The sequence below is a fragment of the Cottoperca gobio genome, chromosome 13, assembly GCF_900634415.1.
Source record: "Cottoperca gobio chromosome 13, fCotGob3.1, whole genome shotgun sequence".
Lineage (NCBI taxonomy): Eukaryota > Metazoa > Chordata > Actinopteri > Perciformes > Bovichtidae > Cottoperca > Cottoperca gobio.
Window position 1 is genome coordinate 10462472 of NC_041367.1, and position 60948 is coordinate 10523419.

The 60948-nt window shown below is 42.1% G+C and overlaps 3 protein-coding genes across 7 annotated transcripts; all 3 read right to left on the reverse strand.

Moving 5' to 3' along the window:
• Window positions 1-2848: 2848 nt before the first annotated feature.
• Window positions 2849-38862, reverse strand: arhgef12a (Rho guanine nucleotide exchange factor (GEF) 12a). 4 transcript variants are annotated; one of them, XM_029446552.1, is made up of 42 exons: window positions 37980-38862; window positions 37474-37603; window positions 24670-24690; window positions 23828-23919; window positions 21342-21407; window positions 17979-18077; window positions 16495-16544; window positions 16190-16247; window positions 15923-16095; window positions 15560-15637; window positions 15109-15228; window positions 14525-14632; window positions 14226-14360; window positions 13929-14030; window positions 13684-13794; window positions 13466-13564; window positions 13040-13082; window positions 12657-12762; window positions 12372-12509; window positions 12237-12269; window positions 11534-11648; window positions 11238-11346; window positions 10940-11143; window positions 10713-10851; window positions 10592-10624; window positions 10337-10488; window positions 9980-10126; window positions 9637-9722; window positions 8807-8932; window positions 8447-8561; window positions 7005-7105; window positions 6726-6803; window positions 6468-6543; window positions 6193-6360; window positions 5953-6040; window positions 5783-5860; window positions 5592-5686; window positions 5308-5508; window positions 4979-5215; window positions 4445-4671; window positions 4259-4334; window positions 2849-4149 (listed from the first exon to the last, which is right to left on the reverse strand). In XM_029446552.1, exons 2-42 carry the CDS (start codon window positions 37503-37505, stop codon window positions 4139-4141), a joined length of 4326 nt encoding a protein of 1441 aa, XP_029302412.1. In that variant the 5' UTR covers window positions 37506-37603; window positions 37980-38862; the 3' UTR covers window positions 2849-4138. The 4 variants fall into 4 exon arrangements, with proteins under 4 accessions (XP_029302412.1, XP_029302411.1, XP_029302413.1 ...); XM_029446551.1 differs by having other exon boundaries at window positions 4445-4674; XM_029446553.1 differs by lacking the exon at window positions 21342-21407 and having other exon boundaries at window positions 4445-4674.
• A 1975-nt stretch (window positions 38863-40837) lies between these two features.
• tlcd5a (TLC domain containing 5a) lies at window positions 40838-45792 on the reverse strand. Of its 2 annotated transcripts, none has more exons than XM_029447185.1 (3): window positions 45407-45792; window positions 43838-44041; window positions 40838-43438 (listed from the first exon to the last, which is right to left on the reverse strand). In XM_029447185.1, exons 2-3 carry the CDS (start codon window positions 44031-44033, stop codon window positions 42915-42917), a joined length of 720 nt encoding a protein of 239 aa, XP_029303045.1. In that variant the 5' UTR covers window positions 44034-44041; window positions 45407-45792; the 3' UTR covers window positions 40838-42914. The 2 variants fall into 2 exon arrangements, with proteins under 2 accessions (XP_029303045.1, XP_029303046.1); XM_029447186.1 differs by lacking the exon at window positions 45407-45792 and adding an exon at window positions 44186-44290.
• A 469-nt stretch (window positions 45793-46261) lies between these two features.
• Window positions 46262-60325, reverse strand: oafa (OAF homolog a (Drosophila)). Its single transcript, XM_029445596.1, has 4 exons — window positions 59599-60325; window positions 49312-49446; window positions 49012-49192; window positions 46262-48223 (listed from the first exon to the last, which is right to left on the reverse strand). The coding sequence occupies exons 1-4, from the start codon at window positions 59827-59829 to the stop codon at window positions 47949-47951; spliced, it is 822 nt and encodes a 273-aa protein (XP_029301456.1). The 5' UTR covers window positions 59830-60325; the 3' UTR covers window positions 46262-47948.
• Window positions 60326-60948: the final 623 nt, after the last annotated feature.

Here is a 60948-nt window from a genome sequence, read left to right on the forward strand (position 1 = left end):
GTGTAAATATGAAAGACCTGAAACATCAGAATGGTAATGCACTTGGAAATGCATTATCATATTGGTGAGAAATTCTTTTGGGAACTTGCACACATATGTGAATGTTGTTCAGAGTTTGATGATTAAAAATTTGTTTGGAGAGATTCTCGTTGTTTGTTTCCTGTCACAGGTGAGTTATTTAGTCAAGCATCCATATCTTAAAATTAAGCCCCATGGCAACAACCATAATGATGCGCTCCACCATAATCACGCGCAACACTTCTTTGTGGTACACAGCATCAGGTAAACAAATCAAATCCTCAACTTGATTTCCAGCATTTAATATGTATTCCAAATTTATGCAAATCAGTATCTGAAAAGACGTGGGTGATTTGATACTATATTTAAAGGATGACACCACATTTTGGTGAAGATAAGAAAACAATGCGGGTCTTTGCTTTTTTTTTTTTTTTTTGCCAAAGCATAAAGCTTAATTTTCCTGCCAGACTCACAGCACTGTTGCTCAGCAGAGAGGGAGGAAGGATGAGGAGGAGAACAGGGCTCATCTCATCGGAGCTTGACGACAAAGCTGCTGCCCTCCTGAAAGGCTCTGATGTGACTGACAACCATCTCTCATCTTTGCCACTCTCAATATAAGCTTCGGTGACAGGTGCAATGTGAAAAAAAACCAGACAAATCATTTACCGTCCCCCTTTCTCCCCTTTCTCTCATCAGCAGGCCCCGGCTTTACCACACCGGCCCGCTCGCTACCTTGCATGACCGGTAATGTACGGCTCCCTGGGACAGGTGCCAGCATACCGTGGTCAGGCTTCATGTGTCCCGAAAAGCAGATTCTCTAGCGAGAGCAAGTCTCGCTCGATCGCCGATCGATCGCTCTCTCTCGCTCGAGATCTAGAGATATATCTATCTCTTCTCTCTCTCTCTCTCTCTGCAGCATGCCTACAGTCGGGGGTGACGGGAGGGGAGAGGGAAAAGATGGGAACATGTCACTCAGACTATGAGGCGTTCATCCTCTGCTTTCCACTCAGACCCCACTGAGCAAAATCACTGTCAGGCATACCACTGATGTGGCTCCACTACTATAGGTAGCACAATAAAAGCTCCTCTGTGGGATCCTCTTGACCACAGCTTTGCCGCATTAAGGAGGCAAACTGGATACATTCCTTAGTCCGTTTATTGTCTAGAGTCAAATATATGTGGAAACTCAATATGCACTCTGAGTTATTTAAAACACTGATGTCACTGCAGGTTTCAAGGGTGGGTCTCCTCGACTGCATGTTGAATGGTGAAAGTTTGCCACCTGCTGGTAATGATCGTTACCTTCTCTGGAGTCCTTGATCAAAGCTCTCTGATGATTCCTTAAAAAAGAAAAAGTCACCCTCCTGACATTTAGTGGTCAAATGTCCACACAAAAAAGAATTTCATTCTGTTAAGCTCAAAAGGAAAATCTTGACGTCAGACCAAAAGGATCAAATTAAAATGTTTCCGACCCAGTTTTCAATTTTGAAATGGCTTCAGACGAAAAGCATGCTTAACATCTCATCAGCTCATGTTTTTAAATGCCCTGAATCTCTGCCAGCTGTAATGCAACAGTACTCTAATTACAGTCTTTCTAAATAGCTACTCATTCCCTTGCACATAATAAACTAAAAGGGAAATCATAACACTGGAAAAGACTGAAATTGCAATTTTAGCATTTAGCAAAACAAGGAAGTAAAAACAAGGACTGAAGACACCCTGGCTGTAGCATTGTACACACCAGAAGGTTTGACAGGGAACATTATGTAACTTGTATAACTTGTAACATGATAATTAATAAAAATAGCTTTTGTCTGCAGTCGGCAGATGTTTTCAGTGGGAAAAGCTCTGATAAACACACTGTACACTAACTGCAGAGTACCAAATTGCTGATAAAGTTAGCAAATAACGGCTAACAGCTGGTAAACAAAATAGTGTAGCAGTTAGCAGCTAAAGAGCCAGACGTTTCCCTCATAGTTAAAAGCTACTCAGTTTTCTTCCCGCTTCTCTCCATTGCCTAAGAAAAATCCCGTATTGCAGGTTTATATATAGCTTTTAGTCAAGTTAGGTAATTATATGGCCATTTTTAATCTAAATTAATGAATTACGACGTACGACACCCTGTAAAAATTGATTGCCAACATTAAATCTCACACGAGGATGTACGGACGTGACATCTCATCAGCAAGGAATAACAAGCACATGATGAGATACTTAAATCTGGAAAATGTATGCTATTTGATACAGGTAAGGACAAGAGATCAGCGCATGCAGTACAGATACATTATGACCGGTGGACATAGTTCGGTTTAAATATGCTGACATACATCACTGACTCTGTTCAACAGGAACTATAATTCAACCAGGAGAAGTAGATAGGCTACTTCAACAGACACTCGCTGATCCATCATGACTAATGCTCAGGTGTCCTTGAGCTTTATCATCATGTTTTAAGTGAACAAACGGCCGTTAATCATTTCTCCATTACTGAATCTGTCATTAAATAAGTGCTGTACAAGTAAAAGGTTTTACTAACCATCACTTCGGCAGGGGCGAAAAATATAAAAAGGGCAGAGAAGCTTTTCAAGCATGTAGGGCAGCCTATATGGCAACTTCGTCATTTCTTTCCCACTGGAAGAGCACCCAAGAGGGCACTATCATGTTTTATCTACCATATATGGGCATTCAAAAAGGCATTTATACCGCACCTATCGTTTCCGAAGTCACCCCCCCCCCCGTAGTCCACCAGTGCTGTATGTATGGAGTAATCATTTTATATCTTTTCCTAGGATTTCACATACGAAACTGAATAAAAACAAAACAGGCAAGGTTTTCCTTTTTGAATGTGTCATGGCACCATTTATTTATTAAAGTTATGCATAACCTTCCAACTTGATCATTGTACATATGTTGAACTTCATGACATTATTAGAATATCAGGCAGTCGGATCAGCATCGCCAACAGTAGCAGAAAGAAGCAGCATTTCTGTCAGGAGCTGATACAGAAAGAGCATGAGCGCTCCTTGTAGAAGAGGGGGAACGGGGCAAGACACCCAAGAGATGAGGAAGCATGACATATAGAGTGTGGGAGGGGATAAATAAGCATGGAGGCCACTGAGCTGTGAGGAAAAAGGAGAAGGATGACACCTATAAGTGTTCACAGGGAAAAGAAGGGGGAGAGTCCCACGCAAAGGAGAAGAGGAGCAGACGAGGGGCAAAATACCCCTCACAGTGAGGAGGAGGAGGAGGAGGAGGAGGAGGAAGAAGGAGGCAGCACGAAAATGCAACAGGACCAGATCAGAGCCTTCAGACTCTTCATTCTAGTTAACACCACCTAGAATTTATCTGAAATTCTAGACTTTAACACAATTCAAGAGTTCTTTTTTTAAACACAATGGGATCTATCCATCACCAGAGCAACTCTGGCCTCTATCAGTCTGAATATATTCCTGCCATTTCATCAGGGTACGCTAGGCTAGCGTGCTTGTATGCTAGCGTGCACCCAACACTCACACTAACCCTGTATGACTGAAGCAGGAAAAGCAGCCAAAAAGGTAACACCATGGCCAAAAGCATGCAAGCAATGTGGGAAACACTTTTTTTTAAAAAAGAAAAGAAAACAATGAAAAGAAAGAAAATAAATACATCTTGGGATAAAAAAAATCTTAATACATTATCTTAAAATTTTCCTTTTCTTGTTTTGTGTTTCATATATATATATTCTAAACACACATCTTTGTACATTTTGGTATAAGTTCTCTTTCTTGCAGGGAGGTCTCGGGGGGGGGGGGAAATGGGTGTTAGCTGGTAGAGGGGTGAGGTTTTTTTTTTTTTTTGGGGGGGGGGGGGGCAATCCCACTTCCCTGATTGCCTTGTGCTGATGGAGGGGGACGCGGCATCACAAAGATGACTCCACCCTTCAAGCGTTTCTGCTCACACTCTGTCTCTCATTCTCTGTGGCAACCATGGGGGCCGGCGATGGAAAAAAAAAGGGGACTCAGCAGTGAGAGGACAAGCTTATAGGATGTCCAGAAAGTCCAGGACACAGGAAGTAGGAACAGACTACAAGTCGGTACTCCCTCTTTGGGACCAGAGCCAGAAGCTGCGGTACAGACTTCAACTATCTCTTATCTGGGGAAATAATTGAGGCGCAGGATCAGAAAAAGGACAGATACAGGAAGTGATTCATATATTAAGATTTATTAATTCATATGTTGACGGTGAACATGAATTGAGATACCTTTGTTTCCACCCGTGTCTGCTGCTGACCTCTCTGGCCTTTGGCGTATTAGATTATTGTACTTGGCCTCAACCTCCTGCAAGAGAAACAAACAATTCACGGTCAGATCGGGCAATAAAAACGACCGCGATGTGTCAAGGTCATACGTTTCTTATGTGCAGGTGAGCTCAGTGACTGTTAAGATACCTTCAGATAGTTGAGGTTGGCCTGAAGGTTTCTAAGGTGAGACAAGACCTGTCTGCTAAAAGAGGAGAGGCTGCCGGCCTGTGACGCTGAAGAAAACCTCAAGTTGATGCCGGAGTCGGCAGCACAGCCTTGTGAGGTTCTCAGCTGCTTCCCTGTGTTTGATGCCAAGATGTCATCATCTGTGCTGCTCTCCCCTGGGCCGCCGTAACCCTCCAGGACTAAATACCCTGCTGAGAGATTTAAAAGATAAGTACTAATGCTGTGGAAACAAAAATGCAGGATCAGGGAGAGACGGTGAGCACCGAGAAAGCCGCACATTACAACGACTAGTGGGACTTACAAAACTAAAATATTGCCATCTGTGGACACCTGCCAGAGCTGTACAGGCACTGTACTGTACAGGAACCCCACTTCCTACCCATGTACGTACTTTATTACAAACCAACATACCTTAAGAAACATTTATCTGTGAGCACAAACTATTTAAACCTACAGCGTCATGTATACTGACAAATCCAATGTTTCCCGGCTCACCATAATCTTCAGGAGAATCAAAGAAGCCCGTGTCCCCAGAGCCCAGGTCCTGAGCCGGGTCCTCTGTCTGAGAGCTGTTCTTCTCTGAGCCATTGTGGACCATCACCCGTGCTCGGCTGTCTACGGGGGTCCGCAGAGAGGTGGTCCTGAGGAGACGTGCCCCCGTGGAGCGTTTGGTTTGCTCTACAGCCTCCTGGGACATCAGCTGGGTCACCAAAACCTGCTTTAATGCTGCCACTGCGGGACAGGTGAGGAGAAAGGGTTGGAGATATTAATACTGTGTAGAGCTGATTAATTCACTGCATATTTAATCTGTTCTGTGTGCTTACATGTTTTCAGTGCTTCGTCTGCCCTGGAGGGAAACATGTTAAACGAGTCTCCTTTGCCTTCTTCAGCCACTTGGTAAGGAAGCTCCGGGTCCACAAAACCTTCCTCCTCCTCCTCTTCCTCTGCCTTTACTCCCTCAAACGGATTGTTACCCGGCAGAGAACTCTGCGTCACAATTCTAGGAGCTGGACTGCTCTCTTTATCTGAGGGCGTTTAACGAGAGAAGGGTTATCTACACCGTGGACTAGAGTGCATACTAGGATACTAGATACTAGTGGACAGCTACCTGTGGACTGCGTGCTGCCGGTGGATGTGCGGTCTGGGTCTCGACTCAGCCTGGAAACACCTGCTGTGATGATCTCCACGCCGTCTCTCTCCCCACTGGCACACAAGCAACATTTTACGTTAGTGACAAGTTCAAACCCCCGAGAAATCACATGATCCGATCAAATTAGATAAGATGATGAAACGGCATACTCAGTCTGAGGTAATGGTATGACGCTGTGAGGTTTGACTTTCATGGCATCAGCTCTCTGGGTGATTAGCCGCTGCCACCTTTTACAAGGGGGAAGAAAGAAACAGAGTTATTAGCCCATTTAACCACTGGAGCAATTCAAGTAATTAATCAAAAAGGTATGCGGACATACGTTCTCTGATCTGAGACTGTGGGCGCCATCAGCTCATAGATCTGGGCTCCGTTGTCTGACATGGATAGGACGAAGAAGGACTTGTTGTCTGGCAGGAGAGAGTGTGGACAGGAGGGGGAGATTAATCACAATGTTGCTATACAATGCTTATCGAGGGGTTACTTTTGTTGTTTGTTTGTTTTGATCTGATCCATCAACCTACTGTTCTGCCATTTGTTTAAAGAGTGGGTGTTAACTGACCTGTGGCCACAGATCGCACCAGCACAGTGTTGAGCTTGATGATGGGGCTGAAGATGTGTTTGGTGTCTGCGGTGCCTGCCAGGTTTTTACTGTGACACTTCAGGATCAGACGCTCGTCTTGTTTCTGTAGCAGAACCAGGATATCCTGCAGGAGGAGTGTGTACAACTCTGAAAGGAGACAGAGAGGATACTTACATTTAGTTTTTGGCAAGTGATATCAAATATGGAATAAAAAAAATCTAACTCTTGCAATGTGCAAAGAAACGAGTACAAACCAATAGTCTTGTCCTTGTTCACTTTCCATGACAGCGGTCCCTCGTGCACCATGGTTCTCTTGGTTAAATCCAAATTCTGAAGGAGGTAGAATAGGAAAAGAAATGTAAAGCTTATAAGAACTTACTTCTGGTCCATGGAGCCTTTCCCACTTAGCACTCCCTTTGCACTGAGCACATATTTCAAACAGCGTACGTGGGTGTTCAACAAGCGACGCGTGTGCTTTAACTGAAGCTTTGCGGGTCATGTAGATAACTCACCTTTAGCTCCTGGATCACGGGGTTGTCTGCCTGCTTTAGAGAGGAGAGGTCCAATCTTCTCTGATAGTCCTCCAACCTCTAGAGGAAGGATGGGAGAGAAATAGGAAAGGGAATAAGAAAGCACTCTTTAAAAAACGGCTCGGGGAGCAAAAATTAAATTGTGGTAGATCAAGAAAAAAAAGAAAAGAGAGGAAGGATTTAGGATGAGAGTGAAAGGGAAGAAGGGAAACGTCTAGGGGATGGTATGAAATGGAAAGGAGATTTAAAAAAACATCCAACCTGCTTGTCCTCGGATTCCTTCACAGCCTGGTTGACGTGATTGAGGATCTTTCTACAACAGTCTGCAGCCTGCTTCACTTTGTCCTTCTCCACTGCATTGTCTGGAAGATATTATGACACCAAATAAGAAGTAAGTTCTGCGGAGAGCTGTCCAGCAAATTGACATTTCCTCTGCCCATTAACACACCATCGTTCTCAAAAAGAAAAGATAAAGCAGGGGGCATTAAGATCCCGTAATAGCTGGTTATAGATGATCATTAGTGTGTTCTCTCTGTGTGAGACCCCAGCCAAGATTAAAATGATGGACCAAAAAAAATGGGTGAGACATTTTTCCAGAAATGTGCACTGCTGCTCGAAGACCATTAAAATGCTAATCTGGCCATTTGTCTGTGTAATTCACTCATAGCTGGCATGTTGCCACACAGAACCTTGCTCAAGACTTCATTTTTACCTCAAAGGCAAACGAAATTCTATTGTATCTAATCTATTGTATTATATTACATTCAGAATATAAAAAAGGCAAACTAGGTATCATTCCTGTATTACCCGTTTCCATGGTGACTGAGTAAATCAGTTTCCATATTGAATAAATTGCCTCATAGGATCTAATTGACTTTAGGATCACAGGAGAATGCGATATATATAATTGAAATCTTCTAATGGAGGTCACGTGCAGCAGTGCAGAAAAACTCAAACTAAAAATAAATTAATTTCTAGTCAAGTCAGGAGAGTCTAAAAACACTATGCGAGAGTGGAGAGCGTTTAGAGACGTAGAATAGTGGTTTGAAAATGCCATTTTTAAAAAGTAGATCACTCCCTGTGACAGAGTCAGTAATCGACTAAGTATTTGTGACAGAGTGGAACAGACTCTGAAGCGTCGGAAAAAGACTGCAGGAGAGGGATCAGCTTTTGTACCTGCGTGAACTTTAAGTGGTTTGTATGAATGCACAAATCTGTTCTGTGGCTCCTCCTGCAGGCACGTTGATGTCATTAAGGCTTTATGCGTTACCACAGCCAGAACAAGTGGACACTATATTCTATTATAAAGCTGCAGCAATTAGCACAACTGCAGAAAATGAATAATCAACTGTTGAGGCAACAATTCGCTGCTTTCTACTTCTCGAGTGTGCTTGTTTTCCCACTCTTCGGGGAGACATTTGAAAGACATTGGAAATCTTTGTCTAGAACTAACAATGAATCAAGAATTCAAATCGGCAGTTGGTAGATTCTGTGATTGATGACTTAATATCTACTTGCCACATTTTGCTTTATTCAAACATCTTGTTTTGAAATCATTATTACAGTCAAGACAGTGAGACACATTTTGTTTGTGGAGTCATCTGTGCACTAATAACCGTGTGCACATAAGCTGATTTCAACATGAACTGATCACTGCAAACTGTAGTGAAGGAACTGTGATTGGTGAGGCAGCACTACAGCACCTGTGTACTTGGCGATGTTTTCTAGTAGCAGGGGGTACTTGGTGAGCCGCTGCATCTCGACAGGAATGATGTCTTTAAGCTGCAGCCGGCGACACTGTCTGTTACTCTCTGCCTCCTGCAAACGCAATGAAAATAACAGGATGGGTGAACTTAAGCTGTCGCCAAAATACATCTTTTAACAAGTACAAACGGTGACTGAGCATCGCTAAATGTAGCTTAGCTTTCTACCCTGAGGAGTGACATTTTCACATCATTTAACTCCAATGTTAACGAGCTCACATTCTGAGCGTTCATTTAGTACGGCAGCTGACGAGACATTTCAAAAGATCAAAACTATTTGGGAAAGCGTAATGTCAGTACCTGGACGAATGAAGTGAACCGCGAGTCTTTCTTCTGCTTGGTCTTGATGATCTCCAGAGCAAAAGGCTGGTTGCTGCAGAACGTCCCCACCGCCTTCTTGATCTTCTCCTCCTCTCCGCCGCTGAACTGTAACCAGCCCAACCCAAGACGGGACAGGGCAGAGACGGACAGAGACGGTGATCAGTCGCTCGGTCGATCTGGGTCAGGGGTAGTTGCCATGGTAATGTCTAGTATTTAACCACTACAATGAGAAGCAACTCCCAGAAGGGGGTCGGGCTTAAGACCTCACAGCCAGAGACAGCTTAAGTTTAAACGTAGAGTAGATCAATGCTCGGACCCTCAGGGGATCGTTTACCCTACTTATCCCCCCGAGAGACATTTAAGACAAGGCAGCAGGCTGATAGGCAGCTACCTCACATTTAAGGCGTCACACATGATCTTGAGATGTCAGACAAATCTAGGGCATTGTCTGACATAACCATTTACTGAGAAACAGGCTGTGATTACTTTGCCAGTTGTTCTTTTGTGCCATGTCTAAGGTTTTGTATTTCAGGATTCTTGGTGTAGGATTTAATATTAGCCCCTTCCCGATGATATTTTAAGTGTACATAAGCATTTTAATGTACATATGACATGAAATTATTTAGACTGAAGAAGGCAATCTTAAGTCAGAATGTTTTTTCTCGCTAGGAAGCAATTTCGGGCAACAGTTCAATTTCTTTGTGCACGCTGCGGTCTTTTTCCTGCCACATCATTCATGTGGAAATGTATTCACCTTAAGAAAATGTTTGAAAGACGGAATACAATTTCAGCCTGAGAATTGTACTTACCCAGGAGAGCAAGTCGTCTCCTATCTGATCAATTACTGAAGTCTCATTTCTCTTCCGAACAGCTGCCATTTGCTCGAGTATTGAAGCTGAAATTCAAAGGAGAGGCACCACTTGACAGTCAGTGTGTGTTTGTGTGTAGAGACGTTAACAAAGATGAAGAATACAGCGTGAACACATGAGCATTGTTGGTGAACTTTGTTATACTTGAAACTTTATTTTGATTCTCACTACCTTTGTCTTAATGGTTCAAGAGGAGTCAATTCTGAATAGCATTCCAGGAAATGTGTGTGTGTGTGTGTGTGTGTGTGTGTGTGTGTGTGTGTGTGTGTGTGTGTGTGTGTACCATGCAGCTGTAGAATCTCATCCAGGTTGGTGAAGATGTTCTTGATGTCAGCAGGGGGCAGGATGGCCTCTTTTGAGAGCTTCTGGTAGAAAACGTGGTCCAAGACTCTCAGCATCCTTACATGCGCACGCTCTGTATAAAACAGCTCTGCAGACACAATGTAAGATGTTAATGCAAGACGTCAGATCATTTGCACAGCTCGACATGATGTACATTCGACAGTAACTTGGGTTGGATCCCAGCAGATGTCCTGCTGCTGCTCATCTCCTTTTTTACTCACTACATTCTATACCACAACAGTATGTTTGAGCACATTCGGGGGGGGGGGGGGGGGGGGGGGGTAAGCCATGTCCTCACCATTGATGACTTCCTGTCTCTTGATTTCCTGCGGCCTGAGACCTGCCAGGACCTCTCGCCCAACCAGCTGCTGCCAGTTTGGAGGGTCATGCTCAGAGTCTGTTCCCTGGTCGTCCTCACTCTGGATCTCAGCTACACCCAGTCCCTCAAGCCTTGGGCAAGACAAAAAGTTACGATTTTCATCCGGTTACTAACATTTCACCACTTCTTATTTTTTTAAATAATTTCAGTTTGAAAATGATCAGGTTTCCTCACCTTCTTACGGCCTTTGGAGTTCCCTCATGGGCTCTAAAACAAAAATATTAACAGTAAAATCAATGTTAAAGATAAATATTAGGGAGCAAAAGGGTTCTTGCAAAACGGATTGTAAATGCACCTGTCGCTTTCTCTGTCATCCTCTTGCAGTTGGTCCAGGCTGTAGAGGTCAAAGTGCGGGGACGTGTACGGCGACCCATCAAGAGGGTCGGACTGAAGGCCGTCACTCAGTCTGGAGGGGCCGGAGGTCGGAGTCCCGCCTGAGAGACAAGTCACAAGTTAGAAACCATTTATTCCTCTGTCTTTTTCTTCTACCGATAGGTTCGGTTCAGTCGTTCGGCAGCTCACCCATATCAGTGTCTCGGCTGGTGTCTGAGCTATAGGTGGCGCTGTTTGGGGATGAGGTGTTTAGAGACATGGAGTGTGTGAGTTCAGAGCCCTCGCTCGATTGGCTGCCTCTCAGACGACTAGATTCCATGTGATCGCTTGACCCCAGTGTCGGCTGAGACAACTGTTTCTGCGGCCGGGGGCGACTGTCCAGGGCTTTACCCACTGAATACAGAGGAGAAGCCGTATCAAAAATGTGTAAAAGCTTTCAAAGCATAGTGTCATGATTTTTTTAGCTTGTTTAAAATTCCTAACTCACCCGACGCTGCTTCAACGCGGCTGGGCCGACGCTGAGGTCCGAGGATACTGGGAAATCTGGGTTTCTTCACCTTCTCTTCTCCTCCTTCCTTTTCTGTCTTGATGCTTTTCTGTATTTTATTAAAAACAAGAGACGTGTCAGGTAGATGATGACAAGAGATAAAGAGAGAGAGAGAGAGAGAGAGAGAGAGAGAGAGAGAGAGAGAGACAGAGAGAGAGAGAGAGGGAGAGAGAGATAAAGAGAGAGAGAGAGAGAGAAGTGTAAAGGCGCAAAAAGGTAATGTTGTTAAATGTTACCTTGATCTTGGGAAGAAAGTTGATCCTGACCCGTTTGGACTCCAGACTGCGAGGTTCCTTGACCCTCACACCAAGGTGCTTCATGTATGTATAGATGACATACTGCATCGTAGTGCTAAATGAAAACAAAAGTGACAACACTTTGTTGTTTAGTTGCTCCATTTTGAATACTAACCGACTAAACAACGGGATGCAAAGAAATTCAAAGTGTCCATATTGAAACTTGCACCATATGTCATACCAGTCCTTCTCGTACAGTTTCTACACAAACCATCTGGGGTGTGCTGCGACCATATGGTATTTCAAACAAGACTGTTCAATCAGTCACACTTTTGAATTATTTAATATAAACACGCCGCATAAATTGTAACTGTGGGGAATGTAGAATGGGGCTTGGATGACACCAACATGTTGTGTGTTCGTGGTGGAAACATCAAAGACTATACTTTAAAGAAACGACTACCACTGACATATATTATTCATTAAGCACAAGATGTTTTAAATAATACATTCAAAAAAAGGAGTCAAAAAGTCTAATAAAGAGATTTAAAAAAAATGATTTTAGATTATTGTGGGACACATTACAAACTGTAAATGCAATGACGACACAGATGGTGAGAGGGGCCAAAAGAGCCCCTGAAGGCCTAAATGATGCCCGTTATATGCTCATTAACCAAATGCTCCACAATATAAGCTTGCTTACCATTTCTCTTCCTCCGTGGTCTGAGTAGTTAACCTACAAACAACACAAAGTCGAACAAGCTCAGTGTCTGATGATGGTTAGGGACATGAGGTATTTGTAAATACTTGTGCATATGTGTGCATGCGTGTCACTCACAGGATATCCTCTATCTTGGTGATGATGTTTTCTGCGTACGAGCGCTCTCGCTCCAGAGTGACGCGGTCTCTGACTCTCTCCTGGTCGAGTCTGGCCAGCTCTACTTCAGCCACCGTGAGGCCCATACTGCGCTTCTGCCTACATGCGCCAACAAATGAAGTCATAAACTGTGGTTAGGCGGGTGATCCCTTTTTTCCATTTGCTCCACGTGAACCAAGTTCGGCAACTAAATCGGAAAACCTAGCACGGCCTGGAAAATAAAGAATTCAGAGCTGAGAAGCTTACCTGAAATCCTCAAGGTTCCTCTGTATGTCAGGGAGCAGAGACTCCTGCAGTGTTTGCACGTGCTGTCTGTTTATTTCCTCCGGGATCAGTTCTGTCCGCCGGCGGTCTGCAAACACACGCACACACAGTCACGTATACTGTATGCCAAGTGTAGAAGGATTATGTCAAGAGCACACTTAATATGCGCTGTTAAGGTTAAGCAATATTTTCCAAACCATCAGACCATTTGATTTCTTAACACCTTAGTTTGCCGTGTGCATGGCTCACAGGGACTGTGTAATGAGGATTGGCCACAGAAGTACAAAAGGTGACTGTAACAAAAGAACACTGCCTACTGAAAATGACACTGGGCAGAGAACCAAAGGAATAAAAAAAATACTTACCGAGATCAGTAGAGATGGATTCAGGAACAGCAACTTTCAAATTCTGTAAAAGAAACAGAGAAAATGATATTTAATGTCAAAGCACATATAGGCATCATATATGAATGAAGTGATAATCAATTAGTAATCAACTATATCACCTTATTATGACCTGTTAATATGTTAACATATGTTATGTTTGTTGTTTTGAACATGTGGATGTTTCCATGTTGTGACAAAGATCTCATCATTGGTGTTTCAGATTGGAGTTGATGCCTTGGACTTCAAGAAAACTAAAACAGATACTGGGGCTGTCCTCTGTGTACTTAGTGTCATTTTGACAATGTGGGGACATGCGCAATTGTGACTTGGTGTGTGCACAAGCGAAGGAACACTGATGAGTCCGACCTGCACATTGCCCAGTGCGGAACCAAAAACTGTACTTACGGCTCCGCGGTCAATGAAGAAGGTGTGGAGGTCCATGAACACTCGTCTGGTCTCTTTGGAGTTGGTCTGCTTGTAGAAGTCAGCATAGAGGTAGCACAGCTGAGGTCATAGGATTATAAAAGAAAATAAGTGAGCTGTCATGTCTGCCACGCCGCATAAAAACAGGAAATGAATACATAAAATATTTTTTATAAGGTGTGAAGGAAGAAGGTCTTTACCACAGGGGCAGGGTCGAACTGAGAGAAGACGTGGTGGAGGAAGGCTGCGAGGTGGGCGGGACGAGTCTTGAGCTGCTCGATGTTGTTAAAGTTGTTACACTGGCCGTTTGTCTGGAACAAAATCAGTTCAAATCAAACGGTTTGCACTCTTGTCGTCTTTATAATGACAGAACCACATTTTTATTTACTTTTTTAAAACACTTTGATTATGATTGACATAGATGTTGAGTTTGCCCGGTTGTTACCTGCTCCTGGTCTGAATCAAAGTAATCATCCTCAGCTCCAATGATTTGCGAGACGAGGCGGGAGGAAGGGGGACTGCTGATTGTGGTAGGGGACAGAGAGTCCTGGGGGAAAGACAGTGGTACAATGTGGTGGGGTTTTTAATAAAGAAATTCTCCAATTTAACATTTATAACCCAATTGACTGGGGCATGCTTGCACTGACAGAGATTATTCTTCAACATGGAATAATTATCAAAAACACACACAACTAGTACATTTCTTATGCAGAAATTGCACCAGGCCAATGAGTATAGTTACCAGGTCAGTGGTGTCCTCTGCCTCTGGAGAGTGGAAGGAGTTGTAGCTGTTCCTGGGTGTGCTCTTTGGGCTGGGGAAGGATGACTCTCTTGAGTAAAGGCTCTCTGGAGATCCAGGTCCAAACCCGCGAGATATCTGGAGGTAGATTGGAACAAAGCATTAGATTCCGACTTGATCTAACATTTAAAATGTCACAAAAACTCAACAAATAATGTATTCGATTAGTTTTCATACACGACTAGCTGTACTTTGAATGCTTAATCGAGACACGAGCTTGGTTGGTAGTGCTGATAACTTACAGGAGTGCTGCTCCAGGACAGGTCTGTACTGTTGTCTCCCTTAGAGGTGGGAGTGTGCTCTGTCTCAAACATGCTACCATCATCTGCATCACCACCTGGAACAGCCTCCTACGGGTTCATGTTAAAACACGATGTGTTATTAACTATGAACAACCTTATTACACAACAACAAGACTCACAAAGTCTAGAATGAGGTGTGTTTTAGGACAGACGAGGCTAGCATTGGTACTAATAAATTAATGTATGACTTTTATGAGTATTTTAATGTAGTCTCATAAAAATACAACCTTTATAAGTAAAACTGGAGCGAGCAGATTTATATGTTGAAATGCATAAACACAAGGTTCAGTGAGCGATGACATAATAACATAAACTGTCACGCAGACACAAAAGAGTGGCTTCCCACAGAGAAAGCCTAATCCTCTGATAAGATTAGGATTAATGATCGTCTGGAGCGATCCCTAAACGCACTACACAAAATGATACTGCCTGGATGTTACTGGTTAATCAGTGTCCCCCAGATACCCTTATTCTGTATGCAAGTACATGGAGGGAGGTGGTTAGTTCGGAGGTATTTGCTTTACCTGTGTTGCCCCGGTGGCCTTGAAGAGCTGACCCTGCAGCTGAGGAATGTGTTTCTTAACTTCCTGGATGTCTTTCAGTAGTTTAGGGGAGGGGTTCCTGCTGTACTCCTCCTTCATCGCCTTCACAACAAGATGGGTGAAATCAAAACAAGCCTATCAGGACCGGTCGTGTCCCGTTATCTCTACACCATCAGGCAAGAAGAATATATCAGATATACGTGTCTGGTCTGAAGAGTGGGATGTTTATCACACAAACTACCCGTCTCCTACCCAAAGTCATTTTCATTTTTATTGATGGATGAGAGCTGAGGTCTTTCATTGTCAACACAGATGACAAACACGCAACATTCCTGAACAAGTTTCAGATATACAAGGATGAAAATCACCTCGACATCGCAAACAGTGCGACAATAGAGAGAAGACAGTGTGTGGCAGTGATTGTTATGCTAACCTGTAGCTCCTGCTGCTCTTTTGAGAGCATCCGTTGCAACATGTCAACCCTCTGGCTGCAGACACTGCTATTCTCATCCTGTGAGAAAGAAGGAAGAAAGAGGAAAGTTGAAAAGCATATGGACGAACTGTGCATTAAACTACGCACAGATAAACATAATCCAAAAGCATTTAAGTGTACAGAAAATGTTAGGAAATTCTATGAAAAGGATGAGATATAGAGAAGCCACTACAAACATTAGACGCATTTAGAAGAGAAAGACAAAGATAACCCAGGTGAAAACCCCCAAGATGATGAGGAAGGAGGATGAAGGGGGGCACGAATTAGAAAGAGGGCAACAGAAGCAACGGATGTGTTTAGTACCCATGGTGATTGAGTGGAGGAGAGGCGGTCCAGAGGACTGTAGGGACGTTCTGTTGCTGGGGAGTTTGGAGAGGAAATGCTAACGCCCAACATTTCAGACTCTGCTTCAGACAAAGGGATCTGGGCGAGCCCTGGAGGACGCCCCAACACTGTGAGGGCCACATAGGAGCCCGCTAGAAAGGGACAAAAATCAAAAGCAAATTGTCAATTTTACTTTTAGGCTTTCTTAAATGTGGCTTTTGTCAAAACACAGAGAGAGGAACTCACATTTGATAAGCTTCACCACCTCGATGTGATTAGAATGTGTAACAAGGGTCCCGTTAACCTGGAAGACAGCAATGGTACAATGGTGAGAATAAAATAAAACAAGTACAGATAATGAGTCCAAAACCTCTACCTGTTCTACGTCCAACTTATTTGATTTGACATCTAATTCCATTCCCAGATGCAGCATAACGAGAGCAGATATACTAAATGACCAGAAGGTGGCAGCCCACAGTCTCTGTATTGGCCTTGGACGAGAAAACAGTGACATCAACCGTTAAAGGCATGGAGGCAGAGGAACACAATACCTTGATGATCCTGTCTCCTGTCTGAACACCTGCCCGCATAGCAGCCCCATCTGGCAAACACAGAACAAAAGAGAGCGTTAAAGCAACAGCAGAGATGAAGAAAGAAATACAACAAATGGAAGAATGAAAAGCATGGGGGATGGGACACACACGCACACACACACACCTTTATGGCGCAATGAATGCACCATATAGCCTTGACAGCGCAGATGTTGCAAAGTGACTATTTGAGTGCTATTTTGAAAGACCATAACAGTGGTTATATTATGAGAAGGACCTGTTTCACAGCTCCACCCAAAACAAAGGGATTTAGGCACGAGACAGGTTATTATGAGATCCACGTCTGGCTCTATAGACAGCAGCATACAGCTGAAGTATGTTCTAAACCAAATGCAGTTTGACTAATACACTACTTATGATGTGCATTGTGGGTCTTCAGTTTTGTATTAGTATGATCATTTTAACTTATGTCACTGAACTAAGGAGATCAACTTTGATCAGTTGGACTAGAGGCAGAATAACTTGTGACTAAACGATGTGTACGTGTGAAAGGAAATTTTAATGTGCTCTGTTTCAGTGCAACAAAAAGCATTTTGTTTTACCGGGGTGAGCAGCACACGCTTAAGCCGGGCTCAGACTACAGGAGTTTTTAAATCCTAACCGATTTTGGAATTGGGTTTCATCAGAGAGAAACTTCACAGATGTTCTTCTCTCTAATCTCAAACATGCACACACTGCAAGATTTGGAAATAATAGCGCGTCACACACACACACACACACACACACACACACACGACGGGATTTTATTAAGATTAGCGTGCCAGAGGACGGCAACCTGATGTGTCCCACAGGGGAGCAGATGGAAACAAAATGGAGACTGACGTGACTGCAGCGACATACTAGAGATATTTGGCTTGCTTTGTTTGTGTGAATTACTCAGATGAAACGAAGTAGATTGCTCTTTGTGTTGAGTCCGTGACAAAAGCCCAAATGGGGGAGCCGTTCGGGGATAGCTGAACACTGCCAAGCACGGATGACAGTGCAACAAAAGTCCTCGATCAGTTCCTTCCTCTTCTCTGTCCACTGCTGTACAGACCGTGTAATGTTTTTTTGTGAACCGACAAACAGCCCACATCATCCTCCGACAGTTAAAGACTGCCGGGGATCACATAAGTATCCTGTCAAAAGTCCCCTCTTTAAAAAGACAATATGATAAAGCAGAAGCTGCAGCTACTGTGAAAGTACCGAGGAGGAAATACACAGGGAATGACTTCACTTCTCTAAGTGAGTGCCAGAGTGCTGGTGGTTACAGAGTCCCAATTACGCCTCACATCTGTGAGTTCAGAGCAAACTACCGTGACAGTTTGATGTCAGCGCATGAAAAGGAGACCACGTCTCTATTCCAACTGCTTAGACCAGAAGTAGTCACTGTAACAACATCTTTTTCTTGGTCCTTTTTAAAGTTTGAGTCTCTCCCATCTTACCTTCTTTGACAAGCTGCACAAACACTGGGTTGTCACCACTGACAGTGAGCCCAAAGCCATTTTCATCTTTCTGGATGATTACACATCGCTGGACCAGACCTGCAAGTGAGACAGAAAGACATAACAGTGTTTTCAAAAGGGCCAGGAAGTCACTTAAGGAAATGTAACGTGGCTCACTGGAGCCAGTGCAAGAACTAAAGCTAAACCTCACCCTTGTACTACATGCAAAGCAGAGATTTTTTTGAGAAAAAACTGAAACATGTTTTGGGATGTTATGTTTGGACTCTACGAAGAGTATTTTTTATACTTGATTCTTTTCAGTGAGACCTGGTAATGCTGCACAAGTGGTTTGATCTGGTTTATTGCCAAGCAGGTTTTCACATACAAGGAATTTAAGAGCTCGATCCCTCACTTTAAGGATGATTCAAACTTTCTCAAAATTTATCTTAAGACAATACTCGCATGCACTATGCATTGAACGCACCATGGGTCGCTGTGTTTGTTCCTCCTGTCCATACTGACCATGAAGAGATTTTGTCCCCCCCATCTCTTTGCAGCCAGCGAGAACATGATGAACAATTACAGCGAACCATGATGCGTTCAATGTACATTGCATACGGGCATGCAAGTATCGTTTTAAGACATAAAAAAATGTGAAAATATCATATTAGTACATAACCCATCTCCTGTAGTTTAGGACTACGACGTCCCACAATATGAGCATGCACAGTAAAGAAAGCTTGTTCATTTTAACGGCAACATTTTTTTTAAGGGAGGTTTTATGTATTCTGGACGTATTTAAAAAAAGGTTTAGCATTGTCTACTAACTCATTTGGTGACGAGACACAAAAAGAGAAGAATAAATCCTCTTAAAAACGTAAACACTGATGATGACGGTCCTTCTGTGTGGCAGGGACGTTTTGAAACACGAGAGGAACGTTACTTTTCAGGTTTGTTTTATGGAGGTGTAGCGTAGCAAGAGGAGATTAGAGTGTTTCTAGTGTTTTGTCTGACACTGACTAGACTTACAAGACGGCACAGACGAAAGAACACACAAACCAAAGAATGAAAAATGCGCCAAAAAAATGTTGTCTCGTGTTCTCATGAACAAGAAGTGAGGAGATCTTTCCAATATTAGTAAGCTATCGTAAAACATCTCTACAATTTATAAGTAACCCAAACTGAGTAAGGTGACCCTTGAGCTTGTTGATTGTGCAGAGAGGTGAGTCGATCGATAAGGGCAGTAGTGGGGTGGGGGGTTGGAGAGTGGAAAGAACGGGAGCTAATACATGGAGAGAGGTTAGGGGAGGCAAAAGCCCCAGGCTGGGGAGGGGGGGGGGGGAGGGTTATGGAGAGAGGGTTAGGTAGAGCTGAGGGAGCAGGGGGAAGGGAAAGGGGGAGAGGGCAGGGGTGTCAAGGAAACAGATGAAGCCATATGGGTTAAAGAGCTTGTGTGAATTTGCCTCTAGATGTTGATCTGTTGCCTGTGTCCTAACAGCATTTTAGAGATCTTTGCTTGGTGTTTATAAAACCAAGAGGAGTGGGAGTGCCGACACGATCACTGATCAGGTTAATCCGTCAAAGCTAATGTTTTATTCAGAGGTTCGACTGATCTGTAATCGGCACCCTTTGCTGAAGCACTAGGAAATGTTCTCTGGAGAATAAACTGACCTTTAATCCTGACAGAGTCGCCCCCAATCACAAAAAGAAGGAACCCAAGTCATAAGAAACCCCCACATACAGAAAGGTCAGACTACTTTCCCTCAAATCTAAAAGTCTGTTGAAGATAATGTCAGAGCTGTCCTGCGATAAAGGCTTTTCATCCGTGAATTACTTCAATACTAAATTGGTGCCAGACCAGACACAATGGAGATAACCGATTCAGACACAGATAGAGAGAACACACCTATCCTTTGTTGATTATGAGCGTAGAGGATTATCTTGATACACTTTGTCCTAGCCCACATAGACGAGAGACATCAGCAGAAACAGGTACTTCTGTCAATTCATTGCATATGGAGGACAGGCACCTGATGGAAATCATTTTGTTTGGAAATCTTGAATTATTTGACAACATCTGTCTCTATCTAAAGACAGTTATTGTGAAAGGGTGTCCCAGATGATGTGAGGAGCAAGAGAGAGAACACTGGCTCCATCACGACCCTGCTAACATGGACTCTGGAAATGCGTCACTTTGTTTAGTGGGCGCTTGCCTACAGGGACTTACTTTCTCTTAGAGTAAAGACTCTAAGAGAAAGTAAGTCCCTGTAATCTAAGTATTATTTTCTGTGTGATCCTAATTTCTAATCCCATTTAGATGATCACTTAATTGAAATTTTACATCAATATTAGGACCTGACTCAAGTGTGGGATTACAGTTTAAAGTAAACTATGCAACTTCATCCTGGTAATCCAACATCTATCTTTTAAGAAGCAGAGCGGCTAACGTCCTCTATAATGGGTTACAACAGTGACCATTTTCACGGTGGAAAAGGTTATTTAAACATTATTGGATTGAAATGGAAGTGATGTATTCAGCTGCATTTTTAGCAAAATGTATGACTACAATGTATCAAGCATACAGATGGACAGCGGGGAAAAAGTGCTTTGAATACTTTCTATGGTTTTACCTACAGTACAGTTGTACTGATCATGACAGACCAAAGATGTAGTGATTGGAAAAAAAACCCAGGCTTTAGCTAATGATGCTTAAACCTTGCAACAGTGCTACATGGAGCGCTGCACACGGCTCACTCTTTGCTGCTGCACTAAAAGATATAAGAATGTGAACCATAGTTCCATTTAATCCCTGACGTTTCAAAGTAGAGAGGAAATTATTCATTAATAAACATTTGTCAAGCAAAGATCCCAAATGTTTTTTAGTAACAGCGTCTAAATTGTTGTTGCTTTTCTGTGTCTTTTATGATCGTGAATGAAATATTTCTCAGTTTATGAAAAAGGCACCACCTTGGGCGTTACGAAAATGAGACAGGCCTTATGAACCATTTTCTGATGTTTTATAGACCTCTATAGAATCGATAATGAAAATAACCGTTAGTTACAGCCTGTCAAAGCACATCCCATTAGCTTTTAGCTGCCGGAGAAGTGCAAACATGAGCTCATTACTCTTAACTTTGTGTTGACTTTTTTTTAAGCATAAATGTTGTAATAAGCAGGTTAATCACATATTGATATATCCCAGTTAAGATCATCTCTTGGCATCTCAGAGGGGCATGCAACTCTGACTTTTGACCATGCAGTTAAATAATATAATTATTAAGGATGACATAAATTTCACATCACGATCGGGAAGCATGTATAGATGCAGCTGTCACACCAGCCATTCCAACAGGAGCATCTTACCACAGGACTCAGGCTTCCCCTCTGCTAGCACACTGCTGCTGCCACTCTTCTGCACCACCAGAGCTTCTGCTCACAGCCCCCACCACGCAGACCACAGCGCAGACAGCACAGCAGCAAACAGACAAACACACATACAATACAAACAAAACAAGAACCAACACAAGGAAAGGAAACACAAAACAGGAAAGAGAAAAATCATGAGGGACAGAAGAAAAATTAAATGAACAAAATAGGTAGTTTAATAAAACATAATGGTTTGGACGGGCAAGAGTGCAGTCACTAAAAATGAACTAGCGTAGTTTAAAACATTTTTTTTAAATACCTCCACTCTAACAATTCATTGTGACTTCAATGACAAAGGCCACGTGTTTCCAAACTTTGTATCCTGCATTACAAACATGATATTGAGCGATTTAAGTGCAGATTAGATTTTAAAATTGCACCAGAAAATGAACTAGCACTTCAACGGCCTTATCTAACTGGAACTGGGCCTTTGAATTAGCACCTTTTTAGCACGATGAAGACACGACTAGTGAAATTGCAGTTATTTCCGGTCTGTCAACGCCAGAAGGTGATTTTAGAAGTTGTGGCAAAAGAGCAGATGATAAAGATAAACTAAACAAAGTTGCAGCCAATAGCACAGGAGGAACCGTTCTTGGTTGGAGCCTCTTTTTTTATGTCCATAAGTGTCCTTATGCCTTTAATGATAATAAACTTCTCAGGAGTAAGTGTTTACATCCATTCCCAGAGTATCTGACTACTCCTGCCCATCCCTAACAAACCCAAAGCACTTTGAAATGATGACAGAAGAAGTGCAACTAGGAGAAAATCTGAGGAGAAGATTGTTAAAGAGTTCATGCAACTTGCAGAAAAAGGAATAAACAGAAATACAAACTAACACCATGCAGACATGCAAGAGGTCATGACATAAATTCAAATAATATTCTAAGGAGGACCTAATGATGTAGATTTCAATTAAATAAAGAAACCTTTGCTTCTGTGGTTACTTTGAACCTAGTTTAATAATTGCATCGTCGAACCACCAGAGAAATACATGTGAAAAGGTTTTCGTGTGGTGCTACACACTGACAGGCTACAAAGTGCGTGTCTTGTGTAACCACTGAAAGAGCACATCTTGTCTCTGTTGTGTTGCATCATACAGAGATAAGCCACCATGTGGTGCAGAGGATTTTCTATTTTGTTTTGAATACAGAAGCTTCGGTCGTATCTCAAATCATACTGCCCTGATTGCTGACAAATACCACAGGGAGTGTCACCATATCAGCCTAGTTTGTTTCTGAACCCTCGCAATGTCACCCTGCAATAAACTTGAAACTGGAGTGCATAACAGGCTTAGTGGCTTTTTGTGCCCTTCAAGTATGCATCGAGACCACCCAACACTTTGAACATACAAAACCCACAGTGCAATGATTTATGTAAAACTACAACACAAAAAACATGTGGACATTAAACATGCAGCTGCAGATTTTAAGATTTCTTTTTTTTGCTTATCGGCTTAAAATCTGCAACATGTAACGTACCATAAGCCTTTGCCAAACAGTTGGTATAATGGGGAGTAATGCGGACTTAGCAGATAAAGACATATTATACTGTCCATTAGTTGAACTAACACATAAAAAAATGACAATACCAACTCTTTTTCAAAATATGTTGTTAGGCTCCAGTGTTAAGACTCAAACAATTATCTCAGTCCAGACCACACAAGTCAAATGAATGTACAGTTTTTAAAGAGAGCACAAAGCATAGAGCAAGATACACACACCACCCCAACCCAGCATGCCTTATGCATCGAGCAAATCATCATCAGCACAATTGTGTTAGGAGAATGTTTGTGTGTGTGTGCGAGAGGGAGAGAGGGAGACACACACAGAGAGACAGAGACTGAGACAGAGAGAGAGAGAGACAGACAGACAAAGAGAGGGAGGGAGGGAGAGAGAGACAGAGAGAGAGAGAGAGAGAGAGAGAGAGACAGACAGACAAAGAGAGGGAGGGAGGGAGAGAGAGACAACAGAGAGAGAGAGAGAGAGAGAGAGAGAGAGAGAGAGAGAGAGAGAGACAGACAGACAAAGAGAGGGAGGGAGGGAGAGAGAGACACAGAGAGAGAGAGAGAGAGAGAGAGAGAGAGAGAGAGAGAGAACTAGAGAGCGAGAGAGCAGAGAGCTAGAGAGCTAGAGAGAGAGCTAGAGAGCGAGAGAGACAGACAGACAGAGAGAGAGAGAGAGAGAGAGAGAGAGAGAGAGAGAGAGAGAGAGAGAGAGAGAGAGAGAGAGAGCTAGAGAGCGAGAGAGAGAGCTAGAGAGCTAGAGAGAGAGAGAGAGAGAGAGAGGAAATTGAGGCAGTCAGATAAAGTGATACATACAGAGATAGAGGGACAGGATGGAATATGTGACAGAGCGTAAAAGAAAAAGAGCAAATAAGAAAAACAGAGCAGGAGTGTGAGCCTGAAAATGAAACTGGGAAGTTACCTGTAGGGTCAAACTCATTGGAGGGAAGTGAGGTTTTGTCACTTTTGGGTTTCTTGTCCGGGGGGTGGTCTTTACTGAGAATGCTGCTGGTTCTAGAGAGAAAACCCCATGAGAAACACGTGGTTAAACGATGGTTATTATCCAGTATATGCTGTCATATACAACACTGTAGTCTTTTATAAGTAGCATTTTTTTACAGGCAGTGTCGCTGCATCTTACTGTAGTACTACCCTGCATGTGCACAAGATACATGCAAGTGAATGTTCAGGAGGAATTACACCAACACAGGACCAGCAATTGTTCTCTTCAGCGTTGAGAATAATGAGGCAAGAGGAACTCCTAGTGTATGAATCGTGCTGAGTGTGTCTACTGTATAATGTGACAGCCAGAGAGGATGTGGAGCCGCTCTGCTGAGTGTCCAGGGAGCAAGGCCAGAGAAAGGACGCTCCTCAGAGGTGGTGCTATAAGGCCAGACTCCGGCTTGAACCTCGGGAGGCTATGTATGGCGGCCTCTGCCTATACCGGCCCCAACTGTGAAAGGCCACTGTTCTGTTCACAGTGAAAGGCAGTGATGGACCGCCCTCAGAAGAGGGACCCCTTTGTCCCTCACTCATGTGTTTGTGTATGTGTGTGTGTGTACATGAGAGAGGGGGGGGGGTGGGGGGTTATGTTTGGTACAAGCTCTGAAGACTTCTGTGTTGTAACACACCAGTTCCTAGTAAAACCTGCCTCATTTCCCTCATCTGGAGCTCTGTGTATGTAAACCACTGGTGTGTATGTGTCCACAGGATTACCTTCCAATAAACAGGATTAAATATTTGCGAGAAAATAAAGATTCTTACCTGTTTGCTTTCTTGGGAAACCTGCAATATAAAACAGAAAGACCGTCAGTACCTCAAAGAAATTAACTGATAAAGAGTGTAAATGTCATAAAGTAGACAAAAGCGGAGCTCTTTATGCCTATATGTAGGGTGAAAAACAAGATGACAGCTTCCCCTCAGACCCATATAGTGGTAAACATGATAATCCTGATCAAACATCAGAGTTCTTCAGCTGTAGATTAAAGCCTTTTCCAGGTCAAATGCGCTCTGCCTCTTAGATCTCAGTGTGTGTGTGTGTGTGTGTGTGTGTGTGTGTGTGTGTGTGTGTGTGTGTGTGTGGTGATTTAGTTCCTCACAGACATCATGACTTGACTACAATAATCATATCCTAATCACATCCATGGCCTGTGTCCTTCGACGCAGCCTGCCCCTGAGACCGATTACTGCAACAGAGTGATGTAGTGATGAAACAATTTAGGGATACTGTCAGCACCATATTGGAAAAGGCCATGTTTTCCAGGAAGTTAGAGATTTCTTTATTGATTTTCTGTTTGGCAGACGCAAATTGATAACACACATTGGCAATTTAGATTTAAGGAGATGCTGCACTGTTAATTAATTCTCGCAGTAGGTGTTTGAGCTTTAGGATAAAGTCTTATTGACTCAAAAGGTAGTTCAGAGGGAAATAATGAATTCTACATTGAAGAGTAAAGGTGTCCATCCTCACTTGGACACAGCATTGGACTTGAGGAGTGCATATAAGCATCTGTGGGAGTGAGTGTCTCACAAAAGCCAACTTAGCTGGACCTCCACACATACATTGTGTTCATACACAAGAACAGAGTTTAACTCTAGTACTTCTTGAAAAGGAGCAAACCACATTTTTTTTTTTAAACGACCCTTTAACCTATTTAAGTTCCCTGTAAGTCATTATCCCAAAGCTATTTAAAGGGCAAGATTTCACAAATCTTATCTGTAATGCACTTTCCATTGAAAGGAAAATCTCTTGAACACTCATGGAGTCTGTGGCAATTATCTGTGTGGTCCCCTCAGCTCAGCATTATTCCTGGTGGGGTCTGCACAGTCAGTACAGCTCCGAGGGAGCCATGTTTTGCTATTCTTCTTCATGTACTGTAGTATGAAAAGGCACGGCACAAGTCATATTGTTACATAGTTACCACAGAGGCTAAATTTAGATTCAGTTTTACTAGTATTTTTTATGGCGATGAAGTGGAAAGCGTGGAACGGATTGAAGAAATAATCCTGCAAAAACAAATATCTTTTTATACTAAATTGTAGAGCCCACATCTCTTTATTCAGGGCATATTTACTACGGTCATTTCAAGTGGCACTTTATATAATGCTTAAGGAAACGTAATAGACAAAGAATGAATAATATTAATTAGAATAATATTCTTTCAAATCTAAATGTACACAGAATTATAATACGAAACACGAGTGTAAATCACTACACTACTATTCCGTAATAGGGAGGACTCACTAGCCCACATTAACTCTCTTTCTCCTGGCGACAGTGTGTCCCATTCAGAGCCATGCAGGGGCAGCTGAATGGCCCGTTTATGAAAATGCCTCAGACTGTAATAAGTTCCAGAGCCTCCAGCAGAAAAAAGAAAAAGAAAACTAGCTTTAAGTAGCCCACTCCCTACGAAACCTCTGAATTGGAGAGATGGAAAAGTCAGCACATAAACACACACTGAACTGGGACATGCGTACGTACAAGCTCAGGAACAGCAAAACTGAGTAGGCAGATGTTGTTCTTGGTAGATCATACAGGAACAAATGAAAGTGTTGACAGGAAAACCAACTTCTAAAAAGGGGCTGGATGATGCGGCAGGCTTTCTATAATGTTTAACTACACTTGTGAATCATGCCTTCAGAAATAATGCTGTACCACACAAGATGTTTTGTTTAATGTTAAATCAGTTCAATTTTGTTAGAATTATATTGTGTAGTATCTATATATCAAATAACCATGAAAATGACTAAAGGGCTAAATATTAAATGACCCGTCTCAGACACATTTAAGAGGTGATGAGGATCATAGTAATGGACAGAAATAAGAGGACGTATGAACGAGAAGACTTGAGCAGTGGTGTATGAGATGTTGAGACTGAAACACAAGGTACAACATAGAATGAAAAAAAGCACATAAAAGAGACAACATTACTGCTACTGAAGGATGTACACATTTATAGTATGCCAGTTAGGTAATCATGCAACAGCAGGTTGCAGGTCGGGATGAAGAAATGAGTTTGAATACAAATGCAAGTACTTAAGGTGATGGGACTAGCTGTTGTGCGAGTTTAAAAGGATATCAAACATGATTGTGTGATTTTCGCACTTATAATAAATACACTGTGACAAGCAAAATGTTCTCAAAATGTAAATAGCATTTCTAAATGAGCGAAACAAAAATATCCTGCTGTACAGAATCAGGTGAAAACACACAAACCAAGTCATTTAGCAGACGCCCTTATACAGAGCGACTTACAGTAAACTTACTACAGGGACAGTCCTCCTGGAGCAACTCGGGGTTAAGTGCCTTGTTCAGGGGCACAATGGTGGCGGTATTGAACCCACAACCTTCCGGTGTTCTATTTGTTCTGTTTGTAAGCCTAACCACTAGACCACCACCACCTATAAAAAAAACAAGGATCACAAGACTTAATGACTACAGACCCGTCGTCCTGGCCTCGTTGGTTATGAACTCTTTTGAGCGCCTTTTCCTTTTCCTCTGTCCCATTTTCAAACCCTGCAGATTCAACAGGTCTGTAGACGATAAAGTCAACATGGCCCTAACATTTCATCCTACAGCACCATGACTCTCCAGGAACCTCTGCCAGGATCCTGTTTTGGACAGCAGCTCTGCCTTAAGTATTTTACCATGCCATACTTCTCCCGGCTCTGCTGCAGGACGAGCCCTCCCAGCTGCACGTGCCCGACACCACCTTTAAAGTGAAGCTGGGGAAGCATGTCTCTCACTGTCAGACCATCAGCATCGGTTCACCCTCAAGGCTGAACATCAGCTCCATCACCAAGAAAGTACAACAGAGGATGTACTGCCTGCGTCAGCTAAAGTAGTTCAACCTGCCATCACCATCTGGTACACGGCAGCTAGAGCCAAGGACAAGGGCAGACTGCAGCGCATCATTCACTGTGCTGAGGAGACTCAGATGCTTCAGTGTGTGCAACAGGTTTCTGCAGATCTATCAGTCTGTAATAGTCAGCGCTCTGTTCTTCATGGTGGTGTGCTGGGGTGGTAGCATCAAGGCTTGGAGGTCAGCAGTCTCAACAAGCTGTTACGGAGGGACAGCTAGGTGATCAGGTTGGAACTGGACAGTGTGTAGGCGGTGGCAGAGAGGAGCACGCGGAACAAATTCAAAGCCATTTCGGATGACCCTTCTCATCCTTTCTACAACGTTGCAGAGAGAAGGGTGAAGGACAAGATCAAAGCCTGGGAGTTGTTCCTCGTCCGAGTTGAGGCCAATAACAATTTTTGGTTTGGAGGTTACAGTGACTTTGAACTTTGAGCACAACATTCTAATCAGTGCATCCTTGAGTCCACGTGGACATTTGTGCCAAATTGTAAGAAATTCCTTTCAAGGCTTTCATGAGATATCTCGTCCGCGAGAATGGGACAGACGGAAAACCTGAAATCATAACTTTCGGGCACGGCCGACGCCTGTGCGCAAGCATCATAAAAAGGTAGACTAAAATGTAATTAAAATAAAAACGTTCTAAAAAAGGACATCTTTCCGCCTCAGTGGACGAGAAGTGCCGCTGTCACATTGATTTGAACTCCATAACAGCTCAATGGAATGTGGAAAAGAAAATTGAAAGAATTATGAAAAGACGACCCGCGAGCATCACGTCGAAACTACACAACACAGCAGTATTGATAGTAACACAGTCGAAAACACCTTTTAAAAAAGATGCAGAAACTTCATCGCAACATAGGTGGCAAAGCAAACATCAGAAGCAGAGAGTGCTACTGCAGGCCGGCTAATAAAAACTTCAGAATATTAAACTGTAGAATGTAAAAGTTGTCTGGCAATCAGCTGTGTGATGTGCACGTTTTTAGAATGGAACAGAACGCCAAAAAGAGGCCTAATCATTTGTACACAAATAATTAAAAAGATTTGGTTCAAGTGTTGCTACCAGATGTAATCCATATTTGAAGCACTGGTTATTGCATCTAGTTCACTCTACTGTGTGTGTCTATACAGAGTAGAGTCTATAGTGACCTCGTAATCACACACACACACACACACACACACACAGAATGACTTAAGTTATTTAACAATGAGTCTTCACTGATGAGTCATATGTGCCTCCAGAGCAAAATACTATCCAGTTGTAGTTGGAAGTGGGAAATTAAATAGTGTAGTTATGACTCTGGGAGGGGAGGTTTGTCCCAGTAGTCCTTTATCTTAATGGATACAGACTTCAGTCACTGCAAAGCTGACTGGTCAAATTAAAAGGGTCTCTCTTGAGTTTATACTGACACGCAGTCACAGCTCACACAACTTCACAGTATATCTCTAGTGAACTATCACAATGGCTGCACATTAGCAGTGCATTCTCTGTCCAGGAGGAAACAGTAGGGAATTGTTCAAATCCTAATGATACATTAAACACTCGACTACTCTGTTATAAACACAATAACCAGCTTATACGATAACTGAGAACATACCACATCTGAAACAATTAGTCGATTGACAGGATTTATCAGCAACTATTGGATATTTTCTTAGTAATATTTTTGGGTTTTGGACTGTTAAATTGGAAAATAAGCAGTTTGAATACAGCTTGGGCTTTGTGATGGCCATTTTTCACTATTTTCTGACACTTATTAGGCTAAATAATTAATTGAGAGAATGATCATTAATATCGCTCATCACATAATTTTTAAATAATTGTGCGAGTCAATAATAGATCAATAAACAGCCTATAGAAGTGTTGCTCTGCTGCAGCACTTGAAAACAAATATTTCTAAAATAATAACACTAACAAGTGCAGCTTTTCTACTTGTCTAGATTACAGTTTACACCTTTTTGACTAGAGATCATACATACTCTCAGACAACAACATGCTAAAACAGAGAGCATTTTCCCACTGAAACAACATTTAAGAATACATTTTCTCCAGCCCATTCAATTCTTCAGATCCAGCAATAAAAGCCTTCAAGTCTCAGCTAGGACCTCTTCCTGGACGAGGCCATTAAATGAGCAGTGAGTGAGAAAGAGAGAAAGAAGGCAGAGTCAGAACAGGGTGGGATGGGAGGGAGGGGCATCACTGGAGCGGGCCTGGGCTTGAATGCTTCATTGAGGTTTGGTGTTTTGATGGAAAACTGTGGCAGAGCTGGGCCAACTGCAGCAACAGTGGCAGCAAGAGAGGCCGAGACCAGACCAGACCATGAGAGAGAGAAAAGCAGTGAAGGAGGGAGGGACGAACAGCCCTGAGGGAGCAGGACTCTGACACACAGCCATTTCTGTGAACTTGTCTCGCAAACTGAAGAGGAAGGAAAATGGTGAACAATAAGGAACTAAACCAACTCATGCAACTTTCAGGGGAAGCACTTCAGGTTATTCTCAGTTCCTCAAGCATATATAGGCAGATATATATAGGAAAGTCAAAGTTGAATTATAAGTAGTTTATTGAATATTTAAAAAGAGCCAATACAACAAAAAGTAACTACAAAAGTTGGCAGGATACATCCAATGCATCAAAGTCATTAAACAAAGTAGGTAAACACTTGGTAAAGTAAGCTTTACCCTGACTTTCTTTCCTGTCAGCTGCTGTTGTAACTTGTACTGTATGGAGTTGCTGCAGTAATCTGGAGTCACACACCAGAAGCAGAGCAACACAGCTCACATCACAGGTGTTGTTGAAACTGGGAGTGGATTGGACAGTTTTGGGAGTTGCCTGCAGCCTGCAGAGATCAGACTGAGGTGTGTTTCATTCCAGGAGGTGAAATACGACATAACCTCGCCCCCCTGCAAAACATCCTCAGATGTTCGATTACACTGGGAAACGTGGCAGAAGTGTAGCAGTGTAAATCTGTGGTGACGGCACAGTGTCCTCAGCTGGGTTTTGTGCCGAGTCATGCTACTGACCTGCCACGTACCCTTTGGAACTGGCAATATCTCCTTTTCAGCCAGCCATTCATTCATTCATTCATGCCACCTCTTTAAAACTGGTCTGTGATTCTATCTCAATGGTGTAATGATACAGTCTTTTGAACAGCCTGATTTATGCATGCAGCCTGCCAAAGGGAGAGAACTCACACACTCACAGCTTGTTATCTAATCTATATACCTGAGTCACACAATGTGGGTGCACACACAAATACACAGCCAGCATTACGTCATTGCTTTCCACTCCCTACTACGGAGAAAGAAGTAGTCTACACCCACGCAGTGATACTCCTCCTTTTAACCACCTTCTGTATTACAGACTCGTTTTAATATCAAACACACTGATGCCACGTAAAACGTGTGGCCTTAGCAGTGTAATCATATACTACTGTCTATATTGGATTTAAAGAGAGCATTAAGTGAGTGTGTGAGACAGACAGAGAGAGAGAGAGAGAGAGAGAGAGAGAGAGAGAGAGAGAGAGAGAGAGAGAGAGAGAGAGAGAGAGGTGTGATGTGTGTTAGAGAGACGAGAGCAATAGCTCTGAAGCTCAAGCTACAGCCTCGGGGGAAAATAGTGCCCTTTCTGCCCCAATAAACCTCATCAGGATTCCTGACATGAGGGCCGGGATAGACATTTCTTCACGCTATGCTGTCTGCTGTCCTCCAGCACTGAGAAAGGAAAAGAGGTGGTTCAACATGCAACACTGTCCACACCGCTGCTGGTCATGAGACCTGTCACAAAAACACGACCGCTTTTCTAATCCACGAGTAACTTCTTTGAACTGACTATTTAACTTTAAATTTAGCACAACAGTATAGGGTATGTTGAAGTGTCTTCAAGCAACACCTGGAATGACAGACAGTGTGTGTGTGTGTGTGTGTGTGTGTGTGTGTGTGTGTGTGTGTGTGTGTGTGTGTGTGTGTGTGATCTTAAAAGGCTTATTAATAGCTGTTAGAAGCAGACCTATGATGACATTAAAGCTGATGCAACGTGTAGTAAACACACACTATTACTTCATTCTCTGCTAAAGCTATACAATGATCCATCTATAACATTGCACTCACTAAAGACATCTAGCTTAGTGACAGCAAGATGATAATATTATGAGTGATTCATCACTAAGGGAAAACATCAGGACATTCATGGGGCAACAAGAATATCCCAACCAAAGATTATTATGAGCAAATGTGTAAAGATTTATAGTACATCATCCGTTTTCTTCCTCATCTTCCCTTTTTCCTATCCTAGCTTTCTGCTATCAAAATTACTTGAAGCAATTCAAAACGCAGAGTCCTCAACTCTGCTGAAGGTTGGTGACAGAACCTGTGTTGTAGAGATAGAGGAGGGCTGTGTTAGTCTGTCTAGGCCCCTGAATCAGCAAAGACAGGCAACGTAAGATGAATCATAGACAGTGCTGCAGCAGGCTGCTGGTCTCTCTCTCTCTCTCTCTCTCTCTCTCTCTCTACAATACAGCCCCAACATTCAATTAGAGTACCCCCACTCTGAGAGCCAGGGAAGGGGACATAAACACTGCTGCGTTTTAATGTCAGCCATTAGCTCCTACAGACAAAGATTGCCTGGACATACTGTATGTGCGGACTTACAAAAGAAACACGTATGTATTGTATGAATCAATGAAGTGTGAGATAAGGTACTTAACAGCGAGAAATCGAAGATACACCCCCCGTTTCACATCTCTTGGGACACTGTGCAGTCTGCAGGATAGCGTGGCATCACAAGTGTCACAGTTAGCTTGAAGGCACTAGCCTAGTTCATGGCTACAAAACCCTTACATGGACATGTGAGGACATGGCACTTGGGCAAGACAGCTCTCTACCCGTGTCCCCTTTTTCTCTATTGTAGTGATCCTGTCTTTTGTGAAGTGAAAGTAATGTTTGGGCCCTGAAGCTCTATTGGCGAACAGGGCAGGATTGTAGAGGGTGTCCACAAGCATCAGCATCACAGGGCTGGGTGATAGACCCCAACTCCCCCAGCACTCCGAGCCCCAGCTAATGCCTAGACTTTACCCACACTCCAACATCACTACCCCCGGGGCATCGTCTATTTGTTTCCCTCTCTGCCATCTCTGTCTCCTTTGCTATCGCAGTGTCCATTTCTTTCCTTTTAACCAGGCTTGTCTTGACTAAGAAAACTAAAGAAACACAACAAAAAACACACACAAAGGCCCACGCCAAACCACAGAATGGACTAACCATTTCCACCTGTCCACTTTTATTTGTATGTACCTGGCGAACTTGTGAAGGCAAATTTGAAAACAGTAAATACCCCATTACCATAAATGAAAATGTGGCGATGATGGGAGAAAGGGATTGATTGAAGCCAAGAATTGAATAAGTGATGGATGCCATTGAGAGAGTGTGTGAAAACGAGTGAAATGGGAGCTGGCAAGAACGAACAGAGTATGGGGAGAGCTGGTGTGTGCCTGCCAAAGTGACATCCAGATGTGAGCAGAGTCTTCCTCAGGTCTTCATTTACATTCTATAAATAAACAAAACTAAGAAATTAGTCATTTATTTTGTTCCTACTTTCGGTAGTTAACCAGTCGCAATACAAACAAATAAGTAATATTGAAAATATTAAGCTTCCAACTGAGCTTAATGCAGCAATTTTGCTGCATAGAGAATATAAAGCCGCCCACTTGAACCAAAATGTGCCCATGTCGTTAATAGCCAAACCTATTTCTAGAGAACCGTGTTAAATGCATCACTGACGACCGTAATTGCAGCGGTAACATAACTCCAGGATGGCACAAGGTGAAATGACAACATAGTAAGATGATGGGCCACTTAATTAGTACTGGCCTTTTAAACCATAATTCACATTATGGGTCAGACATGAGACAGAGCGCAGGGTGACAGTGGAGGAGGACTGATGAAAAGGAGTCCACTGTTATGGATCAATTAGTTTTCCATTTTAAACTGGAGATTTATGGCAGAAGATGTGTGCGAGTGGTTGCAGTGATGGCAGATGTAGAAAACATGAAGATAATATCTGGAGCTACTGTACTTGTATATGCCTTATTAGTGTCCTCTTTCTGGAAAATCTGAAATATATCTAAGCCTCTGACACACCTATCCCACCAACAAGAACTATTCACATTCATTTTGAATGGGACAAACAACCAGACTCCATACGACATCTGAGATCGAGCCGTTGTACAAAATAGTGCTCCAGTTTGCCATCAAACTGCTTCTCCTTTTCCGCTGTGCGTAGGGAAGTCGTGCAGCCACTTAATAAGGTAGGATATATTGCAGAGCTGTTGTGTGTAATTGCATAAGACTATACAGGTGTTCCTGTTGTGTTGGTTTTTTCGTATACACTACTACTATACGAAACCATAGCAACATACCGTAAAAAAGATCTGCTTTAGATGCCATTTGTTTTACAGCTATTGAACTTGATTTGAACTTGTTTTGACCTCTATAATTCCCAAGTAGTGCTCCCTAAATGCAGGGTAGGAAGATGGGAGCTTGCACACCTGTTCACAAACCTGGATCATGTATAATGTATAATGTATTTGCTTTTAAAACCAAAAGCATGTGGTTGAGACACCACCTTTGTCACATTTTGATGCAAATTATATTCAAATTGCTGGAGATCACCTGGAAAATCAACTGGCAACGACCTGATGTTACTGAAGTGAGCAAGAGCTTGCTGTAAGCCAAAAATGCTGTGACAAAATCTTTCAAATGGAAAAGAAAGGCCTACAGGCTACAACAAGTAGTGGTAATTTATAGCTAGAAATGATTTACTGCCAGGGAGAAAGTGAATTGCTTCACAATCTTGAAAATCAGACTTTTTCTGTTGCAGCAGGATAGCTGAGGTTACAAAATATTAAGAAGTGTTTGGGTAACGAACCAGGGCTGCAACTAACGAGTACTTTCATTGTTGATTAATCTCCCTATTAGTTTTTCAATTAATTGAAGTTGAAGTAAAGTCATTTCAGAAGTTGGTTTTGACTTGAATTAGTCGTATTTTATTCCAACCTGCAAAAATGATATCTTATCTTTGCAGTTGCGGCACATATCCCAAGTGCATGCAGAGCTGGAGCCTCTGCACTTCTGATCACAGCTTTGAATGACTTCTGGACACTCATTTTAAAGCACAGTTCAGAGCAGCTGACACAGCTTCTCTAGTAGCAGTGCTGACTAGATGGAGTAGGAGCATACTGCATTATAAAAAGGGAGGGATGCCAAGCACAGGAGACGCATACAAGCAGACCGAGCTGTCACAACTACTCATGAAACGATGTATCAAATTCCACTGCAGTAAGGCATATATCAACTCTAGTGCCACGTCATTAGCACTAGGTGTCGACATAATGACTTTATTAGTCAATCAAAAAGAATATCAATTAATAACCATTTTGATTATGGCGGTGATTTGATTTATTTATCCAGTTCAACATTAGCTGTATGCGGAATTGCAAATGTGTCGTGTCATTTTTTATTGTCAATCGAATTCTCTTAGGTTTTTAAGATGTTGGCTTGACAAAATAAACAATCTGAAGATATCAGCTCGGGCTCTGTGAAGTTGCAGTGAGCATTTTGGCATCATAATTGGAAGTTTAAAGACTAAACGAGCGATCGACGTCCAATCATTCACATGATCAACAGTTGCGTGATAATCAATGATAATGAAATCAGTAACAAACTGGTTGGGTGCGACCCTATTAATGAACTAGACACAGACATAACACTTTCCCTCCAACGGGATAACAATGAAGACATACTCCAACCAGCCTCCCTGAATGCACCTGACCTACACTGGTTGACCTGGAGAGGAGCATACAGCGGACAGACGGTTTGCTCCCACTAAAAGCTATTGTTTACTATTAGTGATGTCACTAGCCCCACTTCCCGGGAGGGCCTCAGGGGGGTGGAGGGGGGGGGAGTGGCAAAAACGTGGAGATCAGCAGAACTCGATGACAAAGAGCCAACGGCACACTAAACTGACCCATCGGCTGACGGCCCAACCCCAATAGATGTTGGATGCGTACTCCCACCGTAGCCAACAGAGCGAAAACAAAATGCACAACACAGAGTGGAGAGAAAGCAAGGCGAGGGGAATACAGACGGACTTAAGGAGAGAGGGAAAGACAGACAACACCATAAATCAATAGTCATTATCTGTGGAAAGCACCCTTGAAAAACTGCTGCAGTCTAAGTAAGATGTTTTTGTGCAACAGATGTACAGAGCTAGTTGCTTGCAGTCTACAGACTGCTGTCACACTGATAACATAACGGCCTGCATCATGCTCTACTGGAGTAACAAGTGTGGCTTTTAGGACAGAGACTTTGTGAAACTAAAACAAATAGATGAAGAAACTCACTCTAAAAGATATCAACCCACGTACGCTTGACTAAAGGATGAAGCTGAATAGACAGCAAATGTGTGTAGCACAGCCTCAAGCCTTCACATGCAGCAGGCCAGCAGCAAATCTAAATATACTACACTGTCTAATAGCATCCTAAGAGTTTGTGCTTGACGGCATCGGGAGTATCTCTGGGATTTATTTGCCAATCAACCACAGTTTACATTTCAATGCAGGTTTGCTAAAGGGATTGGAAAGCACTGATTTGTTCATAAAGGCAACCAGAGACATGCTGACATCTTCATTGGGTTTAGTAAGTAGCGCCATGTAGAGTATTGTGGTAATACAATTTCGAAAAAACACAGTAAACATCACCACAATAGCAGTTGGTGCCAGCCACTGTCGCCATCCTTGAAGTGGGGGAGGGGGGTCATGTAAAATGGGGTTGGGCTTTTAGCCTCAAGCTCATGTCCTAGCCAGGAGGATATCTCAGATCCCAACCTGTGCAATAAAGCTTCCTTCTGCTCTGAATCTACCGACCACATTCCACTGTTTTGGCCTGCTCTCCTTGCAGGTATGTGGGATTCAGGTGGAAAGGCTTGACGTAATGCAACAGCTTCACTTCTCTGTTACACTGCCAGAGTACATCAAATTGAGAATAGAAACCTCTTTGTTCTTTCAGGTACAAAAACAACATAGCAGAATTAATTATTTCCTAATGATGCGATAACAGAATATTGACAAATTATATCACAATGAATTATGATGATACGGACTGACCTTTCCATACTTTTTAGCGCGATCTTTGGGCCATTGCACATTAGCAACAGTGTCCAATCTCTGAGTGCACGTTGATAAGGTGATTAGTTGACGAACCTAAGGTTTTGTCTAAATCCAGAGACAGTTTTAATAGGTGTAGGAGAGGGTAAGCTTTAAAGTCTTAGAGGTAATAGGGATGTTGAAAGGTGTACAGGATCACAGGCGATTGTTCCCTGGCACACAAACCGTGGCAGGCCTTCTCAATCCTTGGACAAGTACTATTTTACTGTCTGCAGAAAACCCCATTGCCCATGCTGAGACCAGCAGAGTTTCCATCAAGATCTAATGTCCTTCCTTAGTAATTACATTGTATAAGATAGTTATTACTGAGCATAGCACCACAAAGAAGTGCTTTACTTGGAACCATGAAAAACATATATTTTCATCAGACTGTATCATCAATCCAAATCAAGTAACTGTAACAAAATGTCATGTGTTATTACTGTAAAAATGTGTGCATGCGGAGTGCAGACTGTGCATTATTAGAACATAAAGGTCGTTGTATACTGTACCTGTCAGTGAAGCTGGACTGTGTGTCACTCATTGGGCTTCCGGTTCTAGATTTGCAGCAAATTATATCCGATTAACATTTTCCAGAGTGTGATGAGGTGATTTCCTGGAGCGTCCTTCTCTGGCATTCGTCTGAAGTGGGCAAGGATTTTGAGAATGGTGTTGAAAAAAAAAATGACTTGCAATGCACGTCCAAACACAAGAGAAAACCAAAATACTACCTATTAGATATCTGTTAGCCAGTACACCTTGCCAAAATTGAATAGCAAGAAATCTACAGTGCAGACCTTAAAAATTAATCGGGGCCTCTGTCGTATTAGCTGTGCAGTCAGATGATATCCTACCCCGGCTATTAACAATATTTTGGCAACAAGAATGGATATACTGCGTCAGCTGGCACAAGTTGTCGTGCATGTATGAACTCCTTGTATGAATCCTTTGCATTCACATCCCAGTTTTTCGCCGATATGAAATGTGTAAACAATATGTATTCCAATAAAACAGACACCTTGGCCCTGCGATGTAGTCCGTCTGCCACCACCCCAGCTCGGCTGAAGCTCGGTTCCTAAATGATCTTTGAAGATGCTGGAAATTCCTCCAGTCCCATTTGGTATTCCCTGCTCCAAGAAATGCCTGTCTGTGGCTGTGGGGAAGACTCTCCCGTGACCATGAGAGTCGCTCAATACCGAGTTTAAACGACCCGTGTTACAAATTAGCAACAACTGCAGCTAATGTTATACCGGTGTAAGACGTTAGATTCAGGAACACAATTGGTTTAGATGGTCGATTTAAAAAGAAGCAGAATGGCTTTTTTTTTTTTTAGACAATCCTTTCTCACGGTAAGCTGGCTGGCGTTGAATCTCACCAGCTACCAGCTAACAAAACAGATGAGCTCTTTCAGCAAAAAAAAAAACTTTGCTTCGTACGCTCTTGTTTCGAGTGCAAACTAAGCAAACTCCCGTTCACAACAATGAGCCGGCCAACGACCGAAAAAAATATAAACAGCACGGCATGAATATTGACTGGCTTGCGATATGTCTCCGTATTTTGTCCTTCAAAAAGTCTCCTTGAGGAAAGAAAATCCAGTGGAGTCGGTTAGCACAGCGCAACGGTCCTTGACTCCATGTTTCCAGAATTCAGTCGTTTCTCGGCAGAATTCCCGTGGATGGAAGCAGGCTAGCTATGTGGCCAGCTAACGGGACAGAAAGTACCACCAGTCCTCTGTAAACAACGACAAAAACCCAACGAGGCGGATACAACTTTTAGCGAACATCAAACGCTGTTTTTCCCAACGCAAGACGTTATTTGTACAAGATTCAAACTTGCGGAAAGGTACCAAAAATTCCACTTTCTGCCGCTAGCAACGCCCTAGCCAGCTAGCTGTTGGAGTCCAGTAGCGCTTCCACTAACCACTTCCGCCGGGAGATGGGAAAACTCATTTTGTTTCAGCATAATGTTTGAGAAGACTACTTCAAAATAACACGAAAATAATAACAACAATAACTATGATACCACTCTACTGTAAACGTTACTACTAGTAGTAGTAGTAGTAGTAGTAATTAAAGTAGTATAGTACGCATTTATAACCTATAGTACTTTTATAGTATATAAGTATATAATAATTTATGAAAATAATGTTATAGCATGCATTGGACTTGCACCAATTAGTCGATTAATCACTCGATGAACAAAAACAATTGGCAAAACTTTCAGTATTTGTTGATTATTTTATAGACCAAAAGATTAATCGTTGATGAAAATGTTTATTTTTTAGTTTCAGCTCAAGTTATAGCCTACATTAGACTAGTAAATGAGATGAATATTGAATACCGACAGTATCTTTCCGAGAGAGAGATGGAGATAGAGGGAGAAATAAATATATATTATGTTTATTTTTGATTAATTGAGTGAAACAAAATTAAATCAGCAACAATTTAGGACATTGTATAAGTCAATTATCAAGCAGAAAGGCAAAACATTCTTTGCCTCAAGTTTCTCAAATGAGATGATTTTTTGTTTTCTTTTTCTCATATCGTTCTACTTTATATCTTTGGATTTTAGACTGCCAGTCATTTTTCACTATTGTCTGGTGTTTTATAGACTAAACAATTGAGTCGATTGTATAGTCAATAGATTAATTGAAAACAAAAACAATCATTAGTTACAGTCCTGGTTGTTTTTGTGTGATGTTTTGCTTTTCCACGGCGAGCAAACCAGTTACTCAAGCCCTTTCCTTTAGGTGGTTGATTAACTTGATGATTATGTGTGTTGTTGTATGATTATTTCATGGTTTTCATGACTCTCTGCCTGTCTGTGGTTGGTCTGGGAGTGGGAGAACAGTCATTATGTCTATTATTTACAGCTTACAGTCCAGTCCATTGTCCATCTTCAACAAGAAGGCACACCTATTCTGATGAAACTTTATTTACTCATCCACAGAGAAAGCTTGAAAGACGAACAGAGGAACAGAGTGAAAACACACACAGTAGCCGAATGAGTGTGTCTTAAAGATTGTTATAAACAGAAAATGAAAATATACTTATATAAGATACATCTCTTTGTGTTTATTTAGTTTGAAATTAACCCGCAAAATACTGCAGAAGAATTCAAGTCCAAGATCCACACTGAGTGCAATCAATATTCATTGATTTCATTAGCAGTCATATGTGTTTTTTTAATGTACATGTGCGTTTTTGTAATTTTACCAAACTGAGAAAAGCAAATCAATAACCTAACCAATGTTATAATGAAGGATATAGTTAGTGATGGGTGTTCAAAAGCCAAGTATTTGCACTATCACAATTAATCTGTTCATATCCTATTTACCATGAAATAAATAGCCAGTGCTCGTGTGTGATACATGTGCAATAATTCTTCTCTACCTACTCTAGGTCTATTTTGTGTTGTTGGTTTGGATCCCGTCACCCGTTTAATATTCTAAATGTATGAGATAGTACACTGCATATGATTATCTTCTCTGTGTTGTGCAATGCAGTACAATTTCATTATTAATGTTGCTGTCAGCTGACACTATACATCACTGTACTACAATATATGCAATACACTGTGTATTACATACAGTATCAAACACAAGATTCAACATCGTGTGCTCCAACGCACATTCGACATATTTAATATGCACATATTTAAAACTGTTGAATTAAAGCTAAAAAAGTTAACTGCCCAATTTTGATTAAATAAAAGTAGAATGTAACACTGTTCGCCCCAAATGACTATTTCCTCATGTTTCCACACTAATCATTCATTTATAGTTGATATGACACCATCATGTGGACAGTTTAGGTAACTTCAGTCCAATAAAATATCAGACTATCTGTGGCATTAATGAAACAAATGCAGCTGAAATGTTGTTTAAAATTTATTTGAAAGCATCCAAACAATCCATCACATTTTTATTTGACTTCACAAAAGGGATTACAAAGGCAAATCATGAAACCCCAAATTAAAAATGGTTCTTCATTACTCCTATACGCATGTTGGGAGGGTTTACAGTACAGCAGAAAAGAAAAACAAAACAAACAAAATTAGGAAAGTACATTCAGATAACTAAGGCACACACCAGTTAGAGTTTTACTTTCTCGGATATATCGGTGATGCTCACATGATTCAGCCGGAGAAACAGACCTTTTATGAGCTCAACACATCAAATATAAATATAATATAAATAGGAAAACAAAAGGAATGGCAGGCGTTTTAGCACATTACTGTAGATATCCATGTGCACTGAAATAACAAACAAAATATGGTCAAATAATAAGAACACTGATCTGAGCACAAAGATAAAAACCTGGTAGTTTGATAACTTTCTTGGCATGGAACAAATTCAGTCACGGAGCAGGCAAAACTGTAATATAGTCTACACATAACAATACACCTGCCTTCATCCCATAATGCACTTGTGTGTTCTCTCTGCACAATATTGAGATGAATATTTTTCTGATAATTAATATCACATTATAGCAAATGTAGGCAAGAAAAATCACAGGCATTAAGCTCTTCAAAAACATTTACTAATATTTGTGTACGTTTGGAATGAATGGAAAACTGTAATCCAGTATGATTATATCATCTCAACATGACAGTCAATAAATTAGAACTATTGCCCAGCCCTAGTTGTGTGTGTGTGTGTGTGTGTGTGTGTGTGTGTGTGTGTGTGTGTGTGTGTGTGTGTGTGTGTGTGTGTGTGTGTCACTGCCTCGTTTTAAGACCAACTATAAAAATCTTAACATTTTAGAGGCGGGACACAAAAGATGCATGCATGACTGCACAGGTTTTCATCCAGTCTCAAGTCAGACAAACCTGCTAGTCCCGACAGTGGCATGTGTTCGAGGCAAGATTAAGACAAGCAGAGAGTAGAGCGTAAGCATCTCAAAAAGATGCTGGATCCACAACAACAAAAAAGGAACTGAAGAAGAAGTCAGATAAGAGAACAGCACAATGTACTAACAGCTCGCAATAAATTGTATTGAATTGTCTTGTCTGACAAGATCTCTGTGAGACTGAAACGTGACTCCACTAAATGTAATTAACTGGGAGCTATCAGAACAGAGTACGGATCATTGGAATCAGTCTCCTCAATTACACTAAAGCTATAAAGTGCATATTCTGACACCATTTCACTAAACATTTTAAAGATATTTATAGGTAACATAAATATCTAAATGGACAGCAACAACAATAGTGTTATCAGTGTAGAACTATGTAATTGAGAGGAGTCTCAGGGAAGTTAAATAAATGAAATGTTTTTGTTGGGTTGGATCTGGAATAGGATTTCAGACAGCAGGCAAAAGCGTAAAAGGAATTGCTAAAAAACTGGATTAAACAAAGTAATCGAATTCATTACACATATTTCTCTGGAGTTTAATCCAACTTTCTGATATGACTTCATCTCCCTGAGTACATCTTTTAACATCTGCTCAAAGTTTCCCAAGAAAGACCTTTTTGAAATGTTTTTTAAAAATGTTTCACAAGGTGGACAGGCAATACTGTAAACTGTATCTTTCCTAACATTGAGCTTATATTTGGAACTGTTGTTGGAACAGTCATGTGTGGTGACACATGACTAGGCCACAGTTCACTGCAACTAAAAGCAACATCTGTTCATATGATTATAGAAAGTGCTTTGGTTTTCAGTGACATATAAACTACATCTGTGTTGTTTGTTAACTGCACATTTTACACGATAATCAAAAATGTGAAATAGCTGCGTAACAAAAGGAGTCGTTTCATAAAATGTGCAGGTGTTAGACCTTACAGACAGACGTCACAGGATATTTCCCCACACAGAAAACTATGACTTTGAAATATCCCCCGTTTTAATCTCTGTTTAACACACGCAAAGTTTGTTTCCTTTGCACTTTCCCTCGTGCGTCCACAGTGAAAAATACAGATACAGATTTCCTTTAGAGAAGCAGAAACCAAATCAGTCGTTCTTCCCTTCATGACCGTTAGCTGCCACCGTCTCTCTCTTCTGTTTATGCCATCTCTTGCTCTTCCGAATGGCAAATCGAACAATGTCCACCATGAATGCCCAGGATAGAGCGTACATCGCCACTCCCCCACACTTGATAAAGAATCTGGGTCTTGGGGAGATCAGCTCACAGTACAGCATTGTGCCTCCCACGAAGACTCGCATCACCACAAACAGCAGCACGAACAGGACGTCCACTACGTCCCCCAGCAGCGTCCCGTAATGTCCCGTCTGTTTAAGGAACCAGCGTGCCTGCAGGAGGGGGTTGGTGATTTCACTGCCAAAGAGTACCGCGCAGGACTCGATGCCAGACTCCCCCAACCATAGGGTCAACAGGATTCCCAGGATGCTCATGGTGTGGTGGGCCAACATAACGGGTCCCTCTGTGCGGAAGTACACACACCAGGCCATGTCAAAGATAAAGTAGCCGAGGCTCACCACCATGGCACTTATCTGCAGAGGAGTGTTCTTAGTACCTGGCGTCAGAAACAGACAGTTTTTCGTTAGCATATCTTTTAAATACAATACAACGATCAAGCGATGACAGAGATAACACACGTTATTACTGTGACGGGAGCACATCATTATCAATATCAATACGTAGAAACTAATTTAGGATTAAGAACATTGTGCAATACGGAATAAAGACACAACAGGTACAAAGTATTTGGTCACTGCTGAATGGTTTATGCCCACTTTGAAAATCGTTCCAGTTTGAATCACATTAATATCTGTTGCAAGTTACACACAAGCTGGAGCTGAAACAAGTCGATGAGGACAAAAAAAGTCTCTCTGTTAATCATCATTTTGTCATTTAAACTATTTCTCAAGCAAAAGCGTTAATCATTTGAATCCACAGAGGGTAAGTGTTGTACCTGGATAAGTGAAGGGCCAGGGTCCATCCACATAGCCTATGTATGCTGTGATGCAGACTGCCAGGATGCCGTGAAACAAAGTGACGAGGCGACAGTTCCACTCGTAGCTCCTGGACCCGTTAACGCTACACAAGATAAAGTAGAGCGAGACCCAACAAGACACGCACAGGAGCGCACCGACCACGACCACTGACATCTTCTCTTCTGCGGACAAAACAAAACAAGAAAAAACATTAAATCAACTTAGTTTCTCTCAAAAATCAGCTTTCATCAAGCCGACTTTAAAATCACATTACACAGAAAGAGAAAAATGCAAAAAGGCACATCTTGTGCTGTAATATCGCTTACAGTAGAAAGAGACAGCATTACCGTCCAGAGACTTGGACTGTGCAGTCCTTTGTAAGTGACCAACAATTAGCCTTTGCTTGAACTATAATAGCACTACAGTTGGCAGGCCGAGGGTCTGGTGGGGTGAGGGGGACGTCTCTTCTTCTGCAGTGACGTTTGTGCAAGGAGGTGATACCATGCAGATGGTAAGGCCCACCCTAACTGGGTTGGAACAAGACGTACACCCGAGTCTCAAAGACTTCAAGGGATTTTCAAAACTAGACGAGAGGTTACTGGGTGCTGGGCTTCAGACAGGTATCAAGAGAGAAAGGCTCTTTCAGCTGTTATTATATGACATGTGTAATAATAATATTCAAATGTATTGTTGGTGTCTTGCTTGTATTGTCAGGATGGCATGGGGGAGGTGAAGTTGTGATGTCATATGTAGTGGGACGACTATTTGTTGACAGTTTTCTTTACAGAGCATATTTATTCATATTGCTTGTTTTGACGAACCAACAGTCCAAAACCCAAAGATATTCAGTATCATAGAATAAGAAATCATTAAAGTCCTCACATTGGAGACAGCAAACTGTGTTTGAGGCTCTATGGATGAGAGAATGTATGGAGGTTAAGTTTAGTTGTATTCTGTCATAAACAATCTACAGGTAACACACTTGTCCCAACACTACACACACACACACACACACACACACACACACACACACACACAACAAAAAGAAGAAGCCCAAAACAAAAGACACAAATCCAACATGGGATCTGGACAAAAATTAAAAGAAATAAAACAAACTTTAACACTAACAACGAGGGGTTATATATACAATTTAAACACGATAAGACCAGGATGATAGACAGTCATTGTCTCACATTTCCTTAACGGTTTTTCTTTACATAATCAAAAGATATCTTGTGTAATTCATTGTAACGTTGAATCTGCGTTATATTCAAACCTCTGTGTTCTGTGATCTGCGCGAGGACACTCGATATATTAACCTTTCCAGATTACACAAAGGTATAAGATACACAGGTGAGATAGTAACACTGTTAAATGCTTGTTGAATGAGATAAGTGAAAGGCCATGAGGATCAGAGTTTATCCCTACAAGATGATGCTCTCCCCCCGGCTAACTCCCCAGTGCGATAGCAAGCTAGCGTTAAGAGGCTAACAAAGCGTTTTCTATGGGATTGTAACGCGTTCACCCACGCAGTAAAATATCATTACCTTGATGGTGAACATGTGGCTGTCTCTTCGTTTACATCCTGCGTGTTGCGTCCTGTGAAGATATGTTTCTGAAGGAGACTGTCAAAGGTTTGTTAGCAGACACAGTGCATGCTATTTGTTGTCTTTCACGTGAGCTCCGCTGGTGGAACCAACAGCCTCCTTAAGCATCCCTTCAATCCCTTTCACCTTATTTAGTCGCTGTGCATGCAAATGTAGCAACTCGTAGTATTAACGAGAAGTGTGCCCTAGTAGTATTATCCCCTACTATATCGTAGTTTAAAGATTATGGCAGGCGTGTTTAATATTTAGCATTAAAAGCATGTTTCCATCTTTCTTGATATCTTCCCAAAGCGATGGGAAGTGGCCTCATCTTTTTTGAACAGTGGCGACACCTTGTGGTCAATAGCATGAATTACACACAAAGGGGGACAAAATGGAAGATCTACGTTATTTATGAACTCTCATTAGACCCACTTTAATTATTAATATTAATATTCTTACATATGTAATAGGGGGCTGCACATGAGTTGCAGCTTACATCTTATCTGCATGACCTGGGTTCAAACACTGGTGGCAAGTCCTACCACAGTGTCAATGCAATGCAGTCCCACCTCCCGGGGAGTGGGTAAATGAACAGATATTTTTCACATTAACACTATGAAGTATCAAGTTATTATTAGAATTGAATATAAGGGTGAACCCAAGGAGTTTAAGAAGATTATGTAGTCGCATTCCCAGTTTGAGTCCAGCCTGGGACCCTTGCTAATGATGCTTTTCTTCAGCTCTCTACTGCATACTGTCCATTAAAGACATAATATGTTTGCAAAATACTAAATAATAACATACAATTGTATATGCATTGCAAAGAAAGACTTTATTGAAACAATTCATGTAAAACTCAACTCTTAAAATGGTACATTACCTAATTGCTTAATTTTCTCCTTATGGCAACTTTGTTTTTTACAACATATGCGAAACTCTTTCATAGAAAAAATAGGTTTACAAACTTAATCTATAATTACATAGCAAAGATATCAGTGAAAATGTTAAGGCACTTGATCACCAGTAAAGGCCACACATAGAAATGTTTCACTCATTTGGTTCTTTAGTTAGCAGGACATACCAACACACAAAACACTAAATTATCTTTTGATATGGCGGAAAAGACTGAAATGAAGATGGAGGTAATACAAACCAAATTCATACTTCAACCTATTGCTCTTAAGAATAGACAGACACAATGAAATTTGGTCCCACAAGTTCAAGAAATGCTCCTTGAATTATGCATGAAATATTATTAGGGATTTGAGTTGCATAAATTATAGACATTTAACTGTTGACATTAACAAACAAAACCAAAAAAATAGCATTTTGGCATTGGGATACAGCAAAGAAAACATACCGTTTTACCAGAAGATGGCAGTATAGATTATTATAAAAGGCCATACTGCAGGTTTAGTCAAGCCTAACATGTTAAAACACCACAGTGAAGAGTGTGCTTCTAGAAACAGAAGCATTGCACCCTTCTTTAGACAGTATTCCCTTTCACTTTGGTTCATTTGACACTTTTAAACCGACATTAGAATGCGAGTGGTTGGCATGAGGTGTCCCCCGTGGATATTGATGGGAGCAAAGCAGAACTACATCTGTGCTATTAAAGTAGATAATAAACCTCTTTATCCACACTCTCTGTACAACCATGAAAACTTGGCAACAAAGTCGCATGACATATGGATGAGTTTAGAAACAGCGTACAATGATCCAAGAGGTTAAACGGTTCTAAAAAGTGTGTTTGAATACCTATTGTTACCGAGGACCTGTGGTTTAGACATGAGACTTAAACAGCTTGTTTAATGCAACAAAAAAAAGATACAAAAATAGTCCTAAATAATTTCACTTTGCAACTAAAATAAATAAAGCCAGCATTGAAGAAGCATTTCTTTTGTCAGCCAGCTTTAGTTTAACCGGCTATTAACGGTTTTTCACAGAGCTTTAAAAAAAGGGAAGACAAAAAACAAAACCATCCAAATGTTTCATAACCAGGATGGAAGATTATGTTTGTTCAGTACGATTCCTTGGACCAGAATGGGACTGATGTTCCTCTGCTGCTGTTAGATTGACCAGAAACGCACTGTCCAGCTTTGTGCAAACCGTAGCTTGTTTTGGGAGGTTATTGTTGTTGGTGTCTGTCATCTGCTCCAATAATCCCCCCCCCCCCCCCCCCAAAAAAAAAAGGCACATAAGTGACAGCTTCTTGGCAAAGTCACATGCTAGCTTGTAATTTTCCCAGGAAAAAGGCTTAAAGTAAGTGGGTCCTCACAGAACGACGTGCTGCATCTCTCCTTCCTCGAAGGCTTTGGTCTCTTTTGGAACCTGAATTCATTTCTGTCTCATCTTGAACATCTGGATCCCGAGACCGCTTCACTAAACATCACATAAACCGAGGTCCAGTGTTACCGTGTTTACTTTGAAAAGGCTGTGAAGGGGGCGAAAGCATTGGCTTGGCTTGGGAAAAATGTCTTAACTATCCAGAACAAAATTGCTAGGTCTCCTCATCCCATAGACACAGCTGTTTTTGGGGAACATAGTAAGTGAAATGGTAGCCCTTGCTGCAGCTCTTTATGCCACACTTGTAGGTCGAGCCTTTGCCTGTGGTGTCCCGGCTGCGGCAGTACTTGAGCAAACATGGGTACCACTCCAGACGCAGGCTATATGTGCAGAGACAGGGCTGCCACAAGTCTTTAGTAGAGTGACAGGCCTGAAAACTGGGCGCCTCCGTTGTTTGGGGCAGGACCTCGAACATGGAGCCGTCCACTCCTAGAACAGAGACGGGAGAGAGGGTTTATCATCAGAGCTTCTGGTGTCTAAAACAAAAGCAAGCTATCATAGAGTCGTGTGAATCATTCTCTTTCGGATTTCACTCAATTAAGTGCTGCGTTAGACTAAAGAGGGCAAACAAAAGTGGCTAAAAGGAGTGGAGACGGTGCTGTAAAAAGGGGAGCTTTGTTATGCAAAGGAGATGCTACAGTGATCCCCTTCACTGAAATGGTGCGCAGTGCTTGGTGAACCATGACCATCAACATTGTTTCCCCCGTAACAGTGCTGTCGGTGGACAATAGGGCCGTCATATGGATTCTCCTCATTGCCATTAAGATGCTGGATAAAGGCCATTAAAAACAAATAGTTAATGGAAATGTTGTGCGAGGATTGTGCAATGATGTCGCACGTTATTTCTCGCACCGTTTAGAGACGTTTTAAAGATTTTAGAAACAAAAACAAAAAAAGGGTAAAAGTGGGAGATTTATCAGGCATGTCACGAGACAAAAGGAGGAAGGTAAACATAGATAACAGTAATAGAGAGCCTTATGAACAAAGAGCCAGAGATAATACTCGGAGTAGTATCACTGAAATTAAGTGGAAAGAAGTGTTAGAAACAGGAAAGACGGAGTGTCTGGGAGATAAAGTGCGTCAGTGCAAAGATATAGGCTGGTGGATACAGACTGACAGTCTGGAAAGGAGAGACGAGAAAGATATAGTGGAACAGACAATCATTTTGCCACCTCATAGCTAGTTTCCATGATAAACAAACAAAAGATGACACTGACCTTTGTCCAGCCAGTGTTTGACATCGGACTCCCTGGTGTAAATGGCCTCCCGGGCCTCGCTGCACATGTTGTGTATGTGGGAGCTGAGTTGAGACGCCTGAGTTAGATTTACCGCCGCGCTCATCGTCAGCTGCTCCAGCCCTCTCCGCTCCTCTGCCAAGCGAATGGCATGAGGATTTTTCTGAGCAGACACAACACAAGTGATCAGTGCCCCACATCCCTCAGAACATTAAACTGGTTTGTTTTTCAAGAGCTGAAAATGTTAGCACATAAGTTCTGCCCGATGCCTTGACGTCATACCTGTCTGAGACGGGTCATGGACTCGCTCGGGATGATCTCATTGCGGCTGAGGCGAGAGATGAAGCACAGGGCCTGGTACTGGTTCTGCCCTCTTTCCAGCTCGCCCAGGATCAGCGCTCGGAATATCTTCACATCCTGCAAGACATAAGGGATGAGAGATGACTGGCTGAACGGATAAACAGACGACTCCCAGAAGACCTTTGAAGTGATGCATGAAGCGAGGTTATAATAACTTACTGTTTATATGTGCAGGCTCATACAGATTACAACAAATATTTTTTCCATTCCCGTACTTGATGTAGCACTTTTCCAGACGCTCAAAGTAATTCAATATGTGAAGTTCAAAGATGTTCAAACAAATGTCTGCTCAAACTAAAGAGGGGTTTATGTTAACTACGCCCATAGAGCTTCAACTGACAGTTTGTTGATACTTTTTTATTTTATTGTCTGTAGGCCGGTCTGTGCAACGTTGCTCTGTCAGGCTGTCAAATTAAGGCTTTGGACTCGTTTCTGGACAAAGCTATCAGAGTTTCTCACATGCCATAAAAGTCAGGAACATTTTTAACACGTTGTTTTATGTGGAACTGTAGAAGTAGGAAAATAGTGATAGTGGAGAATTGACAAAAAATACTTGTTTCTGTTGGCAAGTGTGTGAGAGATGTGGCAGCAAGCCCAAGGCCATAAAGAGTTCTGTGGCAGGGCATGCAAAGCATGATGGGAAGCTCCAACAGTGGGGAGAGCAGAGCAGCAGACCTGTCATCCCATTCATCAGACAACCCCCCCGTCCTCCCTCACTGGCTTCAGCTTTAAGACAGACACACAGTCCCAAACACCCCTCCTCCGCTTTTCACACACCCTTCCGAAGAAAACAGGCAGCAGAGGAGTAGCAGGTCGAAGGCTTTCACTCCATGAGCAGGAGGCACTCTGGGATAGATAAACAGCCCAGAGATAACCCCATTGAGTTCTCCTTAAGCTCTTCTGTCCCACTTCCTGTATGCAGAAGTGTACACACGGGCAAGAAAGCAATACAACCTGCCTTAGAAGTGTTTACGCTCCGTAGGTCTTTATAGACTGTTTTGCATGATCACCGGTTCCTCATTCTAACACCCACTTTTGTCTGTGAAAAGAGCTTCTGGCAGGCGTACAATACAAGCATGGGTATTACACAAGACAATCATGCGATACTATGTGACCTTTGGAAAGCAAATTACTGAGCAAATATTGATTCTCAGGCTTTATACGATATGAACCTCAGATGTTTCACTCTCGTATCTCTGTGAGCTGCTCAGGGTATTAAAACATGGACTCTAAGGACTGTAGAAACACAGAAATGTGAAATTAAATACCGTAGATGTTGCCATGTTATGATAATAACCAAGTGCTCTTTTTCACAAAAAGAACAAAGTCTGAATGATTAGAGAGAATGTCAAGACTGCAGGGGGCATGAATATATCACGGCGAACACAGTGAGATGTAATGAAGAGGGAGCACAATGCCGACAGAGAGACGGCCAACAGTGCCATTTCTCCCCAAATGTAGGGAACCATAGAGGCCACGACTTTAAGACCTCCCATATTGCAGACACATGGCGCTACGCTGGGACACATGTGTTTGTTTGTAGGCAGAGAGGGAGAAAGACAGGGGGGGAAGGCCTTCGTGTCAGCCACATGGATTTGCCCCAGGGCTCTCTGGGTAATTACAGAGAAACAGGGTAGCTCCACCAACTCTGCTTCTTTGGATCTTACTCAATGGAAAAGTGTAGACGCTGAGATCTACTCCTCCTCTTGTGTCATGATGTGTCCAGATTAATGATCGTCTATTTCTACGCCTACTGCCCTGCATTTGGATTTAGGCCAAAAAAAGGGAGAAGGGAGCAACAGTGCTTACTGTGGCAACAAGAAGGAAATATTAAAGAAATTGTTTTACATTTTGGGAAATGCACTTATTTCAGTGTTAGAGGAGAAACACGATACCACTCTCATGTCTGTACGCTAAATATGAAGCTACAGCCAGCCGTCCATTAGTTTAGCTTAGCATTAAGACTAGAAACAAGTGGAAGCGGATAGCCTTGCTCAGTCCAAAGTTAACACATTTGGCCAACCAGCACCTCTAAAGCTCACTATATCTCATGTGTGTAGTCGTTACAATTTTTGTTGTAAAAACAACAATTTGCGGAATCAATCTTCCCATCTACCTCTCTCATCTGACTCTAACTATTCCTTCAAATCGTACAAATAGCGCTGAATATAAAAAGGCACAATGGAATATTTTGGTCTCCAGCCAACTGAAATTAAGTGTAAGCGTAGCCTTTAAATGTCAATAACAAACCAGTGTTGATATCTTAGCGGTTTAGGTGCCGCCGAGATAATAATCAGCATGGCTTCCAAAAGCAAGAAGAGTAATAACAATGACATCATCTCCATCAGACAGAAGCTGCTGGATTCAACGGTTTGTTTGGATAAAGACTAGCCTCCCTTCTGCCAGCCTGAAACCAGCGCTGGCACATGCACACACTGACTACTCTGTGCGGACACACTCACAAGTGTGATAAAACGCAGCAAAAGAGTGAAATGTGCAGTGGTGTGATTGCAGGAAGTTTTACCCGGTTGTTATGATGACAGGAAGTATTCAACACAAGGAAAGAGTAACTGAACTGACGGATCAAACAACACGTACCTCTTTTAAAATCTGCAAAGTGAGTCAGGGAATTATGCAAACTGCTGATGGGAGAAGATACCGTTACCGCGTGACTGACAGAAGATAAGACAAGTATGATGGAGGCAGGTGTCGAGCTCCTGTGGGATATCAGTAGGGGGTAACATACGGTTTCCTGTTGTGGCAAAACCGACTTCATCTGCGCTATAGGTCCAAATAAAGATTCAGTCATGTGCTGTTAAAAAAAACCCAGATTACTTAACAGGAGACAACATTAACGCCGGTGACACATCTGAATAGGAAAACACAAATTCAACTTAATCAAGTGGGCCTGCCAGAGCTTGAAAATGAAGAGTAATGCCAGGAGAATTTGCAACTACTCCTTAAAGAAGTAAAGCCTATAACAGGCCTACATAAAATGAAAGGTTAGCAGACCAATATTTAGAGAAAATCACCAGGTGCGGACATTAAGAATTAAAGGACTGACATTTCCCCATCTTGAAAAAGGCGGGTAATGCCATAATCAAAAGGACAGCTAAGCCTTGAGTTTTTTTTTTGTTTTTTTTTACCGACTAGAGCGGTGTAAATGTCATGGCTATAAATAATCCACACAAGTACAGATTCCTAAGCATTGCTCCTTGACACCCGGGACTTAGTCCATTTGCAGACAAACTACCACTGGCCGAAAGCCAAACACAAGTCTGTATTCATGCAAGCGGACTAGTGGGTCATACTAAGACCTGTTAAACAGAAGAGAGGTGGGGAGCTGTTTCATTGGTGGTTACCTTTGGTGGTTATTTAAGAGGTGCACAAAAGCCTATTCAGACACTCAAAGGGTGCTATTTACAGTGCACACTCTCAGTCACTGTAGTAGTTACCCAGCTAGCCGAGTACGTGCTCTTCACAGAGGACATACCTGGTTTACTGGCTGTGAAAGTGAGAGATTTGTGAAGCCCTACACTGAAAGAATAATAAAGTTATTTTCTATGAAGGTTCTGTAGCTAAGAGCAGTTTATCCCAGTGAAAGGACTACTACTGCAAGACATGTGCGTCTGACTTTGGGAGCAGTACTAGCTGAGCCAAATCACACTTGCATGCATGGCTGGACATTCAAACACACACAGACACACAAACACAAACAGTGTGCTCGTAGCTATCCCCTGTGCAGGAGGTCCTTCCTGTTTTCCAATCCCCTCTAAGACCCTGTCTGTCGATAAGGCTGATGGCTGGCTGGGGAGGACTGTTGGTCAGCCACGCTCTGATGAGTCATTTGGGAGCACTGTGGGTCCGTGGGTATTTGAGTTGGTCTTTTTCCAAGCAAGCTGTAAGAGGAGGAAACTAACCAACAACTAGAATTTCTTCTCTTTAAAAAAAAGGCATTTTCCTAGTCTACAAGGCCAATATCAAAGCTCACCGTTTCACCTTTAGACAGGCTTCCTTTGGCCCATATTTAGAGAGACATGAGTGATGAAATGTTGTGTTTACTTTTAAGATCCATAACCTGCCTAAATGGCTCTGACTCCGCTTTAAAAACAACTTAGGGATTTAGAACGTTGGGTGATGGGGAGGATATTTGTCTTGGTGCATGTGGGGAGCCCTGACACACAGGTGTAGGCAGGGATTAAAGCTCATGTTGGGAGACAGAGGGAGAGAGGGTGAGACAGACTCACACAGACAAAAGAAGCGGGAGAAAAGCCGCCGCACTAAGAAATGCTTGAGTTGAAGCTAATTACATAGGCTCCAAAGGCAGGAATGTGGAGTCACATTTGGGGCTGGTCACACCTGGCTGACCAAAAAGCGAACCAATTAGTAAACAGTGGCAGTGAATGGACAATATCAATACTGGAGGCTATGGAGAAAAAGGAAAAAGGTGTTCCCCTTGGTTTTTCTCCTGACAGAAAATGGTAGGTAATGTACTGTTTGGAGTTTTAACACATGAACTACAGCCACAAAAAGTCTTCAAACCTGTGCAGGGTACAGTATGTGCAGACCACTATGAGGGAATTATTCATTCACACAGAATCTGGATACAATTATCCTGACATCCAAAACTGTTTGTGGAGAGTGTGCACTTGGGAAACGAGTGGGACACAAGCAGTGAGTGCTAACAGGATAGGAAATGAGGCAGCTAGATACAATAGGGATGGCTACAGCTCCTATTCATCCTCCAACCGTTGTCCCACAGCTTTCATATCCTGTTGCAGGGGACACACAAACAGCTATTTAATGACAAGGGATTTAATTGGTAATATTTTTTAAAGAAGGATATTTGAATATATTGGTCTTTTTCAAAGCCTATATCTAAATACCTAAATAAGCCTATACCTAAATATCCTCAAACAACCCAAACAAAACTCAAATTAAATTCTTACATTTAAATTAAAAACAGTTTGAATGTAATCAGCATGTATGAGATGTCATCTGATGAAGTCAGTTTAGTAGACAATTTGGAAAATGTGACCAACAAACATTTCTTCTTACGATTCCCACAGTATTCTTTAGAAAAGAAAGGGATGAAAGCATTTTAAAAACTTTCCTTGCTCTTTTTTTAAGAACTTTGATAATAGAAACTGTGTTTTATGACTGGAGAAGCAACACAAGAGCAGTTTATTATACAAGAAAAGGGATGATGTAATCTCATCCCAGGTGTTGTCCCTTATAACTTAACCACCAGAACCGACTGACGCGACGGTTGCACAGTGAAGTTAAACATAATAAATTAGGTTGAAACTTACCCGGCTGAGCAAGCCAAACGGACACAGAATTTGACAAAAGGACATTTCAGGACACTGTGTGGAAAACAGAACAGAAGCTTTGGCAGGGTAAACCCTTTGTTGGCTTTTTTTTGTTGCCAACTGCAAACCTACAACCTCTGAGGTAGTTTGAAATGATCACAACTATGCACAATGCAAGCCACAACTACTGTCTCCTTGTCCATCAAAGGCTGTTGCCACATCACCGTGCGGTCCACTGTCCCAGATCATGGGAAATCATTTTAAAAACTGTGGATGCTCTGTCCTCTATCCCGGCGTGACTGTGGGAATGGGATGCTTTTTCTTTATCAGCAGCATTACAGACGAACATCTGGCCTGCTGGCGGGAGGATGATAAAGACATCAACAGGGGCTGAAGGGCCACGAGAGGCCAAAGGGGACTCAAGTGAGGCCTTGAAGGGCCATCACAAGGCTACAGAAGAACCATTTTTGCTGGGAGTCAGAGTAAGCAGGGAACAAAGGAGATTACGTGTATGGGTTCATCTTTGAAAGGGTCCACGGCCTGCACACATTGTAGTGAAAGAAACCGACACAGTCTGAAATTACTACAGGTGTAAAATGTTATATTTTCCCCGCAGAGTAACCCCACATGACCTTCATGTACTCAAGTAGCATGTCAAGAAAGTAATGCCAAACAGAGATCACACTTTGTAGACAAGTAAGAGCAGTGCAGTACTTCTCACATCTTGTTTTACTATGCAGTAACTTATCTAACGAGTTTCTCTAAAACAGAGCAGGAGTATTGGTCTCCTAAGGTACTATACGATGTAGAGAAAAGCGTCGATCTCTCAGCCTTGATTGGGGGTAAGTAGGAAAAACTATTTTAAGTTGCGTTTCATTCGCATTCATTTCAGTGACTCTCAGATGACTCACTGTGTTCTTTCACAACCTTTCACCTCAGTGGAGAGGAAAAGCCATGTGCTCCTATAATGTGTCCTCAAGGGTGTCTGAAGCAACACATTTCCCCAACACAGGTGACACTTACTGTAGAAAAGACTTTACAAGTTTGTACAAGTGACAAAGTGTGGCGTTTTTTTAGGGTTGAGCAAGGTGTGGCAGCAAAAAAAAAAAAAAAACCAGTACTCGTCGTCATCAGGGAAATACAACAAGCAGTTGCATTAACCCACAAAAAAAAAAAAAAGATTGCCAGTAAGCCTCCCACACAGGAGAGTTTTCCTAACAGCTAACAAGAGCCAATTTTAACATGTGATACAGTATGTGAAGGCTGTGAGAGAACAGGCTTCAGCCAAAATGGATCACAGATAATGTACTGTATATCCCAAAGGTAGGGCACAAAGAAAGGCCAACCAACCTGCCTCACCACCCCCAACTCTCATCCTGTGTTTGACATAGCACATTAGGGTGTGTGAAGAATCTCCAGTTCATTATTACAGCAAGCTTAATGTTGGGCGTATCCATAAAGCCTCTGTACTTTGAAGACAATCAGAATAAACACAAGCGTGAACTGACCTGAGGGTAAATCTGCCCCTGGCTGCAACACAAAGCTGTTCATAAGGCTGAAATGAAATGAGAATCAATAAAACGGCTAGCAAGCTTATTCACACCACGGTGCATTGTTTACAAAATCCAGACTCGTTTAACACGATAGTGTGAGATAGCGAGTGTCAAGTGGCCTCCAACATCTGTTGCTCACATGACCGATCAGCATAGCAAGGGGTCACTCTCATGCCGTACACTGATGTGGATATATTTAAAAAGTTTCCAGCAATAGCAATAATGAACCCTTTTGAAAACTTCAGTTGTAAAGCTACTGGCTATGTGGTTTATGCGTCCCCAAAAGATTTACAAGACACTATTTTGACATTTCTGTAGAGGGACAGCAAACTGTTAGAACAAGATCTGTGTGTGGAAAAACAGCCTTTCCAAATTATTCTGCATTAGTGTGGCCAAATGTTTATCGGTATATTTTTCTTTAAAATAACTCAAAACAGATTTTTTTTAAATGGTAAAGCTGTCCTTGCAGATGTGTTATTACAGCGCCATGGTGGATGTAACTATAGATGCACAGGGATGTGCACCATTGCATCCCAGAAATGAAACCTTCTTCAAGTGTCTCTCAGCCGAGAGGCCTGTGAAGTCACCCGCATTCCTGCATTGATCAAACCCACTAGTTAGACATGAAAGAATGACACACTGAGTACAAACTGATTAGCCTCTCTGACAAACTTTCTACATCTGGAAAGACCCAAAAACAGCCTCTCAAATATGCGAGACATTTCCCTCGGATTACACTCCAAGACAGGGTTTATGTTCGGCTCAATGTCTTAAACTGTGTTAGACCATAAATTGTTGCAGTGGTTGCCAAAGGAAAAGAGAGAGAGATTCAGATCTGCACTGAATCTGCAAATGACTTAAGAAGAACCGTCTATTCCACGGCTACACCAGCACATCTGATTTGTCTCGTGTTGAAAAACTCGTACACAGACATTGAGCATGTCATCAGGATATTACGACTGCAAACATGTTGCTGCAATTTTACATCGTTAAGAGTAGATTCAGCTGGAAATACTTCTCCGCCGATAGCGGATAGGAATGAAATGGTGAGATTACTAACAAGTCCCTAAAGATTTAAAAAGACGTTAAAGCAACTACAGAATTCTCAGCCGCTCATCAACCCCCTCCCATGATATGCCCTTCCTTTCGCAAAAATGATAATGTCATAGTTCAGTCAGTGGTTGGAATTTAGTAGACGATCTACACGATGAGCTGTACTCAACATGACACAGAGGTGTGATGAGCAAACTAAACCACATCATCTGTTCCATATGGCCTACAGACCTTCAGAGCAAATGGAACTGTCCTGAAATCACATTACGGCTGATTCTCACAGTGATTCATTGCTTGGATAAGGTTGACTAAACTTCCTTCTCACATCCAGCAGACCAGTCCGCCAGTGTCTAATGACTAAAGCATTTACATTCTATCTTTGCCAAAAGCGCAAGACTGTCTGATCATTAATTCTAGAGGTTTTTGAATGATCAGAGAGATAGAAAACATCAAACATAGACCTCAATACTTGGATGAATCCAATAATTGGACAGCAAAACATCTCAGTTTAAAAAACGGAAATGGTTTAATGAGTAACAGGAATAATACTTTAACCTGTACAATACTCATCCACCTTTGACCGTGACGTTCATTATGAATCTCCAGTGTTTAACATCCCTGTTAAAACACTCTTCTTGCCATATGCGTTCATCTGGACTATATATTCGTGGCAGCTGGAAGTGACAGCTCTTCCAACTTTCCATAAATCTTGGAGATACTGCACTAGAGCCGAATGAAAACCACATGCAGGAGAAATTGAGGGGAGAGCAGGAAGAAGTGAGCAAAGAGACAGAGAGGGAGACAGGGGGAGAAAGAGACACATAAAGAGAAAGAGGGGGGGGGGGGCGACCTACAACTGGAACAGATAAATCAGGCAGCGGAAAAGTAAAATGATCTAAGAGGTTCTGTTGGCTTTATTCAATAAACAAAACCATATGTGCACATGTATGTGCGACTGTGCGTGTGCACGGACGTGTGCAATGCATGGAGGGACGCGACAGCTCGGACCGCCTGCACAACCGAGCAAAGGCACCCCGCTCACAGATCAGTGTAGGTCTCTTTATATTGGTGTGTCACCAATGATTGGGGGTGACGGCCTCTTCTCTTTCAACTCTAAATTAGCTGTTTTGGTTAGTGAACCAGACATGCAGATCAAAAAAGGTCAGACATGCCCACTTAATCCTGGTAAATCTCCCCCTTCACATCTCGCCAGCCTGTCAGCTTCTGTGTGACAGCAACCATCACAGACACATGCCTTTGCTTTGTGAGTCTACCCCCTCTCGTACACAGCAGTTGTAGTTTTCCTTCCAGGACTGACATTTATGTGTCCCCTGAGTAGTCATTGTCAAAAGTGAAACAGTGTCATCTTTCCAAAAATCATGAATGGTCACGGAGGGACACTTGATCTGCTCATCTACTTATAAGAATGCTAAATATGGCCGCTGATTATCAGCTCCTGGCTGGACCCGTCGGCAGCAGGGGTTTTAAAGCCACTGGGGTGTGTGAACATTCACATCTAAGGAGCAGCAGCTGTCTTGATCTTTGTGAAGTCAAGCTGAGATGGAAAAAGATGAATGAAACTACTTCTAAATTATACCTACGCTTATGTACGAGTTACTGGCTTAAAGTTATAGTTTCAGATTCAGCAATCATTTAGCTTGACCCAGAAGGCCATTGTGGTTACATGATTTATCAGTCTTGATGGGATATAGATGTGGGGCTGATGTCATTAGATAAATCAATGAAAAGCCCATTTACTCCTACCTATCACACTTTGTTTTGCGGCCTCACCCCCAGCGACATGACTTGGGACTTGTTAGAGCAGGGTTTTCTGTTCATGTGAAACGTACACACACCGTGCAGATTTTGAAGACACAATTAGGTGAAATTGTTATACGATACAACTTAAAACAGTGCATCCTAAAGTGAAGGATTGGGACCACTAACAGGGATCTCCAGGAGGTCCCAAAGTCTCTAAAAACAAGGAATATGGTCATCTTGTGTTTTGCTAAAATTTTAAGGATGACCAAGAATGGCTTTTAATATTAAACTCACTATGTATACTATATGACTACAGTATACATTAATGATTTAATACCCACTCATTGGGACCTCTCAGGGAGCAAGAACGTTCTGGTTCAGGCTACATTAAAAGTGTTACAGGTAACTTCAGACTTTCAAACAGCATCTTCCAAATCTCTTATCACCAGGGTCTTCATAATGAGTGGGGGAAACGTCCCGTGAAAGTACAACAAGGTTTAGTATGAGTGGTAAACAGGACTACCTCTCACCTGTTTGAAGTCCGCCATAAAAGTGATGAGTGCCCCATCTCCCTGCTTGAATTCGAGCGATATTAAGTCTTTCTCACTGTCCGCCTCCAACACCTCCTCGGTCACCAGTCCGTCAGCGAGCCGGACCCGGACCCGCAGCTCCGAACAAAGTCCCACAGCGACCAGCAGCACCAGTGCGCAGACACGGGTCAGTATCCGAACCGAAGCCGCAGAGACGCAACTCGCAAACATCCCCAAAGACGCAAAACTGAACCCGATAGAGGAGAAAATCGAAGCGAAATCAAAAGATCTGCGTTCATATCCCCTAACTATTTTCTTGGATTTTTTCGTAAAGTAGTTTCCTTCATATTTAAAGTGTAGTTCACAGGTCGCACTTCCATATGGTCCCCGGTGTGCCAGCACTTCTTTCCAAAATCCCAAGCACGGTCATGGACAAACTCCTTTTACTTTAAAAAATAAATCTCTGCTTTTCACTTCTGGGACTCAGTTCACTTCCATTGAAAGTCTCTCTCTCCGGCGTTGTTGATAAGATCATGCGCATTTCATTTTCTCCCCCCCCCCCCCCCCCCCCTAGCGCTACAGCCGATGATCGCACACGTTGCTTCTCGTTCTGCTTTGTGTTGATATTCACGTCTCCGCTATTTTCTCCCTACTGCAATTCATGCAGTCCCGTCACTTCCTATCCGTCGGTATCCCACTGCTCGCCTGCTGGCCTCCAAACTTTCTGTTGTGTGAGTGAGTGCAGTGATGGTAGTAAACTCTTAAAGCCATACCACCCTCTGAAAACTCTGCCCATCCCCCTAAAGGCCTCATGTGATCCCACTGCACTCCAGCAAGCAGGCTTAACTAATAATACCCCCAACAATTATAACAAAGGTGTTGTTGGGATTTGTAAATCATAGCTTTGTGGACGTTGTTCTTGTCATGCCGGGATAAATAAAAGACTGGGTAGACTACCTGATGGTGATGGTGATACAAACGCAAACAATAACTAGTAGCTAAATAAAACATTATAATTAAAGATTTGTATCTTATATTATTTTCTCAAGTTTACAACCCTTTTGATATCAAGATAAATATGATAAATGCAAACAATTTATGTTATTTTTTTCACTATGTCATCGTATGTAGGAAAATTTTAAATAAATACATTATATCAAATATGATTGTGACTTCAGAGACTATTACTATGACAATCAGTATTACAGTTTACCACCTACAGGCTAATGAGGGGAAAAAAGATGCAGATTCCACTCTAATCTGTAACCGCAATACGCTAATAACCAGTTTTAAGAACAAAAGTTGAATGCAAACAAAGATAGGGTGAATTGTCTTTGTGAGCTCACTCTT

What these genes read in the sequence shown, in the direction of transcription:
- arhgef12a (XM_029446551.1), bottom strand. Translation starts at nt 37,505, where the DNA reads ATGAGTGACACACAGTCCAGCTTCACTGACAG. An exon ending in GGGGAAGCCTGAGTCCTGTG is followed by an intron (nt 18,078 to 21,341) that starts GTAAGATGCTCC and finishes TCTCACTTGCAG; the next exon opens with GTCTGGTCCAGCGATGTGTA. An exon ending in ACAGTCTCAGATCAGAGAAC is followed by an intron (nt 5,861 to 5,952) that starts GTATGTCCGCAT and finishes CCCTTGTAAAAG; the next exon opens with GTGGCAGCGGCTAATCACCC.
- tlcd5a (XM_029447185.1), bottom strand. Translation starts at nt 44,033, where the DNA reads ATGTCAGTGGTCGTGGTCGGTGCGCTCCTGTGCGTGTCTTGTTGGGTC. An exon ending in CTGGCCCTTCACTTATCCAG is followed by an intron (nt 43,439 to 43,837) that starts GTACAACACTTA and finishes TTCTGACGCCAG; the next exon opens with GTACTAAGAACACTCCTCTG.
- oafa (XM_029445596.1), bottom strand. Translation starts at nt 59,829, where the DNA reads ATGTTTGCGAGTTGCGTCTCTGCGGCTTCGGTTCGGATACTGACCCGT. An exon ending in TTATGGCGGACTTCAAACAG is followed by an intron (nt 49,447 to 59,598) that starts GTGAGAGGTAGT and finishes TATGTCTTGCAG; the next exon opens with GATGTGAAGATATTCCGAGC. An exon ending in CAAACACTGGCTGGACAAAG is followed by an intron (nt 48,224 to 49,011) that starts GTCAGTGTCATC and finishes TCTCTGTTCTAG; the next exon opens with GAGTGGACGGCTCCATGTTC.